Source organism: Prionailurus bengalensis, chromosome A3, assembly GCF_016509475.1.
Source record: "Prionailurus bengalensis isolate Pbe53 chromosome A3, Fcat_Pben_1.1_paternal_pri, whole genome shotgun sequence".
Lineage (NCBI taxonomy): Eukaryota > Metazoa > Chordata > Mammalia > Carnivora > Felidae > Prionailurus > Prionailurus bengalensis.
In genome coordinates, this window is record NC_057354.1 from 98,478,557 (window position 1) to 98,550,645 (window position 72,089).

The 72,089-nt window shown below is 37.4% G+C and overlaps 1 long non-coding RNA gene across 1 annotated transcript; it reads right to left on the reverse strand.

The window, feature by feature from the left end:
* Window positions 1-3,288: 3,288 nt before the first annotated feature.
* LOC122467004 lies at window positions 3,289-37,792 on the reverse strand. Its single transcript, XR_006292812.1, has 4 exons — window positions 37,641-37,792; window positions 17,015-17,135; window positions 6,740-6,863; window positions 3,289-3,495 (listed from the first exon to the last, which is right to left on the reverse strand). It is a non-coding gene; the product is annotated as an uncharacterized LOC122467004 (long non-coding RNA).
* Between the last annotated feature and the right edge of the window lie 34,297 nt (window positions 37,793-72,089).

Sequence of the window (72,089 nt, forward strand, 5' to 3'; positions counted from 1 at the left end):
ATGACTATGGTATCTTTCTTTTATAATAAAACAGAGTTCACAGTGTCTTTACCATCTGCTTTCAGAGAATAAGCATTATTTTCACTGTAAGCTCAGTGGTCTAGCTTCAGGTTTGGAGGAAACAAGTCATGGATTCTGAACCACATTGGCGATAGTCCCTCAGACAGCAAGGCAGGAACTCAAGCTAAGACAAGTTGAACAAGAACTAAAATGCTTATCCAAATAACGGTTTTTTCTGTTATTGGTATTATGGTTTTATTTTACAAGTAATAAAAAGAAAATCCAGCATTAGAAAAGAAACAAAGAATTTGGAAACAAATAGAATTTGGGGTAAATTTGTGTGGGTAGTTTACTAAGTGACTCTAGCTTTGTGGGTTGAAGTGCTGTGAAACAAGTTTCAATCAAACTACAGTTTGGAGGCAAAAGGAAAATAGGATGAAATGAAGGAGACTTTTTACTTTATTTTACTTTATTTTTATTTTTATGTTATTCTATATTTTTAAGAGTAACATTATTAATGAGTTTCAGATTAGTTTTATTCAAAGACATATTAAGCCTGAGGTTATTTCATTGATGAACTTTTCATGTCAAAGTTATCAGTAGAAACTTCATATTTTCAGAGTGTAGGACAGAGGATAAAAATGGTCAAAAAAGGCTTTTAGACTATGACATATGTCAACAGTATATCCTGAACAGTGTGGTGGGTTCTTCACCTAACTGTATACAAAATCAGTAGGTTTGGGTCAATTTAATTATGTTAAGTAAAAGCTTGAGCATTAATGACATACTACTTTACATATTTTGGGACTAGTCTGGAACATGGTCATTGACTCCACCTGCTTTTTCTCACAGTCTTTGTTTCTGTCAGTTTATGAGGCCAGAATATGTGATGTCCTATGACATGAGATTAAATGGGATAATTCATGTAGAAACACTCTGAAAGTTGTAGACTGAGTATTAGTCTATCTACTGCATTATTCATGAATAAATGCGATGTTTCAGACCAGACAAGCTGTGTAACAGATCACATTGTTATTTTGTTGGCAATAGGAATGAATCCCTGCCTAATATTCTTCACCAAGAGTTGCCATAGGAGTCTATAGTTTGAAGTTAGATATTATCCCTAAAGGGAAAACAAGTGTCCTATTTGAAAATGGCATGCTCTTGGGGAAGCTAACATACCAGGTTATGGTCATTTTCATATTAGTAAAGCAGCATATTTTTCTTTCATTTTGATATTTTTCTTTGATAGCAAAACACTGAAAGAGGGTAGATCTTGTAGGAAAAAAATTGAGTAAGAAGGCATAGCAGAACGGATTTCTCTAGGGAAAAAAGGATAATGTCCAGGACAGCAGGAGGAAATTGGAATGAGTGAGTGCTGATCAAGGAGTCCAGAGAATCCCGTTTGCATCTTGGCTTTGTTATTGCCTGTTTTCATGACCTTGGACATCTGTAATTTATTCTAAATGTTTATATTTTAATGGCAATATTGTAAAAGTTTTAAAATTCTAAATAGTTGATATGTGAGAACATTTTAGAAAGCATTTGCCTCTGTGCAAAAGATATGATCATAAATAGATTGAGGCTTAAGTATTTCCCCTAAGCTTTCCGCTACACATCTATTAGCCTGAATAGTATATGGATCTTTATATATTTATTTTGTCTTTTTAAAAATTTATTATTCATTCTAAATTCTAAATCAAAATTTATACCAAGCTTATTATTAACATTTCATTGCTTTTATGTTAAATGTAACCAAACTGTATTGAATGGTAGTAAAATCTTATTTTTCATGTAATTATTAAAAAAAAAGAGGACTCAAAGGAACCTCAGTAAACATTGTTTCCATGATTAAATGCACATGAATAAGAAAAATATAAATTAGGTGACTTTAAAGAGAAATAGAATCATTGCAGACAAAACACTTTTTGGATGGGCAAAATGTGTAGAATTTAAGATGTAGATAATACTAGATTTATTTGGGTTAATCTGTGCTTTGCACACATTAATTTTTAGGGAGTATCTTCTATGTGTCTAAGGATTCATTGTTTAGATTTACTATGAATTATCTATCTCTGTCCACTTAAATTATCTATTATACCCCAAGCCCTAATATATTTCTTAAAATCAATGATCTGCCTTCTTGAGCAAAGACACAGCCTACATGTCCTTCTACAAGGGCACCAAGTACTGAAGGTTTGACAATGAGCACCTGCGAGTGGAACTGGACTACCCCAAATCCACCCTGTGGGACTTCACAGGCTGCCAAGAGCGTGTGGACACAGGACTCCAATGGCCCCATGTGGCCTGTCTGCCCTTCAACCCTGATGGGTGTGCAGAGCCCGGGGTGGGCAGTGACAGTGAGAGGGCAGCGATGAGGGCCATGAGGCTGGCCCAGGTGGCAGAGAGGGGAACTTTGGGGAGGGGACAGATGAGGAAGGGGGCAGCTGAGTGTTGGTAACACACCTCCTGGTATGTACACACCTCCTGGAGCCCATACCTCCTGGCCTGCCTTACCCAGGACCAAAGGGGGTCTGTCAAGGCCCCTCTACCTAGGAGCCTCACTCCCACCAAGTCTGGGCTTCCAGCCCCCATCCACTTCTCTCTGAGCTGTGATGCGCTTGGGCATCTTTCCTGGGCCTCTTCCCACCCACCCTCACCCACACCACCACCCTCAGGGGTCTCAGAACCCCACCGGCCTCTGGCACCCACTGCCAGGGTCCCAGCTGCCCCAGGGAGACAGGGTGCTGACGGGTGCACCAGGCTCAGGGGTTCCTCCCCTCCATTCCCTGTCCCCCAGGGCACTGGGAGAGGGGACACTGTGGAGAAGGGCCAGCGGCTCATCCCCTCACGCAGACTGTGGAATGTGGCTGTGGAGCCCCCAAAGGAGCCCATTGTGGTCCTGGAGACTCCCCTTTTTCTTGGGTCAGCCCTAAAGGCAGAGCCACCTCTTCCTTCTTTTCCTTCCCAAAGTAAGCAGGCAGCAAGGCTGCTGTGGAAATGGTACTGTACAGCAGGCTCTGTCCCCTCTGCTTCCCCTCAGCCCAGGGCAAATGGGTCTGCCACCCAGATCCCCAAGGCCCCTGGAGGGATAGGCTTCTCACAGGCTGTCTTCCTACCTCTCCATCCTCAGAACCAGAGAGCGAGTTAAGGGATGGGGCTTGGAGGTCCATGTCCACCCCCATACATTTTTTTCTGTAAAATAATCTGCACTGATTAAATTGTACAGCCAGCCAAAAAACAAACAAAACAAAACAAACAAAAACAAAAACAAAACAAACAATCTAGTAGTTGGAGACAGAAGACAAGCAGAATTGATTGGAAAATCAAATGCAGAATTGAGAGAAATTTGTGCTCGAAAGCCACTTTTTCAGAAGCTCAAGAAGCTCACCTTTGCTTTATGTGATGTATTTTTCTTCTCAAGACACTTCCTTGTCCTCTGATGTTCAACTACTCTCTTATATTTCAGTATTTCCAGTCTTGCCTTCATGGATTCTGTTTATAAAGCAAAGAGCAAGAGGTCAAAGGGAGGAATTCAAACTTTTGTTTGGTTTTATATCACTGGTTACCATGTTTACACATCCTACATTTTAGTGTCCTGGATACTATACTTTTTTTTTTTTCGTTTGCCTGAACTACTTTAAACCAATGTGAGTATAACCTCTGGGCAACAAAACCCCTGTTAAGAAGTCAGTTCACTAATACAGCATGCACTGAGCATCATGGGAAGAGGAAGCTCCTGTTGCCTATCTCCTCATAGTCTTAGTTTCTGAAGGGCTGTCAACAATACCTTCCACATACCTCAGTCATTTCTGCTATTGAGCATGAATTCAGGTCTCCTGGTTAATCCTCACCTCATATGTTATAATTTGATAGATTTTATTTATTTATTTATTTATTTATTTTTATTTTTTTAGGATTTTAAGTCCACTTAGCTAGGATTTCATAGAGACTTCACTAACAGTCCTTAAAAAGAAATGTAGTCTCTGCAAAAATAATTGAGAAAAGTCTCTAATTTAAAGTCTTTAGTAATTTAAAAACAGAGAAAGAGAAATCTTGAGTAAGTCTAAAAATATGATTTCCAGAGTCACCACGTTATAATACTCAGATGTTCAGTTTTACAACAACAAAAAATTGCGAAGGATTCAAAGATACGGGAAAATACACCTCTTTCAAAGAATCAAAATAAGTTGACAAACTCTTTCCAAGTGAACTCAGATATCAAAATTACTGGAAAAAGACTTCAAAACAACTATCTTAAATATGCTTAAAAAACAAAGTAACATAGACAAAGAACTACAGGAAATCAAGAAAACATTGTATGAACAAAATAGGGATGCTAATAAAGAGATGGAAATTATAAAGAAACAAAACAAAAATTCTGGAACTGAAAAGTGTAACAATTAAAATGAATTCATTTGGGAGTTCAACAACATCTATAAGCAGACAGAAGATAATAAATAAACTTGAAAATAGGATAACTGAAATTATCCATTGTGAGGAAAAGAAAGAAAAGAATAAATAAAAGTGGACCCCTGGGGGATACCATACAAACATACACATTATGCAAATCCCAGAATGGGAAGATAGGAAGGGGCAGAAGGAGTATTTGAAAAAAAATAGTGACCAAATCTTCCCAAATTTGGTGAAAGATACAAATCCACCACACATTCAAGTTCAATGAATAAACTCAAATAGATCCTTTCTGAACACATTATAATCAAATTGTTAACAGTCAAAGACACAATCTTGGAAACAACAAAACAAAATTGACTCATCACATATCAGGACTCCTCAATGAGATTAACAGCTTACTTCTTATTGAAAACCATATATATCAGAAGGCAATAAAAAGTCATATTCACAGTACTGACCAGAAGACTATTAACTAAGAAATTATGTTCAGAAAAACTATTCATTAAAACAAAGGAGAGAAATTAAGACATTTCCAGATTATCAAAAACTGAGAATTTGTTGCTAGCTGACTTGTCCTGCAAAAAATACTAAAGGGAGGCTTTCAAGATGAAATCAAAGGACATTAAACAGTAATTTAAACCCACAAGACAAATAAGTAACCTGATAAAGTTGAATACATAGTCAAATATGAAGATAGGATAAGGGTATCTTTTTTTGTGACCTTTCTTCTGTTATCTCAGTTAAAAGGCAGTTGCATAAAACAATTACCAGTTATGTTTCTAGGCTCATAATATGTAAAGATGAAATTAGTTTATTCATAATTTTACAAAGGGCAGTGAAAAATATAGATATGTTAAAACTTCTGCATAATAAAGAATGTAAATTGATATTAATCCAAACTAGATTGTTATAAATTTATATGGGAAACCATGAAGTAAAATAATTTCTAAAATATTGCCAAAGCAACAAAAAATAAATTCAAATAGTATGGTATGGAAAATCTGTTTATCACAAAAGAAAGCAGTCATGGAGCAATAAAGAAATGACAAAAGTGTATGGAAAAGAAATACCAAAATGCAGACATATATCCTATCATATCAGCAACTGCATTTAATGCAAATAGCCTAAACAATCCGATAAAAAATAATATTGGAAGAATGGATTTTAAAATATCATTTAATTATTCATTGTCCACAAGGAATGCATATTAGATATATAGACACAAATATGTGGAGTACAAAAGGACAGAAAAAGATTACCATACACACCAAAAGTATCCTAATAACTGACAAAATAGACTGCAAGACAAAAATCATTACTAGAATTAATTTCAGTTATAAAAGGGCCAGAAAATTAGGAGGACATAATTGCCAACACACATGCAGTTAAAAACAGAACCCTAAAATATATGGAGCAAAATTGACAGAATTAAAGGAAGTAATAGATAATTCAACAATAATAGTTGGACATTTTAATACTCCTCTTTATTTTTACCAGCTTTATTAAAATGTAATCAACACATAAAAATAATGTGCATTAGGGTGTATAATGTGAGTTTTTGAAATATATGTAAATAGTGAAATGATTGCCACAATTAGCTAATGATTGCCATAGTTAATTAATGTATTAGCACAATAATATCACTTTACATTTTTGTGTGTCTGGTGAGCACACTTAATATCAACTCTCTCTCTCTCTCTCTCTCTCTCTCTCTCTCTCTCTGTCTTTTTGAGAGAGAGAGGTTCGATCTCAAGACCATGAAATCATGACTTGAGCCAAAGTCAAGAGTTGGATGGTTAATTGACTGAGCCACCCAGGCACCAGGCACCCCTAAGGTCAACTCTTCTAGAAAATTTAAGTATATAATTCAATATTATTAACTACAGTGAACATGCTATAGGTTAGATCTCCAGAAGTTATTCATTCTACCTAACTGAAACTTTCTGATGTTTGACCAACATCCCTCCACTTCCCCCACCCCCCAACCCTGGCAAACACAATTAATTCTATTCTCTGCTTTCATAAATTCATCTTTTTAATTTTTTTTCTCAACGTTTATTTATTTTTGGGACAGAGAGAGACAGAGCATGAACGGGGGAGAGGCAGAGAGAGAGGGAGACACAGAATCAGAAACAGGCTCCAGGCTCTGAGCCATCAGCCCAGAGCCTGACGCGGGGCTCGAACTCACGGACAGCGAGACCGTGACCTGGCTGAAGTCGGACGCTTAACCGACTGCACCACCCAGGCGCCCCAGTGAATTCATCTTTTTTAGATGCCGTATATATAAGTGAGGTAATGCAGTATTTGTCATTTTGTAGCTTACTTATTTCTCTTAGTATAATGACCTCCAGTTCTTCCACGTTCTTGCAAATGACACATTTTCTATATCCATCCACCTACTGGCAGATAATTAGCTTGTTTCCATGTCTTGCCTATTGTGAATAATGCTGCAGTGAACACAGGTATGCAGATGTCTTGTTCAAAAGTGATTTAATTTCCTTTGCATATATACCCAGAATTACTATAACATAAGATATCTCTGTTTTTAATTCTCTGAGGAACCTCCATATTGGCTGACCTCATAATGGCTGAACCAATTTACATTATCAAAAATAGTGCGCAAGGGTTTCCTTTTCTCCCCATTCTCACCAACACTTGTTATCTTTTATCTTTTTTTAAAGTTTTTAAATGTTTATTTTTGAGAGAGAGAGAGAGACAGAGAGACAGAGTGTGAGTGGGGGAGGGGCAGAGAGAGGGAGAAACAGAATCTGAAGCAGGTTCCAGGCTCTAAGCTGTCATCAGACTCAACTCAGCGCAGGACTCAAACTCACAAGCTGTAAGATCATGACCTGAGCCGAAGTCAGACGCTTAACTGACTGAGCCACCCAGGTGCCCCTATCTTTTATCTTTTCAATAATAGCCATTGAAACAAATGTGAGATGCTATCTTATTGAGGTTTTAATTTGCATTTCTCTAATGATCAGTGATGTTGAGTAACTTTACATATACCTGTTGAAGATTTGTATGTCTTCTTTTGAGAAATCTCTATTTAGATCCTGCACCATACTGTTGATTACTGTAGCTGTATAGTGTATTTTGAAGTCGGAAAATGTGATACATTCAGCTTTGCTGTTTTTGCTTAAGATTACTTTGACCATTTGAAGTCTTTTCAGGTTCCATAGAAATTGTAGAATTGTTTTTGTTTGTTTGTTTGTTTTCTTTTTTTCCATTTCTGCAAAGAATGCCATTGATTGGAATTATGATGGGCATTACATTGAATCTGTAGATACCTTTGGGTGATAAGGATATTTTAACAATATTAATTCTTAAAATCCATGAACATGGGATGTCTTTCCATTATCTGTGTGTCTTCTTTAATTTTCTTCCTGAATGTTTTACATTTTCAGTGTATAAATCTTCTACCTCTTTGATTAAGTTTATTCCTAAGTATTTTATCTTTTTGTTGCTATTTTGAGTGGGATTGTTTTCTTAATTTCATTTTCAGATAGTTTGTTTATGTGTAGAAACACAAATGATTTATGTGACTTTGTATCCTGCACCTTTACTAAAGTCAAATTTTAGTTCTAAAATTTTTTGGTTGATCCTTTAGGGTATTCTACATAAATCATCATGTCATCTGCAAACAAAGATAATTTCACTTCTTCCTTCTTTTTCTTCCAAGTCTAAGTTATACTTCCTCTTGCTTAACAATTCAGCATTTAAGTAATTTAAGTCATCAAGAGGAACCAGGATGCTCCTTCAAAATTTTGTGTAGGTATTTTCTCAATTATTCAGGTTTTTTTTCCACTCACAAATTTAGCCTTCCAAAAAACACTAGAATACGGAAACAATTCATCCAAGATTTTTGCCAATTTATAATAAGGATGGCTTCTTCTCCATTGTCTAATAACATATTTCTCATTTCCATTTAAGACTTGACCAGAATGACCTTTACTATCCATATTTCTACCAACATTCTGTTCAGTTCTTAACTGGTTCTTTAAGAAGATTGAGACTTTCTCTGCATCTCCTCTTTTCTTTCTGAGATCCACCAGAATTGTCCTTAACGGTCCATTTACAGCAATGTAGGCTTTTTCTAGCATGCACCTCCAAAGTCTTTCAGCCTCTGTTTATTTCTTAGTTCCAAACCACTTCCGCATTTTTAGGTATCTGTTATAGTAGCACCTGTATCTCTTGGCATCAATTTTCTGTCTCCGCTTTCTGCTAAAACAAAAATGCCATACACTGAGTTACTTGTAAACAATGAACATTTATTTCTCAGGTCTGGAGGCTGGGGAGTACAAAAAGAAGGCACCAACAGATTCAGAGTCTTGTGAGAGTCAGCCTCCTGGTTCATAAACTGTTTACTATGACCTCACATGGCAGAACAAGAGAGCTCCCTGGGGTCTGTTTTTTAGGGGCTCTAATCCCATTCATGAGGCCTCAACCCTCATGATCTAATTGCATCCCTAAGCCCCAACTTCCAAATACCATCACATTGGTTTCAACATATGACTTTGGGTGGTACACAGATATTCAGTCTGTAGCAGTTATTCAGGGTGGCTAATTCAGGGCATATTGAGACTTGGGGCAGTCTAAAAATTTAGATCTCTGTTTCTTTCCATCTTAAAGTTTTTATTTCACAGTGCTTTCCAGTATCATTATTACTATAGGTTGTTCAGATTAATTTGATATATTACAGGAAAATCAAATTCTTATCAATGTCTAAATTAGTTTTCACAATTTATCCACAAATATCTTGCATTCACACTATGAATTATATACCCTATTATCACATAAGACAAAGCAAATTCTAATACTTGTGGTTAGAAGGCAATTACCTTTAGAAAGAAGAGAGGGTCCAGGTTTGGAGTAATTTGGAATAAGATGATAGCAGTGGTCATATGTGGATCTTGAGAAACTTAACAGAACACCATAGGGGAAGGGAAGGGGGAAAAATAGTTACAAACAGAGAGGGAGGAAACCATAAGAGACTCTTGAATACAGAGAACAAACTGAGGGTTGATGGGGGGGGAAGGAGCAGGATAGAGTGGGAAATGGGTGATGGGCATTGAGAAAGGCACTTGTTGGGATGAGCACTGGGGTTGTATGTAAGCAATGAACCATGGGAATCTACCCCAAAAACCAAGAGCACACTTTACACACTGTATGTTAGTCAATGTGACAATAAATTATATTTTTAAAAAAAGAAAAGACGGTAGCGGTGGAAACAAGAAATATGCAATAGGACCTTGGAAGAAGTGAAAATCTAGTTTAGATAATGTATATACAGCAGTGAAAGGATCTGCTGCTCATGATCATTTTAGGGAGCTCCAGGGTCCACATAATGCTTTAAAGTGTGTGACTTTCAGACAGCAGCTTGCTGTTTGAGGGAGAGACACTCTCTGGAGCAAAAATGATTGCAGAAGAGGGATGCCTAGAAGAAGGGATGCTAGGGTGAGATACTTCCCACTTGATATCCCAGCAGATGTTTCAGAAACATAGTCCCTAAAGAACTTTTACAGTCTCCCAAGTGTAGACTCATAACTATAGAAGAGAGGGTATTTGCTGTTATTTTAAAACATTCATTGCCTCCTTGGTTATAAAGTTCAAGCTGCAGTATGTATGTATGTATGTATGTATGTATGTATTTATTTATTTATTTATTTATCTATTATTTATAATTTAAATCCAAGTTAGCATATAGTGCAACACTGATTTCAGGAGTAGATTCCAGGGATTCATCCCCTATGTATAACAATCAGTGCTCATCCCAACAAGTGTCTTCCTTAATACCCCTTACCCACTTAGCCCATCCCGCCTCCCACGACCTCTCCAGCAACCCTCTGTTTGTTCTTTATATTTAAGATTCTCTTATGTTTTGTCCCCCTCCCTGTTTTTATATTATTTTTGCTTCCCTTACCTTATGTTCATCGTTTTGTATCTTAAATTCCTCATATGAATGAAGTCACATACTGTTTGTCTTTCTCTGACTAATTTCACTTAGCATAATACCCTCTAGTTCCATCCATGTTCTTGCAAATGGCAAGATTTCATTCTTTTTGATTGCTGAGTAATACTCCATTGTATATATATACCAAATCTTCTTTATCCATTCATCTGCCGATGGACATGTGGGCTCTTTCCATAATTTGGCCATTGTCAATAGCACTACTTTAAACATCAGGGTGCATGTGCCCCTTCGAAACAGCATACCTGTATCCATTGGATAAATACTTAGTAGTGCAATTGCTGGGTTGTAGGGTAGTTCTATTTTTAATTTTTTGAGGATCCTCCATACTGTTTTCCAGATGGCTGCAACAGCCTGCATCCCACAAGCGGTGCAAAAGAGATCCTTTTTCTCCACATCCTCGCCAACATCTGTTATTGCCTGAGTTATTAACTTTAGCCATTCTGACAAGTGTGAGGTGGTAGCTCATTGTGGTTTTGATTTGTATTTCCCTGATGATGAGTGATGCTGAGCGGTTTTTCCTGTTTCTGTTAGCCATCTGGATGTCTTCTTCGTAGAAGTGTCTATTCATGTCTTTTGCCCATTTCTTCACTGGATTATTTGTTTTTTGGGTGTTGAGTTTGATAAGTTCTTTATAGATTTTGGATACGAACCCTTTTTCTGATATATCGTTTGCAAATATCAAACTCTCATTCCATTGGTTGCCTTTTAGTTTTGTTGATTGTTTCCTTCGCTGTGCGGAAGCTTTTTATTTTGATGAGATCCCAATGGTTCGTTTTTGCTTTTGTTTCCCTTGGCTCTGGAGACATGTTGAGTAAGATGTTGCTGCGGCCAAGGTCAAAGAGGTTTTTGCCTGCTTTCTCCTTGAGGATTTTGATGGCTTCCTGTCTTAAGTTTAGGTCTTTCATCCATTTTGAGTTTATTTTTGTGTATGGTATAAGAAAATGGTCCATGTTCATTTTTTTGCATGTCCATGTCCAGTTTTTCCAGCGCCATTTGCTGAAGACACCTGTCTTTATTCCATTGGATATTCCTTCCTGTTTTGTCAGAGATTAGTTGGCCATACGTTTGTGGGTCCATTTCTGGGTTCTCTATTCTGTTCTATTTTTCTGAGTGTCTATTTTGTGCCAGTACCATACTGTCCTGATTATAGCTTTATAATACATCTTAAAGTCTGGGATTATGATGCCTCCAGCTTTGGTTTTCTTTTTCAGGATTGCTTTGGCTATTCAGGGTCTTTTCTGGTTCCATACAAATTTTAGGATTGTTTGTTCTAGACCTGTGAAGAATGCTGGTTTTGTTGTTGATAGGGATTGCATCGAATTTGTAGATTGCCTTGGGTATTGTTGACATGTTAATGTTTGTTCTTCCAATCCAGGAGCATGGAATCGTTTTCTGTGTGTGTGTGTGTGTGTGTGTGTGTGTGTGTGTGTGTGTGTGTTCTTCAATTTCTTTCATAAACTTTAGATAGTTTTCAGTGTATAGATTATTCACCTATTTGGTTAGGTTCACTCCGAGGTATTTTATGGATTTTGGTGCAACTGTAAATGGGGTAGATTCCCTGATTTCTCTTTCTGTGGCTTCATTATTGGTGTATAGAAATGCAACCGACTTCTGTGCATTGACTTTATATCTATCTTGTGACTTTGTTGAATTCCTGGATCACTTCTGGCAATTTTTGTGGAATCTTTTGGATTTTTCATATAGAGGATTATGCCATCTGTAAAGAGTGAAAGTTTGAATTCCTCTTGTCTGATTTGGATTCCTTTTATTCCTTTGTGTTGCCTGACTGCTGAGGCTAAGACTTCCAATTTTATATTGAATTGCAGTGACAAGAGTGGATATCCCTGTCATGTTCCTGACCTGAGGGGGGAAAGCTCTCAACTTTTCCCCATTGAGGATGATATTAGCTGTGGGTCTTTCATATATGGTTTTTATGATCTTGAGATATGATCCTTCTGTCCCTACTTTCTTGAGGGTTTTTATCAAGAAAGAATGTTGTATTTTGTCAAATGATTTCTCTGCATCTATTGAGAGAATCATGTGGTTCTTGTCCTTTCTTTTATTGATGTGTGATGTATCATGTTGATTGTTTTGCAGATATTGAACCAGCCCTATATCCCAGGTATAATGTTTTTCAGATATTGAACCAGCCCTGCATCCCAGGTATAAATCCCACTTGGTTGTGGTGAATAATTCTTTTAATGTATTGTTAGCTCTGGTTGGCTACTATCTTGTTGAGGATTTTTGCATCCATATTCATCAGGGAGATTGGTCCATAGTTCTCCCTTTTAGTGGGGGTCTTTGGGTTTGGAATTAAGGTAATGCTGGCTTCATAATATGAATTTGGAAGTTTTCCTTCCATTTCTACTTTTTGGAACAGCTTCAGAAGAATAGGTGTTAACTCTTCTTTAAATGTTTGGTAGAATTCTCCTGTAAAGTCATCTGGCCCTGGACTCTTGTTTTTGGGGAGATTTTTGATTACTAAATTTGATTTATTTACTGTTTATGGGTCTGTTCAAATTTTCTATTTCTTCTTGTTTCAGTTTTGGTAGTTTATATGTTTCTAGGACATTGTCCATTTCTTCCAGATTGCCCATTTTATTGGCATATAGTTGCTCATAATATTCTCTTATTATTGTTTGTATTTCTGCTGTCTTGTTTGTTATCTCTCCTCTTGCATGGTGGTTTTATTTGGGTCCTTTCCTTTTTCTTTTTGATAAAACTGGCTAGAGGTTTATCAGTTTTGTTAATTCTTTCAAAGCCTGGGTTCATTGATCTGTTTTATTATTTTTTTGTTTGGTTTGGGTGGTTTGGTTTGGTTTTGATAGCATTGATTTCTGCTCTAATCTTTATTATTTCCTGTATTCTGCTGGTTTTTGTTTTTATTTGCTGTTCTTTTTCCAGCTCTTTAAGGTGTAAGGTTAGGTTGTGTATCTGAGACCTTTTTTCCTTCTTAGGAAGGCCTGGATTGCTATATACTTCCCTCTTATGACTGCCTTTGCTGTGTCCCAGAGGTTTTGGGTTGTGTTTTTATCACTTTATTGGGCTTCCATGTACTTTTAAATTTCCTCTTCAACTTTTTGGTTAGTCCATTCATTCTTTAGTAGGATGTTTTTTAGCCTCCAAGTATTTGTTATCTTTCCAAATTTTTTCCTGTGGTTGATTTCAGATGTTGTAGCATTGTGGTCTGAAAGTGTGCACAGTGTGATCTGGATCTTTTTGTATTTGTTGAGGGCTGATTTATGTCCCAGTATGTGATCTATTCTGTAGAACGTTCCATGTGCACTTGAGAAGAATGTGTATTCTGCTGCTTTAGGATGAAATGTTCTGTATATATCTGTTAAGTCCATTGGGTCCAGTGTGTCATTCAAAGCCATTGTTTTCTTAATGATTTTTTGTTTAGATGATCTGTCCATTCCTGTAAGTGGGGTGTTGAAGTCCTCTACCATTATGATATTATCAATGAGTTTCTTTATGTTTGTGATTAATTGATTTATGTATTTGGGTGTTTCACGTTTGGAGCATAAAGGTTTACAATTGTTAGGTCTTCTTGGTGGATAGACCCCTTAATTATTATATAATGTCCTTCTCCATCTCTTGTTACAGTCTTTATTTTAAAGTCTAGATTGTCTGACAAAAGTATGGCTACTCCAACTTTCTTCTGTTGACAATTAGAATGATAGATGGTTCTCCATCCCCTTACTACAATCTGATGGTGTCTTTAGATCTAAAATGGGTCCCTTGTAAACAGCATATAGATGGATCTTGTTTTCTTATTCATTCTGTTACCCTATGTCTTTTGATTGGAGCAGTTAGTCCATTGACATTTAGAGTGAGTACTGAAAGATAGGAATTTATTGCCATTGTGTCGCCTGTAGAATTGGAGTTTCTGGTTGAATTCTTTGGTCCTTTCTAGTCTTTGTTGCTTTGTTGTTTTTGTTTTGTTTTGTTCTGTTTATATTTTTTTTGTTGTTTTTTGTCTTTTCTCCCCTCAGAGAGTCCCCCTTAACATTTCTTGCAGGGCTGGTTTAGTGGTCACTCACTCCTTCAGTTTTTGTTTGTCTGGGAAACTTTTTATCTCTCCTTCTGTTTTGAATGACAGTCTTGTTGGATAAAGAATTTTTGGCTGCATGTTTTTCTGATTCAGCACATCAGATATATCCTGTCACTCCTTTCTGGCCTGCCAAGTTTCTGTGGATAGGTCTGTGGTGAACCTGATCTGTCGTCCCTTGTAAGTTAAGGACTTTTTTTCCCTTGCTGCTTTCATGATTCTTTCCTCACCTGAGTATTTTGTGAATTTGACTGTGATATGCCTTATTGATGGGCAGTTTTTGTGGAATCTAATGGGAGTTCTCTGTGCTTCCTGGGTTTTGATGTCTGTGCCTTTCCCCAGGTTAGGGAAGTTTTCCTCTCTGATTTGCTCACATAAAATTTCTATCCCTATATGTCTCTCTTCATCTTCTGGGACCCCTATGATTCTGATGTTATTCCTTTTTAATGAGTCATTAAGTTCTCTAATTCTTATATCATGTTCTTTTGCTTTAGTCTCCCTCTTTTTTAATGCTTCATTATTCTCCATAAGTTTGTCCTCTATATCGATGATTCACTGCTCTGCCTCATCCATCCTTGCCGCCATGGTATCCATTTGAGATTAAAGCTCAGTTATAGCATTTTTTATTTCATCCTGACTAGCTTTTACTTCTTTTACCTCTGCAGAAAGGGATTCTAATCTATTTTCAATGCCAGCTAGTATTCTTATTATCGTGATTCTAAATCCTGGTTCAGACATCTTGCTTGTATCTGTGTTGATTAAGTCCCTGCCTGTCATTTCTTCCTGTTCTTTCTTTTGGGGTCACTTCCTTCATTTCATCATTTTGAAGGAAGAAAACTAATAAGGTAAAAAAATAAAATTAAAAAAATTTAAAACAACACAAAAAATCAAATAAAGGATGCTAGATCTTAGGTGTGTTTTGGTCTGGTTATTAAAAGAAGCTTTATAGAATAGAGAAAAAAGGAAAATAAAAAAAAAGGGAGAAAAAAGGAAAACATTTGAAAATTTGACAAAACAAATACAATAAAATAGAATGAATTGTGATGATGAAAGTAAAATAAAATTTAAAAATTTACAAAAAAGTGAAAAATATAGTAGAAAAAATTAAAGGAGAATCTTTTTATACAAAAACAGAAAATAAAAATTTTGTCTTTCTATATTCAAGAATAAAGAAAGAATGGGGCGCCTGGGTGGCGCAGTCGGTTAAGCGTCCGACTTCAGCCAGGTCACGATCTCGCGGTCCGTGAGTTCGAGCCCCGCGTCAGGCTCTGGGCTGATGGCTCGGAGCCTGGAGCCTGTTTCCGATTCTGTGTCTCCCTCTCTCTGCCCCTCCCCCGTTCATGCTCTGTCTCTCTCTGTCCCAAAAATAAATGAACGTTGAAAAAAAAATTAAAAAAAAAAGAATAAAGAAAGAAAAAGGAAAAATAATTGAATAGATGGACCACTGCACAGAATGAAATATGATTTAAATTACCTCCAGTTTCCCCTTGAAGGCAAACTAGGAAGCACTTTATAATCCATAAACTAAGCTGATGGAGAGACTTTTAGTGTTCCTCAAGAGCACAGTTAGCCCAGTTGGGCGGGCTTAATGTAATGGCTCCTCTCTCCACTAGATGGTGCTGCTTAGCTTACTGGGGTGGATTGCCGTGGCACTTGTAGGTGTGTATGCACATGCGCAGAAGGGGTAAAAATGGCATCACCCAGCTGCCCAGTCTCCACTATTGGAACTATGTGCTCTCCCTGTCTGGCAGTCAAGAACCCCTCCTTTGTCTCTGGCCTCTGTCCACTCCCTGCTTCTTCACTGTCCGGGACCAAGCCATCAGTCCACCAAGTGCAACCTGTCTCCAGAGTTTTATCTCAGATGGGGCTGTGTTTCGCAAGCCCTCACTTCTGAGGGACTGCAGCCTTGACCTGTTCAGACCCTCTGGGGGAGGGTCTAGCCAAGAAATGCCAGCCTGCCCCCAGGAATGTTCATGTGACCGTGGTGCTGCCAATGTGTAGAGACTGCAGCCTGGTGCCAGCCTGCATGAAAACGTTCTTGGGATCATGTAGCATCAGCATTTCACGGACTATGGCAAATCACAACACACGTCTGGCACCAGGTTTCACTTCCAATGTCCTTGTTCCAATACCAGCGAATGTTGCTGATCTCTACCATCTGCTCGGATCCTTGCCTTTGGTGAGGCCACACAAATTCTACCAAATGTCCTCCCAGCAGAGGAACCACCACTCCCCATGTGGCCCACTGACGCCTTGGACCTTGCTCTCTGCTCCTGGCGATTCACCCTTCCTATCAGAGCACCTCCAGGTATTGAGCTGCATAGTTTCAGACTCTGTGATCCCTCTGTTTATAGAGTCTTAATGGAATTTAAACCTTCTGCTTTCTCCTTTCTTCCTTTCTTGTTCAGTCCCTTGCAGCTGTTTCTGCTCTTCTTTTTTCTCTCCAGCTGCTTTTGGGTGAGGGGTGCCTTTCACATACTCTCCCCTGTCTCTGTCCTCTCTTGGCAAGCAAAAACAGCTCCCTGCCCTCCATGGCTTCTCTCTCCCCCAGTTCACCTCTCCATGCTGTGTACCTGCTGAGTTCTTTGGTTCAGGTTGTGCAGATTGTTGTGTTAATCCTCAAATCAGTTTTGTAGGTGTGGAAGGTGGTTTGGGGTTGATCTCAAGCTGCAGTTCTCTCATGGTAATATAGACCTGGCATGGGAGGAGGAATGGAAAGTGAGTAAGAATTAAACAAGACACAGTCCCCAATATCAAAATGCTTACTGTCTAGAGGGTGTAACAGTAAGCCATAATGATGAAGCAGGATAACTATTATAATGGAGGTGCCTCCAAGGGCAAGGGGAGCATGCACTGGGGAAGTCAGCTTGACTGAATCAGTTGAGAACAAGGACAGCCTGTAGATGATGTTATCTAGTGAGCAACAAGAGCTCTGTCAAATCTCCATGACCTGATAAAAAAGAACCTGTTCAGCAGCTATAGATGGGAAAGGTAGAGTTGGTAGCAGGGAGACTCTCTGACAAAATCTGGTCTGTTGGGTATCGATGCCAAGAGTCTTTGGACTAATCTTTTTTTAGAATACCATATAATAAATTTATAAGAATAAGATTTTATTAAACTTGACAACAATTATTAATCCACCAATACATCCACTTGTTTTTTTTTAACCAATTAAGAACAAAATATTGATTTCTTTGGATATGCCAAAGTATTATCAAGGTTCTACAAATATTTAAAACTCCTCTCCTTTTAAAGCCTGTCATTATTGCCTAAATATAGTGATTTATTTGAAAATGATGAAATACTTATAACAAATAATTTCATAGACGGCTAATGCGCGAACTCTTCCTATGAGATGCTAAAAGTCAAATTCCTTTGTTCATATTGTTAAAAAATCACTGATGCAACAAACCTTATTGGCTATAGAAAAGCAAAACTGAGACCCAGAGAGGGAGAGTGACTTGGTAAAGGTCATAATGCTAATTGGCAGACATGACATTTAGAGTTTAAGGTTGACTTCACTGAGCCTTTTTTTGAGGAAATGGATTTTTGCAGAAATCAAACAAGTAATGTGACAGCATAGAGATTTTGCTGGTGGTGAAAAAGGGCTTCAGACAGGAGAGTGGGAGAGGTAGTGAAAGAAGCTGCAGAGACAAGAGCAGGTGGTCTGTGTGATGTGCCTATTAGAGGTTATTTATAACCTCCTCTGTCAGCCAATGAAGTAGGATGGCATAGTGCTTAAACAGATGCTGGAGTTGCCTAGCCTCTTACTATTTATGTGACCTTCATCTATGCACCTAAACTCTCTGTGGCTCAGATATCCCATCTGAAAACTGAGAACAATAAATTTTCTCTTAAATCACTGTGCAGTTACAATATGTTAATTTTAGATGAAGTGCATGGCATATTGTAATCCCCAAGTTAAGATTACTCTCAGTAATTGTGGCAGTGGCCTCCAGGAGGACTGTGTGTGTCCTGATCTTTCTGGTTCAATGGAGAATTAAGAATTATTGATGAGGAAAGCTTGAATGAGGAGGATCTCAGAGATGAAATGTTCCACATGTAAACTTGGGATTCTGAGGAGAAAGAAAGTTGTGGAGTACATGCTCCTCTGTGTCACTAGGAGATCAATTGCATACACATGAGTGGATATAATAATACAATCTGGGGAAGTATTTGTAGCGTAAGTGGAAGAAAGATGAAAAACACAGTGTCCTTGTTTTCTGTGGTATAATTGTGAAACTCTAAAATAACAGTCCTGCTAATATTTATTATAAATATATTAGAGCTTATTTTGTCGAGCAGACTCACTTTACAGATACAGAGCTCAATATTCAGGAGAGTAGTTTTATCAATATCACATCTTACTTAACTCCTAGAAGAATTGGAAGAGTGTGCTCAGCACTTGGCTCCCAGTCTAGTGAACTCATAGAAATACAGCTGGCTCTATCTAACTGGCATTGGCAGTATTAGTTTATTTTCATTTATGTTGATTTCCTTTCTCCTTGCTAACCCTATCCTGACCCAACAGTCTGAATTTCTTTTTTAGAGAATGGACCAAACTAGGAGGTATCAGAAGCTGGTAACTAGACAGTATCTATGGACAGGACAATAGCCAAGAATCCCTGGAGTTGAGCCTTCTACATGGAGCAGCAGGTTCATCAGGCAAACGGGATGCCAGCACAGCCACTGGAGCCCAACCTGAGACTAGCAAATAGAGTTTGTGCTACAGCATGATATTATAGAGATCTAAGCAGAAGCACGGCCTTAGAAGAATTGGTGTACTGGATTATGAATAAATAATGAGAGGGTTACCCCTTCTTAAAACAGCAGAACTGTAGAAAGTTGTGGGAATAAGAAATAAAATAAGAACCCGGTAATTAGTAATGGGCCATAAATAACAGTAGAACCATCTAACAGGGTCAACTAATGCTGAGCCTCAAGACCCAGCATTGGGCCTTTACATTTCTCCTTATTTTAAGGATAGGTTGCTAAACCCAGGGAATATAGGAAATGGCAGTGGGTGATGGGCCCTCAGCAATGTCAGTTTAAGTGTGGGCAGAGTCAGGAGTATATGGGCAGAGTCAGGAGAGCCATTAAAGCTGTAATGCACCTCTGGTTGGATGTCCTATGAGTTTATGATCTTGAGTGCAAGTTAGTTCAGTGATTTACAAACTGAGTTGCATACCTGTAGAGTTTCTTGGAAATCCTCATGGTCCTAAGGCAAAAGGGTCAAACACTTGGAAATCTCCTTTTTCATTCCTTTGTTATATGTTTTATAGAGTTTTATATAAATTTTATTTAAGGGCTAACAGCACTGCCAAATATAATAATCAAATTATAAAACTGTTACTGAATATCTTGACTTCCATCTTCCCTATCATATCTTTCCTGCCCCAAGTTATGCTTTTTTCAGGGCTTATTTAAAAACTGGAAAATTTTATAAATTTACTTGATCTCAAATGTTCTTAAGTGATAATAGCTTAATCCATTCATTTATTCATCCATAATGTGTCTAATAATCCTTTCAGCAACCACTGAGGAGATATAAAGCACATAAGAGTAACAATCCTGTGTGGAAATTGGTGTGCAAAAGAACAGTATAGCATTGTATAAAAAGAGACAGGAATTCTATGGAGGAGCAGGCTTGCTCGTGGGGAGTTGATGCTAGGGGACAGTCAGGAACTTCCTGGAGTATATACATTGTGAGGAGGGCATGTTTGTATTAATCACACAATAAGTAACTTAGGCTCTAAGAGAAAAACATGTTCAAGGGCACATTGGGGTTAAAAAAAATCAGTAACTGAACGTCTTGTGCTGGTTACTACATTAACTCTGAAACAATGTTCCTCATCATGACTGGGAAGCTAGGTTTTGAGAATGTGCAGGTACTAATAGTCTTTCTGGTGGGCTAGGGGGGAAGCTGTCTTGGGTATGACCATTCCCACTAGTCTACCTCCCTTGTCTGTGTTACAGCTAGCCCCAGACAGTACAACATCTTGGCTCTTGTACCAGTGGAGTTTTCCTGATTTTTCTTTTTTTTTTTCTTTTTTTAATTTTTTTTTAATTTTTTTTTCAACGTTTATTTATTTTGGGGACAGAGAGAGACAGAGCATGAACGGGGGAGGGGCAGAGGGAGAGGGAGACACAGAATCGGAAACAGGCTCCAGGCTCTGAGCCATCAGCCCAGAGCCTGACGCGGGGCTCGAACTCCCGGACCGCGAGATCGTGACCTGGCTGAAGTCGGACACTTAACCGACTGCGCCACCCAGGCGCCCCATCCTGATTTTTCTTAAACACATAAACTACCACTTAATGTTATTTTTAAAAAACAATTTTTTTTAGAACTGTATCAGCCCAAGTGAACATGAATATTCTGGAAAAAGGCCTTGGACTATAATCCTTTAACAATAGATCAAGTAAATTGTTATAATCACAGATATTGTGCAGTTGGTACCATCACATGGACAGCTCCAGAGGGCATCATTTACATTATTTTCACAGCAGTATTCTTGGGCCCCAGCTTCAGAAAGGACTCATCTGACAGGTGAATTAATACCTCGTACCATTCACAATGGGAGATTGTATGACATTTTGTTTTTAAAAAGTAGCAAGAATGTTCATGAAAAGTCTGATTTGGGAAGGGATGAATTCATTTATAGACATACAAAAAAGACAGAGGAAGCTTTAAAGTAGAAATTTCCAAGAAGAAGAACAGAATGGAACATACTAAGATAAAAATGAATTTTAAGAAATAAAAATGCAGAGCTGTTTTGTGGCTTGAGATGCCATCTCATCACAAACAAGGAAAATAATCCAGAAGGTGCGTGCCTCTCCTTTATGCTTTTCTTTCCCTTGGGAGCCCACTTAACATTTGTTGGATTATCAGGGATGAGCTTCACTTACACACCTGCATAGCAACTTGTATTACTGATGAAACCCATGAGCAAAAGTCTCTCAGTGGGAAGAACAAGACAAGTCAGCAGTGATAATTAAAGAGCAAGAATGGAAGAAGTATGCACCTGTGATTTATGACTCAGTGGCTTTGGAGTAGATTGTTTTCTGAATGTTGTTTTGTTTTTGTGTTTTGGTTAGTTGCTACTTTTTTTTAATCTCCCCTGTAGTTTGAATCTTATTCATGATATTTGTAATGCCTTTTGGTCTGTGATTGCTTAGCTCAAAGAGTTAAAGCAAGGATAGAATTCCTAATGGGACCAATTTAATGTGGTTAGGCTTCTGTGAAATAGACTCTGTTAATTATACCACTCCCTTGGTCCCTGGTCTCCTAAACAGTGTAACATGGTCAGGAGGATGATGGGTCTAGGTGATGAATTAAAAATCAGAACAAAAATGTCACATGAACCAGAAAACATGCACTAAAATAGCTTCTCTCCCCCACCCCCACCTTTCAGAAACAAATGGGTTTAGGAAAGACATTACCTATAGCAGCAATGCAGTGAATATTGTTAGCCCACTCTGATACTGAAAAGAGGCAATAAATGTCCAACAGAAGTCTACTGAAACTGCCTTTGCTATGTTCTCAACTATCTTATGCTTCTTTAGTGTCAAGTCATGGGAATAAAAGGTGCAGCACAGGGAACATAGTCAATGATACTGTAATAGTACTGTATGGTGACAGATGGTAGCTATACTTGTAGTGAACATAGCATAACATATAGAGAGGTTGAATCAGTATGTTGTACACCTGAAACTAATGTAACATTGTATATCAACTATACTCAAATAAAAAATTAAAATTAAATTTAAAAAATTAACATTGTCCTGGCTACCACCAGAGAGTATATTTTGATTTTATCCTCAGAGACTTCAATCGGATCATAGAAAAAGAAACAAAAAACAGCAACAACTTGAAAACTCAAAACAACACGTACTATGAAACTACACAATGTAAACAGGTCACAAAAGTGAATTTGGAATCAAAATAACATCAGACTCGCAACTATTAATACCTCACAATAGAACAATGCCTTCTACATTCTGAGAGAAAATTATTTTGAACTTTAAATTCTATATCCAGCTAGGCATGCCTGGGTGGCTCAGTTGGTTGGACATCCAACTTCGGCTGAGGTCATGATCTCTTGGTTCCTACGTTTGAGCCCTGTGTCAGGCTCTGTGCTGACAGCCCAGAGCCTGGAGCTTGTTTCAGATTCTGTGTCTCCCTCCCCTCTCATTCTCTCTCTCTCTCTCTCTCTCTCTCTCTCTCTCTCTCTCTCTCTGTCCCTCTGTCTCTCTGTCTCAATAATAAATAAACATTAAAAGCAATTTAAATTCTATATCCAGTTAATCTGTCAAATAGAAGGGGAAGAAAGGCATGAATATACATGCATATTCTAAAAAAGAAGAAAAAAATCTTCTTGAAACTTAGGAAAGTAAGAAGGTAGGTTGTAGTCCTTAAAAATCAAAGAAATAAACCACTCACAAAGAGCTCGTGTTGTATGCAAAACAGGGAACTGGAGATAGAAGTGAAATGTGTAGACTTCACATGTCCACAGCTCTGCAGCTGGTCAAGAGAACAGTCCATCCAAAATGGTACCAGAGAACTTAGGCTCCATCCCCAAACAGTAACAAAAAGGGGATGATTAACTCTCATGTGTTTGCTTTTATGGATAGTAGATTAAGACTCCTGTCAAAAAATTTATGCCTGTAATAGTGATAAGCATATAGAAATCTTTTTTAAATGTTTTATTTATTTTTGAGAGAGAGACAGAGTGCAAGTAGGGGAGGAGCAGAGAGAAAGGGAGACAGAATCTGAAACAGGCTCCAGGCTTTGAGCTGTCAGCACAGAGCCGATGCAGGGCTCGAACTCGGGAATGGCGAGATCATGATCTGAGGTGAAGTCGGATGCTTAAACGACTGAGCCATCCAGGCACCCCTAGAAATCTTATAAAATAAGTGGTAATTATTAACTGCATGTGAAAAATGATCAAGAAAAAAAACCATATATGTAGCTCATAACGGACTCAGCAGGGAACAATAGCGCACACTCATGATAATATAAAAAGAATATGCGTTTAACAAAATAGTGAAATGCTTTCAAGGATATAAGAAAGGTCACCTGTTTACATGGATATAGTGTGTGTGTGTGTGTGTGTGTGTGTGTGTGTGCGTGCATGCACGCGTGTGCAGTTTTTGGGTAAACTGAATTTGGTTTCAAAGTGGACACTGGGAGGAAATTGCTATTCTTCATTCTAGCCCTATTCTAAGTTTTAACTTTATGATTTATGCATGTTCTACATTGATTAAAACATAAAGTAAGACACTGGGCATTTCTTCAGAAGGTGTTGACTCATTCAGACTGTGGTTTTCTTGAGTTGAGGTTTTGACGGAGTTGTATGTAGTCTCTCATGTTACATAATGTTACCAAAGACACCTGAGAATACTTGTGGAAATGGAGAGGAAAAAGGAGAAAAGAGAATGCTGATTGCCACTTCTGTGTTTATTATAATCAGCCTCTGCCATTCTAGCATGCTTGCTACAAATTGTTCATCACTGATTCCCAAGTGTGTGCAGCCCAATAGGATCTTTTTTTTTCTCTCTCTCTCTGTTTCTCTCTCTTTCCCTCTCTTTCCTTTTTACTGCTGCCCAGTGGTCTCCCATATCATAAATAACTTCTGGAAAACTCTTCATTGGTCCCCTTTTAAAAATTCTAAGACAGTTTTGCTTTTCTATGCAATAACTTGCTTGTTTATTTTCTATATAATTTCCTTTTATTACGTGTATGTTGGTTATTTTTAAAAGACAAGTTCCAAAAGCTTTGGTAAAGTTGTGTGGCTTGGCATTTTTAGATAAATTTGCTTTTATGTTACAGCAAAGAATTTTCCTCTTGGGAAATAAATTATACTAGCAAAATTAGGATTAGCCGTTTTGAGGCTATTTCTGCCTTACACTTGGGCCTTTCAAGTTGCATTATTTTTTTTTTCTTTGACAAATGATAATGTTTAAAATGTGATTGTGGTTCTTTCTTGAAAATTACAGAGACCCGGACACCCAATGTATGATTTTGCAATGGGTTACTGTAGACATATTTTAGAACTTCATTTTAGGCTTCTGGCTTCAGTGATTCACTAGCTTTCTAGTTGTTGAACATGTCACTATGGTAACAGTTCATCTGATTTGTTATAGAACTGTGTGACCCCCACCGTCATTAACTCAATTTGAGCAACACAGATTTGTGAGGATTCAATTTGTTAAGGACTTAATGTCTGGTGCACAATCTATTGTGGGAAAATATGAGGAACAACCCCATTTGTAAGTGAGATTGTAGAATATGTGTTCAGCTAACTGAGAGGAACAAAATATCTATTGTCTCTAACACAGTAAGTGTTTCTATGAAGATAGATTCTGCTGCTAATGAGACCAATAGATATATTATAAAGAGTCCTCCTTGGAAACAGCTCCTAAGCAATGTGTTCTGGTTATCACATGATTTTGAAAGTAAAGTTGTCTTTTATCTACAAAATGTTTCCCTTCAGCTGGAAATGAGTTCTCTTTCTTTTATCCATCAAATTTTTAATGTATTTATTTAACACAAATTTATTTGGTGTTGAGGTTACAAAGATGAATGAGACATGCTGTGTTCTGAAAGTCTGTAAAGCTCATTAGAAAACAGACATGTAAATGATTGGAACCATTTGTTGTAAGTACGGCTGTTTTAATTAATTAAGGTATGATATAGCTCAAAGGAAAAAAGTGCTAAGATTTTTTTCCAAAAGAGATAGATGATATAGTGATTGCTCCAGATAGGTGGGATAGTATCTACAAAACTACAAAGCCCAAGAGAACATATTTCTTTCTTTTCCTTCCTATTCTTTTCTTTACTTTTCTCTTTCTTTCTCTTTTTTCTTTCTTTCTCTCTTTCTCTTTCTTTCTTTCTTTCTTTCTTTCTTTCTTTCTTTCTTTCTTTCTTTCTTTCTTTCTTTCTTTCTTTCTTTCTTTCTTTCTTATTTCAAGGAAAGCCAAGGAGTCTTTGGCATTTTTTAAGAGTGTATTTATTTATTTTGAGAGAGAAAGAAAGAGAGAGAGAGGGAGAGAGGGAGAATACCAAGCAGGCTCCTTCCACACCATCAGCATACAGACCAATATGGGGATCGATTCTTCAAACTGTGAGATCATGACCTGAGCTGAAATCAAGAGTTAGATGCTTAGCCTACTGAGCCACCCAGCCTCCCCCAAGGGAACACATTTCTTTCTTTTTGTTTTTTACACATTTCTTTTTTCTTTTTTTCAATGTTTATTTTTGAGGGGGGAGGGGTAGAGAGAGGGAGACACAGAATCTGAAGCAGGCTCCAGGGTCCAAGCTGTCAGCACAGAGCTCAATGTGGGGCTCAAACTCACAAACTGTGAGATCATGACCTGAGCCAAAGTTGGCCGCTTAACTAATTGAGCCACCCAGGTGCCCACATTTCTTAAGTGGAAAGTAAGTACTGTACAGTGAGTAGAGAGGCTAGAAATAGTGTTGTATGTCATATCAAAAAAGGTCTCATAATAAATTCTAAGACATCTGAAAATGTAAATAACAAGATGGAGATCTATTAAAGGTCTCAAATAGATTAGTAATATGAATAGAAATTCAGTCAGACAGCTCAGAAGAGTGGCTACAAGCCTGGACACAGGGGAGTAGATGGAGAAACTAAGTAAATCACATAAGAGAAAATGTAAACCAGACCTAGGATAGCAGAAATCTGATAAGCAATTATGTCGACACAGTTAATACAAAAAGATTTATTGACTTGGGATGTAGGGATATATTTATGTGTATTTGTGTATTTGTGTGGAGGTGTAAACTGTCAGGGAGAGGGGATAAAATGGTGAAGAAAAATGTCATTGATAATTACTATAAATTGTAGATTACCTTATATGTCTCCGTCTTTTCTTCTCAAATAAATAGCAAGTTCCTTAAGTCAGTAATTTTCACACATTTTTAAAAATTGTGGTAAACTATAGGTAACAAAACCATGTTTAACTATTTTTAAGTGCGTTTTCAAAGCTTGTCATCCCAAACAAAAACTCTATAATCATTAAGCAATAACTCCCCATTGCCTGCCTCCCTCCAGCCTCTGATAACTTTCTAATCTACTTTCTGTCTTGATGAATTTGCCTACTGAAGATATTTCATGTAAGTGGAATCATATAATTTGTCTCATTTCACATAGCAAAGTTTTCAAGGTTCATTGATGTTCTTATGTATACTGGAACTTCATTCCTTTTCTAGCTGAATAATATTCCATATATATATATATATATATGTACATCCATATATATCCATATATATATATATGGATATATACATGTATATCCATGTGTGTGTATATATATATGTGTGTGTGTGTATATATATATATATATACATACACACACCGCATTGTATATATTCATGTATTGATGGTCACTTGGATTGTTTCCAGATTTTGACTGTTGTGAGCAAAGTTGCAAAACTGCAGTGAACATTGGCATTCAAGCATCAGTGTGAGTCCCTTTTTTCATTCTTTTGGAGATATAGGAATAGAATTGCTTGGGATAATTCTGTTTCACTTTTTAGGAAACCACTAATTTTTTTTTCCCGTATAGCCTACATCTTTTTATATTCCCACCGACAATGTATTCAGGTTCCAATTTCTCCACATTCTCATCACCACTTGTTTTTTCCCTTTAAAAAAAATTATAGCCATTCTAGCAAAAGTGAAGTGGTATTTTTTGTGCTCAAGGTATCTGTCTTGAATTCAGCATATCGAATATGTATGCATATAAAATTACATGTGTGTACAAATTTATATTTTATATACATGTATCTATATGTATAAAACTATATATTCAGAATTATATACACATGTATACAATTTGATCTTTAATTCAAATCAGACTAATTCTTATGGCCCAGAAATTCTTCCCCTATGTGTATGCTCAGAACTAATTTGTAACATTTTTAATAAGCAGCAAAACTTTTCTGGCTGTTGAAAACTAAATTGTGGTTATTCATGGAAGGAAATGCTACACAAGAATGAACTAGGTACTGCTACTATAACTTCAAAACAATGGGGGAAACAGCATGCTGAAAGTAAGAAGCTACATGTGAAATAGTACGGGCAATGTAATGCTACTTACGTTTCAAAAATAAGCAAAAATATATCATGTTAGAAATAGGGACAGATTTTTTTTTTCTTTAACCTTAGGTGGCTAGAGCCTGGAAGATGCTATAATGAGTGTTTTTGGAGTGCTGGTCATGTTCCGTCCTTTGATCTAGGTGCTGATTCCTTCGGTGTGTTCACTTTTTCAATATTCATCAAGTTATGCACCTAACAATTTTTGCACTTATCTTTATAGACTTGTTGTAATTAACAAAAGAAATAAAGAGACAAAGATGCAATAGTTTTCTAGTTGATACAGGAAAATTTTCATGGACTTTTTAAAAAATTGAGTAACATGAATTCAAACCTTCGCCCAGTCCTACACCAGACATGGGCATGGAGTATTGTATATCAAATATCAATGCCTCAGTCAGTATAACTGTAAGACTGGGGAATATATATTTCCATGAAGTGTGTTTTAATGATCCATATGATGTATAGATCTTATTTATGCCATTAATACACATTTATAAATGCTGTTTCCCTCTCCACCCACCATATTTGTTATGCTGCAAAGCTGAGGTTATTGTGTTGAGTAGTTAAAATGATGAAATTATAATATCATCTTGCAATCAGATAGAAGATTAATAATTTCTCTATTTAACAGGAAATTCAGAGAATCTTTTCATTTTCTTATTCAAAATAGCCAAAATATGTGCATATTCTTTTTTAAATGAAAGGTTTTTTTTATGATTTCATGAAGTATCATTAACTATAACTTATAGAAAGAAAAAAATTTATATTGGGAATTTGACTTAACATAGTGAACATACAGGTAATAGATGTTAAAAATACATTAAAGAGAAATTATAAATTGAGTTTCAACTGAAAGATACTAATCCAGTATTATTTTCTCCACAACTGTTATTGTGAAAAAAAAAAATTGGTGTGTTACATAAAATGTAAGTTTAAAAAGTCCAAGAAAAATCATGGTTATAGTAACTAAAATATGGTCAGTATATAAAGGTGGCCATATAGTATTGCCCCAAGAAACCAAATAAGGAGCTTATCATAGTAGAATTGAATTTAATTTGGTTGTTATAGATGATAGGGCTCCTGAAAGCACTTTTAATATTCTAATTTGTAACATTCCACACTGTCTCATTTAACTCACACACAGACCTATACTGTATATATGACACATGATAGTGTTCCAATTTTTAGATATAAAAACTGAGACCTGGATAATTAAATTTTCAAAGACTCCACAGTCAGTAAGGCAGACTTTGAGCCAAGGTCTTCTTCTTATTCCTAAGCAGTTTCTAGTCAGCTGTAATTCCTGAGTTTTCCTATTTGGAGCTCAAACACCTTTTGGCTCATTAAATATGCAGGTTTTTAAATCACACTCAGTCAGCCCCCAAGGATTCTGAATAATTAATGCAGATTTCTGCGACAGGAATCTGAATTTTCACCAGTTGTTGATTCTGTAGTGGTTACTCTGTGGATCACATTTTGAGAAACAATGTTGATCTGGTCTTCATTTTTTTTTTTTTACCTCAGTTCCTTGCCTTATGCTGCCCAGTGCTGCAGACACTGGCAGGAGATTACATGGTGAGAGGAAGAGAAAATGGAGTGTCCTGCTGCCCCACCTCACCCTGTGGCCCTGACAGTCCTGGTATATGTTTGGGTAGTGTCTTCACAGTTCCACCTCCCACCTGAGGGCTACACACTGTTTCCATCTTCTACCAGTTGACTCTTGAGCCCTGGGCTCTAGGAACTCCTTCCCTTTGTCCTTATATTCCTAGGAGTGAAAGTTTCCCTTGCTGTTGCTCGTGTTTGGGTTGCGATACCCTCCCCTTTTTGGCTTCTTTGCTGTTCCCTCACGATTTGAACCAACTCCCTGTGCTAAGTGTCATCTATTTTAAATACTAAGAGTGAGTTTCTCATTTCCAGTTTGGACCCTGACAGATACAAGTGCCATAATTTTTGTCCAAATGAAGCTAATTTATGATTCTAAATGCCAACTGAGTCAGTTATGCTACGTGCTATTCCAAATCCAGGCTATACCTGTTATCTACCAGCAGGGTCACGAGAATCTAATTGGTCACGTGGAGCCAATCCAGGAGTATAAGGGTTAAACAGAAATGTTCCTAAGACAGATCCTACTGAATTAGCAACTACGGACTTTATTTGTTCATTTACATGTGTATTTATTAAAGTACAAAGTTAGTACTAAGGTGGATAAAAGACCAAAAATATGGTGAAAGTCCTGGTTGATTGTTCTTGCTCACTAGGGTTGCTACACAAAAGCAAGCTAATGAGAAAAGATTGAAAGACTGGAGGAACTAGGTTCATTAAATCTTTCAGGAGTCCACCATCATAGTTTGTCTTGAGACTCCATGGAGGAGACAAATTCAAAACCCCAAGCCTTTTATTTTCAATTTCTATTTTATGCAGCAGAGAAGATACTAGACCAGAAAAGTGAAGTTCTTGCTTCTTGTCCCAATTTTGTCACCAACTCACTGAGTGACTTTGGGACTCACTTTCCCATGTATAAAATGAGTATGGAGTAAGGATATCTGTTCCTATTACAGAGTATGATTCTTGCTTCTTTTTTGCCTCCTGGGGCAACAAGAAATATTTACCATAAGATCATTCAGTGTTTGTGAAATATGAGACTGTTGAAAATGCCAACAGAAACAAATTAATTAGCTAAATATCCAGTAGCAGATATGCTCTTTACATTCAGAGATATCTTTCTCTATAGTAATCAGTCCTTTCCCTACTACATTAGCCAGACAACTTGAATTGAGCAGACTACTGATGCAAATTCTTTGAGAGATGATTATATTACATTTGCGCCCAAGATGTTTTATTCTAGAGTAAAAGGACTGAGCTTTATACATGTTCATCTTTGAAATGCATTTTTAGGAAATATATTCAAAGCAAAGCTTTGAGAAGATTTAAAGTTCCCTTAATTTATTAGTCATGGTGCACAAAATGTAACTAAATGTAAAATAGTGAGTTTTCTCATGTATCGTTTGGATTCACATATCGATTTTAATTTTTTTGAGTGAATTCTCAAAATTAACAGTGAGGAGAGGACTGAAGAACACGTGAAATATTCTTCTGTATAGGGAGAAACCCTATATACTGTCAGCTAACCCTGTGATTTCCCTAATCTGACATTTTACCTGGTTTAGGTCTCTGGAATTTTCAGAGGGTCTGACCCATTCAGCATCACTGTTCATTTTTCTTATTGAACTATCAATTTCCTTTGGCTTCTCTAGAGCTTCCCTTAACGAGATTAGTTCCATCATCCATTATTATTCTACATAGTTTCTCATTATTATTTTACACTTATCGTCTTGCTTTTCATGTTCTTTAAATCTCTACCTGTTATTATCTTCTTCTTAACATTGTAAGGGGAAACCACACTGCACTATTGTCCCAAATGCTCCACTGTTCACTCTCCACAACTGCATCTTCTAGGTAGTGAAACTGTTTATACTCCACTTGGAGTCAATTGTTAACATTTTGTCATATTTGCTTGAGTGTCATGTGGGTAAATGTCACTTTTCATAGGCCATCTGTTACTACTTAATTATTAATTTTCAAAATGTAATGTCACTGTTCATCAAATCTGTGTGTGTGTGTGTGTGTGTGTGTGTGTGTGTTGTCACTTTTGAGTGAATCTTATTCCTTGTAACTCTCTCTTCCTTATCTCCAATTCTGTTGCCCTTATTTGATACTTACCTCCAGGAAAAGTTCAATGCTCTACTGTATTAAACTCTAAAATTTGCGTAGTCACCTCGTGATTAGTTTTAATTTTTCCGTGGACACACTTTGATGAGCTAACTAGAAAAGAATTGCTGTGGACCTTTGGGGAATACCTTCTCTTGTGCTGTTTTGTGTTCCTTGGTTTGTTTTTTTTTTTTTTTTTTTTTTGCATTTAACTTTCCTCATCATTGGATTAGCAAAATCTGTAGTGTCTAAAGTAAGACCGAAGCAAGCATACTAAGAAGGAGATGTGACATATAAAAGAAGGAATTCCTGTAACTCTATATGATTCATCACTGTTACCTGAAGACTGGATTATGGCCTGGGAACACTGTCTTATGGCAACATTTTTAAGTAATTTTGTTTGTAGCATCCTGTCAGCATGCCTCTAAACTTAAACAGGCATGTAAGCAGTTTTTCAGTGTCAGGGGTTCTGCCAGCAGCCAAACATATTTTGACTAGAGTGCTTACCTCTTTTGTGTTCAGGTGTGTTCATTTTTGTTGATGTTTTTCTCCAGGATTTAATCCTTAAGCACAAAAGTAATATCATCTTCAAAATTCTAAACTTAATTTTTTTGTTCTTTGTCCCATACTCACTGAGTGACCTTATTTGTTACCACTTCCTCAACTACTATCTCTAGGTCATTAAATTCAAAATCTGTAATTGTAATCTGATAACCCTCCCATGAGATAAACTCCTTTCATAGTGCCTACTGGACATTTCCATCTGCAAATACAGTAACATTTAATATTTCAGTAAGAGAATTTAGTCTTTTGTAATGTACCATTTCTCCCCCAGTTCTTGTATTTATTTATATCTTAATGATACTACAGTCCAACAAGTACCCTAGAATTACAAACAACAAAAAGTAGCAACAAAAAACAATGTACAATATGTCTCTCAACCCTATGTAAATAGTCACATATTTGGTCAATTGTATTTTAGGTGTATCTTTCTTTTTCTTTTCTTTTCTTTTTCTTTTTTTCTTTTTTTGCCTCCATTTTGTCATTTGATACTTTTTTTAGTGTGAAAGTTATTGTCAAATTGGTTTCCATACAACACCCAGTGCTCATCCCAACAGATGCCCTCCTCAATGCCCAGCACCCACTTTTCCCTCCCTCCCACTCCCCTTCAACCATGAAGCCATTTATTCACCAAGGGTCTTCATTTTCTTGTGCTTGAACCTCTTAACTCCTCTCCATAGAAATGGATTTATGCCCATTCCAAACCATCTGTCACATTGCTTCCATTTTTTTTTTCTAGATTAAAGGTTTATCACATCACTTTTCTGCTTAGAAAGAAAATAAAGAAATAAGTGAATACTTCTTTTTGGCTTTCCATTTCCATAGTCATAGGATAAAACCTTTATTCCTGTTCCTGACTACATTTATATTCTCATTTATTATTAGTAGTATAACAGTGAATTTCTCTTCATCACATTGGATAAATCAGACTAACTTTCAGATAAGTAGCTTTGTAATTGCAATGACATTTGCCCTAAATGTCATTCCTCCCTTGTATTTATGGCATACTCATATACATTTTCCAGGATTTAGATAAAAGTAGATCTTCAAAGGATTCTTCTTTAGCAATTGGAGAGAAAGTTAATAGCTCACATATCACATTCAACTGATTTCATGCTAATGACAGATCATACTTATTTAAAGATATTTGGAAATTTAGGGGCACCTGAGTGGCTCAGTCAGTTAAGTGTCCAACTTTGGCTCAGGTCATGATCTCGTGGTTCATGGGTTTGGGCCCAGCGTTGGGCTCTGTGCTGACAGCTCCTAGCCTGGAGCCTGCTTCAGATTCTGTGTCTCCCTTTCTCTCTGCTCCTCCCCTGCTCACACTCTGTCTCTGTCTCTTTGTCTCAAAAATAAATAAACAACAACTACAAAAACCTTTAAGATATTTGGAAATTCAGATGTAAAGATACCACGTCTTCCTTCAACCCATTTACCCATCCTGGATTTATCCAGTTGTAGCAAAAGTCTATTACATAGCCTATACTAGATAGAATATTTATTTATTTATTTATTTATTTATTTATTTATTTATTTATTTTTAATGTTTATTTAGTTTTGAGAGACAGAGAACACGAGCAGGGGAGGGGCACAGAGAGGAGACACAGAAGCCCAAGCAGGCTCCAGGCTCTGAGCCATCAGCACAGAGCCCGACGCGGGGCTTGAACCCACGAGCCGTGAGATCATGACCTGAGCCGAAGTCAGAGGCTCAACCAACTGAGCCACCCAGGCGCCCCAAGATAGAATATTTGTAACCACACACCTTTAAGTAGAGAAAACCCTATTCTATGACCAAAAGGAATTCTCTTTAATCACAGAAGTGAAGATACATTTAAACAAACTTTAAAAGCTTATATATACACAACATAACATCATACAGATGGTATCAAGATAGCTCGGAAAAGAGAGTAATCATCTCTCTTTGGAGTATGACCAGGGAAGGACACCTGTCAGAGGTGATTTCTGATGATAAATATAAAGGATGAATGAGCTTGAACCAAGTATAGGGGACAACATATAGGATATCCCAGGGACAGAAGCAATATCTGCCTGTTGAGTTAATTGTTATTTTCTATTCAGTCCTTCAACCAACATTTTTGATAGCTATTATATGTAAAGAACATGTGATATTAAGGATTTAGACATACTCTTGAATTCAGAGTTCGCTGTCTAATATCATCACTTAGTATCTAAAAGATATATATCATTCAGTAATGCCCAAATGGTGGGAAGCAGCTTTCTTCCCTCCTAATGGTTGGTATGATTTAACAATGAGGCATCAAACGTACTGCAAGCAATTCATTATATGATTGTCTCCCACACTAGCTAACATGAAATTATCGGAAAAAGCTCTGAAACACCCAAAACACACTAAACTACCAAAACAAGAAAGTGATATCCTACTGGTTGAAATCCCCAAAAGGTTTATTTTCCCCTGGAAGCATGAAGATGAATGGGCTTTCTGATTTTTATCCCAGCACCTGTTCATTCCATTCACCAAGCTGCTTAATCATGTGCTTCAGCCAAAAGAATGACAGGCCATATTTCCTAATATGTTTTAGTAGTTAAAATTACAAAATAGTAGATGTGATTTATTTGACATAGCAACTATAATTTGGGACATTCCCAAATGTTCTCTGGGTTACTTTAGGCAAAAATCATCCTCTGGAAGGTGGAAATGTTTTTGTATGAATCCAGTCAAATTTTAACTGGATGCTCTAAAAGCTAGGAAAGAGAAACCATTGTTAATAAAATAGTAGTTTGTTTGTTTGTTTGTTTGTTTGTTTGTTTTTGCCATATGCATGTATCTACTGTGTTTAACAGTGAATTGCTTCTTATATTTTTTCATTGAATAGTTAAGCTGGTTTGCATTCCCTAGACAAATGCTTACTGACTTGAAACTACCTTTTTAAATGTGTGAGGCAGTCACTTTGGCCTGGTAGGAATTAGAGCCCATGTTTGGTTTTATACATTTCATTGTCTGGTCAAGTTCCTGTTGTATGTGGAGTTTCTCTTGAAGTACATGAGAGCATCTATATGAGAACTGACATGGGAGTGCCTGGGTGGCTCAGTTGGTTAAGCAGTTGATTTCAGCTCAGGTCATGATCTCACAGTCTGTGTGTTCAGGACCCACGTTGGGGTCTGTGCTGACAGCTCAGAGCATGGAGCCTTTTTTGGATTCTGCATCTCCCTTTCCTTCTCTCTCTCTGCCTCTCCTCTGCTTATGCTCCATCTTTCTCTGTCCCTCAAAATAATACATCAACATTGAAAAAATTTAAAAAAAGAGAGAGAGAGAACTGACATGGCTTAACAGAGAGAACACCAAAGGTCATAGGCAAGATTCTGCTCATGGCAGGCAAGTACTTTCGGTCTCTGAGAATAGCGTGCCAGTCATATTTAAAGAATGAGAAGTAGACACACCAAATAAGCACAAAGATGTTCAGTCAGTCTGGTGGGCTCTGATGATTTGTCCCCACTCAAATTGTCCCATTATAGTTGAGCCAAACTTTTATCAAAATGTCTAAACACAATGAATAAAATATCCTGTTGCCTTGTCAGATGAGTTATAATTCAGTAGTAAACCTACTGTTTGGAGCACATAAGAAATTTTTTTTTAACTCCCATTCTTTTGCATCATATTTCTTGCTGTATTACAAACCTATGTTCACTGTACTTTCAAGGTGACCTTCCTATAAATTAATCATTGTTTGTCTAACTCCTCGACCTCATTAAAATTCTGACAGCTCCAGTCTAACCAAATTTTGATAATGCCACACAGATTGAAGTAGGAGTTAGAGGCAGTTCTGAGTATTCTTTTATGAGGAGCAGTTAAGGATAAATGCCACATACTTACCAAATCATTGCAAGTTGCAAGTATCTTTAGCAGCTACAAATTCACCTACACACACACACACACACACACACACACACACACACACACACATATATTGGAGTGGCTATTGTTATTTTTTTAGTAACTTTGTTTTGTCAGATGAGAAAATGCCAACAAATTAGAATATAACCTACAACTGTACATTATAAACATCCCAAACTTAACAATAATATTCAACCTATAAACAACATGTCAGATTTGATTATCTTATAAAGGGTAGTGATTCCTAGGAGGCCAATCCGAAAGCTGTCTTCTCATTATTCTGACGGATAAAGGTGATAGATGGTTAGTGCTGGTTTTGTCCTCTCAGGTGACAAAGGGAAAGCTTGCCATTGCAGTCCCTTCTTTTCCACTACTATGATTTAGCCTGTTATTTCAAAAAGGGAAGTCAATTAACTCAGTGGTTACACAGCATTAATGAAAGGTTTCTGGACAACCTTTGCAACAAAGATGTTTTGATTGCCTCTCTACCTAAATATATCAGTTTATTTGTATCTTCTTTATAATTCCCCATAAAAAGATCATGGCCCAGAAATTAGTTGCTTATCTAAAGTTAATCTAGGAGATTTTATGGAAGAGAAAACATGTGATTTTTGAAATCTGAGACTGGTGCCTGTATTCTCTATCCCCATCAAACACCAAGTGATCTTTTTGTTACTCACTCTCTTGTATACAGAGGTAGATATAGAAGAGAGATTTGAAGAAGAATGAATTGACAGTGATCTCTCTGCAGGTCCTTAAAAATGCTTTATACCTCATACCTAAATGTGATTGGTACTGACCTTCAACAAATAGGATTAAATTCATGAAAAACGAGCTCCTTCCTTCCTAACAAAACCTGTTCACAAAGAACTGACCTGTGCTGGAAAGAGGCCTAAGTGCAGAATTAGATATTACCAATCTGATCCAAGTTGTTGAATGTTATGACCTTGGACACATCATTACATCTTTCTGAGGCTCATTTCCTACATTAGTAAAATCCAGATATTGGTCTAGCTCCCTTCTATCTTCAACTCGCTATGGCTATGTAATTATATGAACACATTTTCACATGGGCTCTCAATTGATATTTTATGCTTCCATTATCACATATCAACTCACAAATAATGGAATGTGATAAATTATATTATCTGTTAACAAAAATTAAAATAAACTTTTGGGGCATGTGGGTGGCCCCATGGTTTTGGCTCTGGTCATGATCTCATGGTTCATGAGTCTGAGCCCTGCATGGGGCTCCATGCTGCCAGGACAGAGCCTGCTTGGGATTCTCTCTCTTCCTCTCTCTCTCTCTATCCCTACCCTACTCACACTCTCTCAAGATTAAAAACAACGACAACAAAAACAAAACAAAACAAAAAACAAAACAAAAAACCAAAAAACTTAAAAACAAAGAAACAGACTTTTAAGGGTCTTGCCCACCACCATCCTTCCCCACCAAGAATGCTTAAATCTGCCCACCAGTAGTGACATTGGGCTTGGTCACATGACTTTCTTTAGCCAGTGAAATGTGAGTAAGGATAACATTAAGCTTTCCATGTGAAATTTCATAAGCTTTATAAGCCAGCATATAGTTTACCATGTCCCTTTTTTCTCTGCCAAGAGACCAGTACATTCCAGATTGAGTATGTTTTTTCAGCCGAGGACTAGAGTGAAGTCAGTTGGAGCAAAGCCACATCTGACAGGCAGTGGGCACATGATTAAGCAGGAAATAAGCCCTTGTCATTGTAAACCACTGGGATTTTGGTGTTATTTGTTTCCATTGCATAATGTAACATAAGGTAACTAATCTATAGTTGTATATTTGTAAGTAGTGTTCTGCATTTTCTACTTGTCTCAGATTACATAGACATGACTATTTCAATAAATGTATTACTCATATGTCATAGTTAACCATTATTTTTATTATATTAGAAATACCTGTGGTTCCTGTTTAGGTTGTTTTCCCCTCCTCTCCCATCCATGCTTCTTGGCCTGATCCACTCACTCCTGCCCTGTGAATATTTGTTGGGTTTGGACAGTGGGTTAATAATAGCAAGAGCCAGAAATGCAGGAAGAGTAAGAGGTCAGTCAGGTAGGTGTCCCCTCCCCCAGCCTTCTCCCTCACCATTATGACAGAGGCTGCATTCCACAGGACAAATCCTGTGAGATGGCCGTCCCTATTCTAGGGAGATGAGCTATGTCTAGGCTCCAGTGACCCAGTTCCCTCTCTTCTTCTATCAGGCCTAAGGTGGTAAATGGCTTCCACTGCTGCCAGTCTCTGGTGGCTTCACTACCCCATGTCTATGACTTCACCTGCTCATACCTCCTGAATAGCTCCTCAATAATTGAGTTTGATCTTCAAGCCTGAAGTCTGTTTCCTATGGGAAACTCAGTACTGTAGTGCCCTATGGATAGTTATTCTTTATGTAGATACATAAATAGTAAGTTCTGTTTAAGAATGAAATTGGTTTTGAGGTGCCTGGGTGGCTCAGTCAGTTAAGCATCTGACTCAGTATTTGACTCAAGCCATTATTCCAGGGTCATAGGATCAAGCCCACATCTGGCTCTATGGTTGGTGTGGAACTGCTTAAGATTCTCTCACTCTCTCTCCCTCTGCCCCCCTCACCCGCCTGCGTGCTTTCTATCTAAAAAAAAATTTTTTTTTCTAAAGAACAAAATTAGTTTCCGCTATCATTATTCAAATGGTATATTTGAATAATATCCATATTTAAACTTTTTAATCAACCCACTCAAATATATATCACCATTGTGTGTCTCCTTTAATCAGATATGCATATTGTCTCTCAATAAAAATTTCTGCCTCTTTTTCACTAAGATTATGTTTTAGATACGTCCATATATCTTTCTATGTTCTATTGTAGTGGGAATAGGATTTCATTAAATTTTATTTTCTAACTTGTGATTTCTGACATAAAGACACACTACTTTATATAACTGTATTGTGCCCAGTCACTTCCAAACACTTTCCTAAATCATTTTATATAAAATAATTATGGCTTTATTTCTATTCTTGTTTCCACGTCATATTTACATGGGCTAGAACTTCCACAACAGTGACATTTAATGTAGATGCTTCATAGTGATTAAAAGAAAAATCTTAATCTTGCCGTAGAAATGGGAACTTCTGTGTTCCTACAAAATCAAGGTCCCTTACACTCTTTTCACTCTTTCCTTGAGAGGAATAACTTTCCCATTATGTGAAAATAGTAAAACCTTCATATTCCTTGGGCTGTGTTTCCCAGATGACAGAGTCTCATCGTTGAGAAGGCACTGGGGGCGCTGCCCTGGTAGAACATGGATCTGTAAAGAAGACAGTGACCTCTGGGCAGCTGGCTGGTTAATGTATTAACACTGCATTATGACCTAGATTTCTCCATATCTAGGTACTAAAATCTAAGATGAGAAAATAAGATGTCCCTACTTTGGCATTGGTCCCAGTTATATCCTCCAATCCAGTTTAAATTTGGTAACCTAATTCTTTGAGAGTCTTCATTCAAAGAACCAATACCCCATCCACATTTTATTCATGATATTTATTTTCTTTATAAACACCAATCCAGCCTGAGAGAAGTAGTAACTAATTTGTTCCAACACACAGCTGCATTGTTATATGTCTGATTTTAATAGACAGGTCTTTAGCATTTGACTGTTCAGCACAAAATGACTGTAGTGTAGCCTGGATTCAAAGCCCTTACATAATTTCCTATGTTAAACATCTCATACTCCTATTACTCTGCCTTGCCAAATGATCTCTTTAGGTCAGATGCACCATTTTGTACATCTACATTTATTTTTCCTCACCTTCTACTCCATCTGTCTGGCATGTCATCCCTGATATGTTTGATTTTTTTTTTCAAAATTTTTTATTAAAACTTTCCTTAATTATTCTTGTAAGGTAATTTGCTGGGTCATGTTAAAATTCCAGTGAAGTCTGAAGTAATACCACAGGTACACAATAATTACAAGAAAAAAACAATTACTCTATCTAAGGTATATGAAATGCTTAGTATGATGCAAATGGTGGCTAAGGAATATGTATGTGTATTTATATACACATATGCCTACACACATCTGTGCACGTACATGTATTCATTTGCAAATACATATACAAACACAAATATTACATATAATCACATTTGGTATTTACAACATAGCTGCAAGGTAGATAATTTTTTTCTATTTTGAAAAATAGAAACTTAGATTAAAATATTAAAATTAATCATTATATGTGATTTAATTTCATCTATTGACCAAAACAAGCGAAGTGTAAGAAGTTTTTATTTTTTTTATGCTAGAAAAACAAGTTTTACATTATATGCAAATGGAATATTTAAATGCATTTTTGCTGCACCCCACTTTACCTGGTAAACATTTATCATAAAGTTGTGCAAAGTTCTGTTTGAGGAATTTTAAATGATTAGTGATATTTCTTGGGCCAGAGAGATATTAATGTATTAATTAAGATATATTAACAAAGTTGAGAGTATCTCTGGGAATAGAAGGGATAGACACAACAAAATGTAATCTGTGTGTTGATATAAAATGCATAATGATTTTATTTGCCTGATTTATAAAAGCCATTAGGGAAGTGGCCAGTGAAAGATGTTGACTGCCTCGAAGGGAGAAATGGACAGAGGGTCCATTTACCGCTGTCTCCAAGGGCTAAATGAGCAAACATGTCTAGGCAAATCCATTTGAAAAAAAGTGCTTCAAGGGAAGACAGGCAGTTACCTAAAAGTTATCAAAAACAAAGTACTCACTGCTGGTGGCATTTTCTCCTCTGGAATTCTGTGTTCTGGAACTATTATTATGACAGAGAAGACCGTGTCCCTGAAATCATTTAGACTGATTTTCATAGGACTATATGTAAATGTAGTTATGAAGGGATTAATCAGCCATGTGCTCAGAGAATTTGAGGGCAATCCTGGCTGAAGGGTCTCTGTGCAGCTGCCTGGGCAGATTCCCAGGTTGCCAGTGTATGAACCAATTTTCATTATTTAGTAGTACATGTCTTTGCTGTTCCTAAAATTCCAAAGGATCTGGAGAAATGAGAGATGGTTTATTGAGGTGATTCTTTGAATTTCCCCTTTTCTGTGGACACTAAATTCAAATACTCTCTAAAATCTGTCATTACAGCAATTTTTAAACAGTGTTCTTGAATATTGCAAAACAGGCAAACATGAAATAGTTTACCACCTTAAATTCTTAAGAGAAATGAAAAAAAATATGAAAGACAGAATTGCTTCTCTCCTTATACAGCCTTAATAATCATAATAAGAAGTATTCCAATTTGGCATGCTGATGTGTTTTTTTTTTAGTTTTTAAATTTTTTTGTGTTTTAGAGAGCACGTGATCAGGGGAGAGGGGCAGAGAGAGAGAGAGAAAGAGAGAGAGAGAGGGAGACAGAATCTTAAGTAGGCTCCACATTCAGTGCATAGCCTGATGTGAGGCTTGATCCCACAGCCCTGAGATCATGACCTAAGCTGAAATCAAGAGTCTGATGTGCAACCAACTGAACCATTCAGACACCCATTTATGCTGATATGTTTGAGGTGAGGAATCAAATTATTAGCTTCTGCACTGATGAAATGAAGGGAATATTAGCCCTTAATAGTTTGGTTGGATACGCATTGTCATCTGTTTAAGTAATTTGTTATGATCACAATTACCCTGGCTGCATGAATGACTTTGATCAGTGGGATGGTGGCTAACATGACCTTAATGTCCCCATCAGCTTGACTAAATTTTAGATAGGTTTCTTCATAATTGTAGGTTCCTCCCTCTCAGAGCATATGCTTTAGAATACTTGAAATGCAAAATTTGTTCTCTGCCCGTGAGAAGTATAAATCTTAAAAGCCAGTTGCCAGTTTTAAGATGTAGGAATATCTTTCTCAAAGACCTGGGAGCTTTTTGAAACCTAATCAAGGAAGATAGTAGACCTACCTCCCAAATCTCTGTGAATGGGTTGGAACCTAACTTAGAAGAGCAACAATTAACAACCACAGGTGGCCTAATCACACTGACCAACCTCCCAGCTAAAGCACTCTAGTACCCTTCCACTAGCTCACCCCAACATTTAAATATGCTTCTGCCTTTTGTTTCAGTAAAATTGAGTTTGGTTTCTCTCCCTTATTGCAATACTCTTAAAGTTTCCTTGCCTATTTAATTCTGTCCAGGGCAATTTCTTTGACAATGGCTAAATGACGTGTAAACATACTTTAAGAAGGGAGTCGATTCTGGCACCTGTGATTTCAAAATGGAGTTTCTTTTGCTTTTCAATCTCTGAGCACCTAGTTATAAATATTTTTTCATTCTTTCTACTCTTATACTGACCATATAAAGGCTGAGAACTTACTGTTGATAATTGAAATCAAATTTTATAGTTAACTTGGTTCTCATGACCAAGCGTAATCTTAGTGATCTAGTCAAGCATAAGATGGTCTTGATACCTGTAGAAGTTAATTCAGGTCATGCGTACATCTTTCTTCTAAAATTGAGAAAAAAAATAATCATAATTGAACTACTATTCTAATTCACATGGTGACTATTCTAATTTTGACATGTAAAAAATTCAGGGGCGCCTGGGTGGCGCAGTCGGTTAAGCGTCCGACTTCAGCCAGGTCACGATCTCCCGGTCCGGGAGTTCCAGCCCCGCGTCAGGCTCTGGGCTGATGGCTCAGAGCCTGGAGCCAGTTTCCGATTCTGTGTCTCCCTCTCTCTCTGACCCTCCCCCGTTCATGCTCTGTCTCTCTCTGTCCCAAAAATAAATAAACGTTGAAAAAAAATTTAAAAATTCAGGTTACATATATTGGCTTGTGTTTCAAAGAAGTTTCCCTCGTTCCTATAGACTCAATGAAATAAGGTGGCAGAAAAGAAAAAAAATGTATAAGTGATATTCTGGGCCCAACATATACGTAAACAAATCTCTTATCCAGCATGATTGCCAAGGATTCTTAAAGGTCACAAACCCAATGTACAATCTGCTAAGGCCTCACTTTTTTACTGCCAGGTTTATTAGCAGAAGTGACAACAAAATCTGTGAATCCAGAAAACCTTAGTTAAAATCATAGTTGGTGGCTAAGCAAAGTTTTACCAGAAACTTTCCACCAGAATGAGACCACAGAAGAGAGATCCCAGAGGCAGATTGGTAAGGGAAAAGAATAAGACTCTAATGTGGGGAGAAGAGTAAATTAGCTGACCCTGAGCAGTGGAGTTTTAAAGGATGTCTATTACTGTCTTTTTATAAACTACTAAAATTTGAAATATAGGGATTGAAACTCATGAAAAGAGAGGTTGATAAATTGTTGGAATAATAGTCCTGAATTTTAAAATCTCTCTTCTAGTTCACTAACAAGGGAGTCTATAAGTTTCTATTTTAATTTTGTTTAGTGTTTATTTATTTTTGAGAGAGAAAGAGAGAGAGACAGAGTGTGAACAGAGGAGGAGCAGAGAGAAAGCGAGACACAGAATCCGAAGCAGGCTCCAGGCTCTGAGCTGTCAGCACAGAACCTGACAATGGGGCTCGAACTCACAAACAGTGAGATCATAACCTGAACCGAAGTCGGATGCTCAACCGCCTCAGCCACCCAGGTGTCCCTATATGTTTCTATTTTAAAAGACAGAAGATAGACTAACTCACCTTAAGAACAGCTATTTCTTGGGATTATCTAGTTAATGGATAGTTTCCTCACTTTAAAGAGAAAAAGAGTAGGCTCTGTCCTCTGACCCAGGAGGGCCTTACACATAGAATATGGATTCATCATGTATGAGCAAATCCTCCTCATCCCAAAGGGGAGAGTAGAAAGGTCCTTAGCCAGAAACCAAAAAAAGAGTTGTAACTGTAAGCACATGTAGAAGGCAAGTAAAATCAAGAAAGAAAGGAAGCATTCTTCCATAGGTTTGCCAGACCCTGGGAGTATTGGGTTATCTGAGATTAGGTAGGGGAAGACAGAAATCCCACAAGTGGCTTCTGCCAACTAACTGCATGGAAACAGAAATGAACACGATTCCTATTACTTTGGATTGCATTGGGAAGAGGACCAGAGAACTTCATTTATATGATATTGACTGAGTGTGGTTTTAACTCTTGTCTACAGCAGCCAATTCACAGTATTGGCTGTTCAAGCACAAACAACCTTCCAAATCCCTCAAATGAAATCACTAAGAACCAGTCATACTTCTAGTTAAACATTCTATTTGTATCTAAATTCAAAAATAAAAACATCATTGTGTCATCCTGTATATATTTCAAGACCAACAGGCTTCATCAAATTTAGGAGAAAGGATGGCAACCAAAGAGACAAAAACATCATTATCAGCCTTTGCTTGGAGAGTCCTGGAACCAGGTGCATCTCTCTCGGGGTGGACTAGGGATGCAGAACTCGATGGCAGTGATGATCAGTGTCAAGCCCAGACCTCATATTTCCTAGGTATTGTTGCAGGTGAAGTCTGTCCCTCATTTTTTTTATCCTAATGTATGACTTCCTAGCACCAAATGCTGACTCTTGGTTGTCGTTGTTGCTGTTGTCTATCATGTGTAATACTTCTAACCTTGAAACTGAAAGAGTCAGCTTCAGAAGTCTGATTTAATATACTGCCTACATTGTTAGCCAAGAATGGTCTGTCTGTAGCCAACGTAGACCCGTATAGCTGGTGCTGATTGGAGTATAGAATTTTTGCCTGAAGTCATGCTAAGGGCAACAGCATGTCCAGCCTTGTTTCCAAACCTGAGCCCAGGTGGCCAGAGCAGACTCTGCCAACTCTAATCTCACTGTTTCAAACTGCAACTTTGGCCTTAGAAGTAGCACCAGATCTAGCAGAGTCTCAAAATAGGATTCTATTTTTCTGTTGTATGGTTGGCGAACAGCTGTTAGACAGATTTGTTTCAGGCAGTGACAATAAATCATTTTTCTCTGTTTAAAAACAATTTAAGTTCTTATTCTTAACTCCTTTGTTTAGGAAGAGAGGCTGAGCCTTTAGGAAAACCTTCTGGCTTAAGCTAATATGTTTGTGAATCAAATATCCATGAAAATAACACATGTTGAGTCTTCTTATATTTACATTGTTTTTCTTTTAAAGTATAAATGAATGCAAAGATGTACTGATATCTTAGTTGAAAATTTGAAATTTGAGTTTGGAGTTTCTGATAAAATCAGGAGTTTCCTTGGGAGTGACCAGTACCTCCTTTCTGTAGCTTCCAGTGTTTAATATGGAATAAAGTTTCCTTTAGATAAAAACTTACAGATAATAATTTCTGTTTCTGCTGCTCTGAAGCAGCAGACCAGGAACTTTAGTTTCACGTTCATGAAAAATTTTCATAATAATATTCTGTACAGTAAGTTGAAGTATGGGAAATTGTCATACTTGAATATTTTGACTTTCAAAAACAGGAATTTCATACTCTTCAACCTAATCAATATCCCTGAATCCATTTTGCTGAAGGAAAAACTAAGGAATAGAGAGTCTAAGTAGCATGCTCCAAAAATACAAAGCCTGCGGTTAATACAACTAGTGTTCAACAAAGTCTCTTTTGAGTTCAAACTCTACCAACTTGAGGATCCACTGACTTGAGGTTCAACCCTGAGTGTCTATTTATTTCAGAACCCTCAAGCTGTCATGGTTTCTGTGTGGGGGGCCGGGCCCCGGTGCCAGGCTGAGACCGGGTCAAGCAACGTTCCCTGTTGACTCAAGCCAACCCGGTGGTTCCCCCTCCCATTCCCCCATTTTCAAGGGCATACGAAAGCCTTGTCAAGGCTGAGAAAGTTAATTCCTGAAGACTGTGGTCTGCAGGTGTTGGCAGTAATGCTACCTCCCTTTTTCTACCCCAAGTCAGATAGAAACAAACATGGGAATTGTGTTTTGCTAGCAATCTTATCAACAAGGTCTTGTGACCCATCTAGAAAATGCACAAGAAACACAGAACTAAATGTTTTGGTGGGCAGCAATTATGTGAAACCTGTTTATTCTTAGAATGACCTAACCCATAAGAGTCTGGTTATAAAAGATTGTGTACAGCAACAATAAAGCCGTCACTTGGGCCATCAGCCCAGGGGACCCTCCTGTTCCCAAACTTTCTCTTCTCTCTTTTTTCTTGCATTCCCCTACCCTCAGGACACTGACCTCGGTGTTTGTTGTGCCGGCCGCAACATTTCTGCAATCAAATCAATTTGGTAAAAAATTCAGCCTTGCTAGAGTAAGAGTCCTGAGTGAAGGTTAGATTTTTTTTTTTTAATTGGAGTATAAGTGACATATTAGTTTCAGGTGAACAACATAATGATCTGATATTTGTATACATTGTGAAATGATCACCATGGTAAGTCTAGTTAACATCCATCAGTATACATAGTAACAAAATTCTTTTTTCTCTGGATGAAGACTTTTAAGATTTACTCTAGGTAACTTTCAAAAATTTAATAATAGTAATATTAACTATAGTCGCCATGCTGTACATTACATCCCCAGGCCTTATTTTGTAACTGGAAATAATGCCTTTTGACGTTCTTCACCCATTTTTCCCTTCCTTCCATCCGCACCTCTGGCAACCACCCATCTGTCCTCTTTGTATCCATGATCTTGTTTTTTGTTTTCTTTTTATTTGTTGGTCTTTTTTAAAATCCTTTTAAAGTTTATTTATTTTGAGAGAAAGAGGAAGAGAGAGAGAGAGAGAGAGAGAGAGTGCACCAGTGGGGGAGGTGCAGAGAGAGAGAATTCCAAGCAGGTTCTGTGCTATTATTAGTCAATGTGGGGCTCAATCTCACCAACTGTGAGATAATGACTTGAGCTGAAATCAAGATTTGGACACTTAACCAACTGAGCCACTCAGGCGCACCTATTTCTTGATCTTTTAAATTCTACATATAAGTGAGATGATGTTCTATTTGTCTTTCTCTGACTTACTTTATTTAGTATAATGACCTCAAGTCCATCCGTATTATTGCACATGACAAGATTTCATTCTTTCTTTATGGTGGAATAATATTCCATTGTGTGTATACATCGCAACTTCTTTATCCACTCATCCATCAGTGGACACTTAGGTTGTTTCCGTGTCTTGGCTGTTGTAAATGATGCTACAGTTAACATGTGGGTACATAAATCTTTTTGAGTTAGTGATTTTATTGTTTTGTATATATTCCCAGAATTGAATTGCTAGATCATATGGTAGTTCTATTTTTAGGTTCTTGAGGCATCTCCATTCTGTTTTCTATAGTGGCTGCACAAGGGTTCCCTTTTGTTCACATCCTTGCCAACATTTGTTATTTCTTGCCTTTTTGATAATAGCCATTCTAACATGTATGAGATGATATCACATTGTGATTTAGATTTGCACTTTTTGATGATTACTCATGTTGATCATCTTTTCATATACCTTTGGCCATTTTTATATCTTCTTTAGAAAAATATCTATTTAGATTTTCTGTTCATTTTTAATCAGATTGTTCTTTTGCTTTTAAGCTGTATAAACTCTTTATTTTTTGGATATTAACCTTTCGTCTTACTCTGTGAACTACATGGAGTCAAGCCTTTCTAGTTTGGCTTTAAGGCAGAGAGCAACTCCCTCCAGGATCAGAGAAGGGAAAACCAATATTCCCAGAGAAAACAGGCAGAAGGCTTCTTGGGCTGCCATCTTGCTGGGTTTTGAAAAACAGATAGGAGTTTGGAATGTTGGGGTGGGGAGTTTATTCTTGGTGCACCAGCCTTTCTGAGTGTTAGTGTGATCTGATCTAAATAACATTTAAATTAGCTTCCTCAGTGCATACCTTTGGCTTTTCATATTTTCCTCTTTTCTCTCTTATCCCTTTCAGTTCTAACTTGAGGCCTTTTTTATCATATTCCTACATTATCACAGTTAAATGTGACCAAATCTGAAAACTACCAATTGAACAAATCATACAACCAACTACATATGAAATATTGTAAAAGGAAGAAGTATGAATAATCCAATATATAATAATAGCAGTAGACACTTTTAGTTATCTAAACAGAATGTAAAGATAATAAGATCATCTAAATCTGTCTTTCTACAAAAAAAATCATACTCTCTTTGGATGGTTTTTATTTTAAGGCTGCAAAATATTTAAATCTTTGTGTTCGTTAAAAATAGTATATCATAAAACCAAAAGATTTATCTATTAAAAATGGATTAGATGTGTGATTTAGCATACAAATCGGGAACTGATAAAGTTAGATCTATTTGTTTCTTTAGCTGTTATCTCTGAGCCAGTTCCTAATGAACAGATTTCCCAAATAGTATTTATAGCATGATACTGTTCATGTGGAGATTAACAAGTGTTTTGTGTGGGGAAACTAAAAATGGCCCTTATGTTTGAGAAATACCAAATAACTCACCCCCCCCCTTTGAAAGATCCACATTATATGACATGTTAAAGTCTTTGAAATTCCCCAGAGGGGAAATAAACTGTGTAAAAGAATTTAACCCATGGTGTACTACATTCTTATTGCCGAATCTCTGTCCTTGGTGATTTATTTTTTCCTTCATAGAAGATTTATTGAAATTTGTTGGACCTTATTTTGGGTTAACACTGAGTCAGGAGAGGAAGATTCGAACCATGATCAATCAGAATATTTATTAAGCAATGATTATGTTTAAAGCCTTCTGCTACCTGCTCTCAGTGAAACATATGTTTAATAAAATGTTCTTGCTCAGAAGTTGTTTACTTTCTCAATAGGACAGGTAGACCTTTCTATGGTTTAAAATGTGTCATCCAAAAAAGTACTGAAGTTCTAACATTCAGTATCTGTGAATGCAACTTGATTTGAAAATAAGGTCTTTTCAGATGTTCTAGTAAGATGAGATCATTAGAAAATGCCCCAGTCTAATACAACTTTGTGAAAAGGGGAAATTTGGGCATGTACACAGGGAAAACACCATGTGAGGATTGGAATTATATTGCCACAAATTCAGGAAGTATCAGAAGCTAGGAGAGAAGCCTGGGACAGCTTTTTTTCCCAGTACCTTCTGAGACAGTGTGGACTTGGCAGCACCTCGACCTCAGACTTGTAGCCTCCAAAACTGTGAGGCAAATAGCAGTTGTTTCAGTCTTTCCGTTGATGGCACTTTGTTACAGAAGCCCTGAGAAACTAATGCAGACATATTCACAAAACAGAAACTAAAAATATCGTTCATTGTCTCTGTCAAATGACTCAAATAGGCAAAGGTTGTGAAAGGAGTTCAGAGGAAGGATGCCAGTGCGAAGAGCTAGGTGGAAGGCTGAGGAAGGGAGGAAGAGAGGAAGATGCTATTGGTTACCTACTAAGAACTCAACTTCATCCTTTTTTTCCTTGCTGACAGAGCCTGTCTTCCCCAGTTAGTATTGAAAACACTGAATATTTGCTTTTTTACCTACTACCCTCCACTCTCTACTCTCTCCACTTGCACCCAGAACAATGGCTTATGATTCCCTGCTGGCCAATGGGAAGTGGTAAAAAGTTTTCAGGGGCTCTGGAAAGCCTTCCTCCCTAGCAAAGGGATATATTGAAGGGAATGCATTGTTTCTTCTTTGCTCTGTATGGTTATAATTACAGGAAGCTGGAATCTCCATACTGTTTGTGCTCCAGTGGGGGAAGAAACGGCTGAAAGACAGATGATAACACACATGAGAAAGCACTAGAGTTCTTGGAGATACCAGTATGTGATGGCCCCCAACTCTTGGCACACCTTGCAGCCAGACTCTTTTTTTTTTCAACGTTTATTTATTTTTGGGACAGAGAGAGAGCATGAACGGGGGAGGGGCAGAGAGAGAGGGAGACACAGAATCGGAAGCAGGCTCCAGGCTCTGAGCCATCAGCCCAGAGCCTGACGCGGGGCTCGAACTCCCGGACCGCGAGATCGTGACCTGGCTGAAGTCGGACGCTTAACCGACTGCGCCACCCAGGCGCCCCCAGACTCTTTATTCATAAGTTAATGTAACCCCTTAACCATTTTACTTTTAGTTAAATATTATATTACTTACAGAGATAAAGATATTCTTAATGATATGAAAGAAAAGAAGGAACACAGAACAACAGGAGCATGGTGTGGTCTGGAGGTAAAGGGCTCAAACGATCTTCAGAGTCCATGTGAAATTTCTTAAAAAGTTTTCCTATTTGAGGATCTAACTTGAATGCCCCACCCCCTTTGAGACCATTGCTGATTTGCATCCCTTCATTTTTTGAGCTCACTCCCTCTTACCAAACCTGAGTTACCAAAACACTTAATCTCTGCCTTCTTAAAAGTTCGTTGTCTTTTGTCTGTGTGTCATAATTGCTAATGTATGAATTCCTTATCCAGCTATCTGTCACATAACTCAGTTCAGCCTGGTACCATGTAGGAACTCAATAGACTTATTGTGTGAATGAATGGATGAGTGAATAAGAATGAATAGAGGTTTCTTCATTATTTCAATCATATAGATCTAGACAAAATTATTCCATTCCAAATAATTTCATGTTTCTGTTTTCTGTACCAGGCATATTCCTATGTGTTAGGGATAGAGCACTGATTTCTGGCTCTATATATAGGGGAAAGCTATTGAGTACCTCCAACATGACTAACTTGATCAGATTTTGGCAGAATTGTTGAAAATGGTTTGCTTGTGGGACACCTGGGTGGCTCAGTCAGTTAAGCGTCTGATTCTTGGTGTTGGCTTAGGTCAAGATCTCATGGTTTGTGGGGTGCCTGGGTGGCTCAGACAGGTAAGCATCCGACTTTGGTTCAGGTCATGATCTCACAATTCATGAGTTCTAGCCTGGCATTAGGCTCTGTGCTGACATCTCAGAGCCTGGAGTCTGCTTCAGATTCTGTGTCTTCCTCTCTCTCTCTGCCCCTCCTCTGCTCTCTCTCTCTCTCTCTCTCTCTCTCTCTCTCAAAAGTAAACAAACATTAAAAAAAAAAAAGATCTCGGGGCGCCTGGGTGGCGCAGTCGGTTAAGCGTCCGACTTCAGCCAGGTCACGATCTCGCGGTCCGGGAGTTCGAGCCCCGCATCAGGCTCTGGGCTGATGGCTCAGAGCCTGAAGCCTGTTTCCGATTCTGTGTCTCCCTCTCTCTCTGCCCCTCCCCCGTTCATTCTCTGTCTCTCTCTGTCCGAAAAATAAATAAACGTTGAAAAAAAAAATCTCATGGTTTGTGAGATTGAGCCCCACATCGGGCTCTGCACTGACAGCAGGGAGCCTGCTTGGGAGTCCCTCTCTCCCTCTCTCTCTGCTCCTCCCCCTGCGCTCTCTCTCTCTCTCTCTCTCTCTCTCTCTCTCAAAATAAATAGAAAATGGTTTGCATGAGAACTGGTTAGGAGAAAGGAAGGAGCATGATTTCATAATAGTGTTGATCATGGATGATGGAATACTATCAAGAATCAGTAAAGGGGTGCCTGGGTGGCTCAGTGGGCTAAGCGTCCAACTTCAGCTCAGGTCATGATCTCACAGTTCATGAGTCTGAGCCCTGTATGGAGCTCTGTGCTGACAGCTCAGAGCCTAGAGCCTGCTTCAGATTCGGTGTCTCCCTCTCTCTCTGCCCCTTCCCTGATTGCACTCTGTCTCTCTCTCTCTCTCAAAAATAAATAAACATTAAACAAAATTAAAAAGAAAAGAATCAGTAAAAAAGGTGCTAAGAATAACATAAAACAGGTGAAGGAGGTAGCATGGAGTTGGTGAATAACTGGAGACAGAAAAGAGAATTTGTCATTGTGTATAGATTTTTTGACTCCGGTTACTAGATAGTGACTAGGTGAGATAAGTAGAAAAGAAAGAGTAAAGTTTTTATTACAGATGGGGAAGATAGGAAGTTCAGTTTCGGACATGCTCTGTCTGTGTGCCGGGCTGAGGCTAGAGCATTACATTGCTTGACATCAAAGAACACTGGATATCCAGGCAAAAGTGCCTCGATACTATTCTTCAGGCAAGAGGGAAGAACTTTTCATGGAATGTTTGGCATGTAATTCTCTTACCTAAGTTTTTATGTAAAAGACACTTCCAATTCTTTAGGGATATGTTAAAGGAAACACATAGGTCATCTGAAAGATAGTGGTAAATTTCATGTTATTAAGAAAGTTTGGTTTCATTGCTTCCTACAGCTAGTGGATGATGTGGATTAATATATAGAAGCAAAACAAAAAAAAAACTATATGGCTTTGTTATTAGATATATAACATAGTTAGGGCTCTTTCCTAGTAAATATTCAAAACAAGTTCTTCCTAATAACCTCAATAGAAGAAAATGAACATGGATATCTTTATAATATCCCATTTCTGGTATTATAACTAAAGGTCAGTTGTCATATTAGCTAGCATCTGATATTTCAAGGGTTTTTAACTTATCAAATAATGTTCATCAAAAATTTGCTATGTCGTTTTTCGGCTTGATTGTAAAATGTTTTTATTGTATGGAATATGTATACTATGTTGAGTTTCTATATGTGGAATATGTATACTATGTTGAGTATACTATGTTGAGTAAAGAGAATAATGCCATCCGAAACCTGGAAGAATTTGGGGATAGCCTCTTTTTTAAACACTTAAGTCTAGAAGAAGCACTTCACACAGATACTTAATTCATTTTAGCTTTTGTCATTTAAGAATTATAATTGCACATTCACAACAAATTCCTGGTAGATCATCCACTAAAGGCATTACTGTATGAAATATTCCCTTGTAAATGTTAAAAAAAAAAAGTCACTTCTGTAACTCCAAAGGAAACAGTGTGTTCGAATAACAAAGACAGTCATTCAAATGAAACTCAGATGAAATAAACTGATAGTTTTTCAAAATGAAATCCCACTTGTCCAGTCCCTCATTTTTCACATGATACAAAGTATGAGGGTGGTAACATGCTGAACTCAAAAAGCCAGGATAGAAGAGCTGGATTAGAAATCTTGTATAAATTAGTATATAAATTTAATATAATTTAGATAACAGGTTGGAAAATTAAGTTCTTGAGAACTGAAATGTTATGCCTGGAATCAAAACACATGCAGTACGTACACGGAGGGGATGCAAATACCACCATAGCACAGTACGTCAATAATGCAGGGTTGCAGGGGGGATTTGCAAACAGAGGATCAGCAAAGCGCACATGGTCTCCTGAGCCCTTATCCTCTACGTAGAATGATCCAAGCCAATGTCATATTTTACTTCACTGATTAAGCTGGAAGTCGAAGGGCGGCAGGGTCACCCAAACATTATTGTATAAATTTAAATGAGAAGACCTCACATGGTTGAGCATATTGCCTCATTGGCAAGATGAACATACTGCTTGAAGAGGTCAGTTGTATTAGGAATTTTGCATTTCAGGGCTAATATCAGCTGGAGACTAGCCAGTTCATTTCTAGGCTCTCTGAGAAGTGAGAGAAGTCTTTTAGCCAACAATAATTTGGTCTCTATACTAGACTCTAGGAATAATTTTCTTTTAAAAAGTTTCATATCTCCCTCATCTTTCCACCTTTGTGCCTACCATATCTTTTAGAAAATAATTCCTCATTAAATGTTAATATGAAAAGTAAAACAAGCTTTGATACATACAAATTTAGAGAAACAATTATCTGATTATGGAGTTGGCCTCAGACTAGTTCCTTTAAAGAGTAAAAAAAAAAAAAAAAAGAGAGAGAGAGAGAAGAATAGATAAAAAAAATAAATGATGCTTTCTTGTCTCTTCCAAGATAATACACAGGTAACAAAATAAATTATTATAATTTTTAATGTTTACTTATTTTTGAGAGAGACAGAATGTGAGCAGGGGAGGGGCAGAAAGACAGAGGGAGACACAGAATCTGAAGCAGGCTCCAGTCTCTGAGCTGTCAGCACAGAGACTGATGTGGGGCTGAAACTCATGAGCCATGAGTTCATGACCTGAGCCGAAGTCAGCCACTTAACAGACTGAGCCACCCAGGTTCCCCAAATTATTATACATTGATTGCATGGTGGAATAAGAGCTAGGCAAGGAACTTGTAGATAATGAGACCAACATGAGAAATCATGAGTATACGTGAGGAACAGCAAGAGAGCCATGGCTAGAATCAGTGGAAAATAACACTGGAAACTTTGGGAAGGGACATATAAAAAGCACTAAAAGCCCTAAGAAGAGTTAGGATTTAATATGTATGCATTTGAAAAAAAAAAAAGAAAGAAAGCATATGACATCCAAGCAGAGACATGGCAAAATATAAGTGATATATGAAAACATCTAAAACAAGGTGGGCAAAATATTAAATATAGTGTAATACACACATAAAAATGTAGTATATACATGTAAATGTATTACATGCAATATACTGTATACTATATGAGTATAGAGTACACAGTATCCAAACTAACTTTATATATGAGATATATACATATATATATATATATATATATATATATATATATATATATCGTGTGTGTGTGTTTGTGTGTGTGTATATGTATGTGTGTGTGTGTGTATATATATATACATACATATATATATATATATATATATATATATATATATATACTAGTGTAAAAACATGTATAGGCTGGGGCACCTAGGTGGCTTAGTTGGTTGAGTGTTCGACTTTGGCTCAGGTCACCGTCTCACAGGTGATGAGTTTGAACTTTACATCAGTCTTGCTGCTGTCAGCACAGAGCCCACTTCAGATCCTCTGTCCTTCTCTCTCTCTCTGCCCCTCCCCTGCTCATGAGCACAAGCTCTCGCTCTCTCTCAAAATATAAATAAACATTTAAAAAAATTAGAAAAGAAACTTGTATATGCTATAATTTATACTTTTTGTGTAACATCTGTAGCCATATATATATACATAATACTGTTATACTGTCCAAGAAAAACTACATAGTAGATAAATTGCAATTATATGTATCCAGGCTTCAGAAACCAGAGTGTACAAAATCATAATGAATAGCACAGTGCAAGAAATGAGACCAGCTTGTTTCCCTGCATTTTTCCTAAGATATTTACTGATTAAGAAATAGTGGCTGGGGCACCTGGGTGGCTCAGTCGGTTCAACTCCCAACTCTTGATTTCAGCTCAGGTCATGATTTCACAGTTCATGAGTTTGAGCCCCACATTGGGCTCTGTGCTGACAGTGCAGAGCCTGCTTGGGATTCTCTCTCTCTCTCTCTCTCTCTCTCTCCTCTCTCTCTCTCTCCCTCTCCCTCTCCCTCTCCCTCTCCCTCCCTCTCCCTCCCTCTCCCTCCCTCTTCCTCCCTCTCCCTCCCTCTCCTTCCCTCTCCCTCTCTCTCCCTCTCTCTCCCTCTCTTTCCCTCTCCCTCTCTTCCCCCCCCGCCCTCCCTCGCTCCCTCCCTCCTTGCCTCTCTATCTCTTTCTGCCTCTCCCCCACTTGTGCTCTTTCTCTCTCTCTCAAAATAAAGAAATAAACACCAAAAAGTAGTGGCTAAGGGGCCAAGCTCAACAGTATTAAGGAACTGAGGGGACAGAGACTCAACTGAAGACTAAAATATCTGGTAAACACGTACCAGTAACAGTTGTTACTGTCCAAGAATTACCACCGGAAAGGGTTAGGCCAGAACTACATAAGCACTAATAATGATGTAACCCAAAATATGAATTTCACCATACAAATTTCAACACGAATTTCACCATAGTAGTGTATTCTTATCTCAACTTGTGCCAGAACAGGAAACTGTTTCTGGGAGAAGGTAGCACTATATAACACTTTATATTGTTTCCCCAATTTGATAGACATCTAACTTTCAATTTAAAAAATGCATACCTGGAGAGTTGCGGCAAGATGGCGGCTTAGGAGGACGCTGGGCTCACCGCACGTCCTGCTGATCACTTAGATTCCATCTACACCTGCCTAAATAACCCAGAAAACCGCCAGAGGATTAGCAGAACAGAGTCGCCGGAGCCAAACGCAGACGAGAGGCCCACGGAAGAGGGTAGGAAGGGCGGCGAGGCGGTGCGCGCTCCACGGACTGGCGGGAGGGAGCCGGGGCGGAGGGGCGGCTCGCCGGCCAAGCAGAGCCCCCGAGTCGGGCTTGCAAAAGCGGAGGGGCCGGGCGGACTGTGTTCCGACAGCAAGCGCGACTTAGCGTCTGGGAGGTCAGAAATTAACAGCTCTGCTCGGAAAGCGGGAAGGCTGGAGGACAAAGGGAGGGAGAGCTGCTGAGCCCCCTGACAACAGAGCTCAGTTTGGTGGGGAACAAAGGCGCTCGCCAGCGCCATTTCCCCCGCCCATCCCCCAGCCGAAATCCCAAAGGGAACCGGTTCCTGCCAGGGAACTTGCTCGCTCCGCGCAAACACCCAACTCTGCGCTTCTGCGGAGCCAAACCTCCAGCAGCGGATCTGACTCCCTCCCACTGCCACAGGGCCCCTCCTGAAGTGGATCACCTAAGGAGAAGCGATCTAAGCCTGCCCCTCCTGCCCCCGAGCACCTTGCCTACCCACCCCAGCTAATACGCCAGATCCCCAGCATCACAAGCCTGGCAGGGTGCAAGTAGCCCAGACGAGCCACACCACCCCACAGTGAATCCCGCCCCTAGGAGAGGGGAAGAGAAGGCACACACCAGTCTGACTGTGGCCCCAGCGGTGGGCTGGGGGCAGACATCAGGTCTGACTGCGGCCCCGCCCACCAACTCCAGGTATACACCACAGCACAGGGGAAGTGCCCTGCAGGTCCTCACCACGCCAGGGACTATCCAAAATGACCAAGCGGAAGAACTCCCCTCAGAAGAATCTCCAGGAAATAACAACAGCTAATGAGCTGATCAAAAAGGATTTAAATAATATAACAGAAAGTGAATTTAGAATAATAGTCATAAAATTAATCGCTGGGCTTGAAAACAGTATACAGGACAGCAGAGAATCTCTTGCTACAGAGATCAAGGGACTAAGGAACAGTCACGAGGAGCTGAAAAACGCTTTAAACGAAATGCATAACAAAATGGAAACCACCACAGCTCGGCTTGAAGAGGCAGAGGAGAGAATAGGTGAACTAGAAGATAAAGTTATGGAAAAAGAGGAAGCTGAGAAAAAGAGAGATAAAAAAATCCAGGAGTATGAGGGGAAAATTAGAGAATTAAGTGATACACTAAAAAGAAATAATATACGCATAATTGGTATCCCAGAGGAGGAAGAGAGAGGGAAAGGTGCTGAAGGGGTACTTGAAGAAATCATAGCTGAGAACTTCCCTGAACTGGGGAAGGAAAAAGGCATTGAAATCCAAGAGGCACAGAGAACTCCCTTCAGACGTAACTTGAATCGATCTTCTGCACGACATATCATAGTGAAACTGGCAAAATACAAGGATAAAGAGAAAATTCTGAAAGCAGCAAGGGGTAAACGTGCCCTCACATATAAAGGGAGACCTATAAGACTCGTGACTGATCTCTCTTTTGAAACTTGGCAGGCCAGAAAGAATTGGCAAGAGATTTTCAGGGTGCTAGACAGAAAAAATATGCAGCCAAGAATCCTTTATCCAGCAAGTCTGTCATTTAGAATAGAAGGAGAGATAAAGGTCTTCCCAAACAAACAAAAACTGAAGGAATTTGTCACCACTAAACCAGCCCTACAAGAGATCCTAAGGGGGACCCTGTGAGACAAAGTCCCAGAGACATCACTATAAGCATAAAACATACAGACATCACAATGACTCTAAACCCGTATCTTTCTATAATAACACTGAATGTAAATGGATTAAATGCGCCAACCAAAAGACATAGGGTATCAGAATGGATAAAAAAACAAGGCCCATCTATTTGCTGTCTACAAGAGACTCATTTTAGACCTGAGGACACCTTTAGATTGAGAGTGAGGGGATGGAGAACTATTTATCATGCGACTGGAAGCCAAAAGAAAGCTGGAGTAGCCATACTTATATCAGACAAACTAGACTTTAAATTAAAGGCTGTAACAAGAGATGAAGAAGGACATTATATAATAGTTACAGGGTCTATCCATCAGGAAGAGCTAACAATTATCAATGTCTATGCACCGAATACCGGAGCCCCCAAATATATAAAACAATTACTCATAAACATAAGCAAACTTATTGACAAGAATGTGGTAATTGCAGGGGACTTTAATACACCACTTACAGAAATGGATAGATCAACTAGACACACGGTCAATAAAGAAACAAGGGCCCTGAATGAGACATTGGATGAGATGGACTTGACAGATATATTTAGAACTCTGCATCCCAAAGCAACAGAATATACTTTCTTCTCGAGTGCACATGGAACATTCTCCAAGATAGATCATATACTGGGTCACAAAACAGCCCTTCATAAGTTTACAAGAATTGAAATTATACCATGCTTACTTTCAGACCACAATGCCATGAAGCTTGAAATCAACCACAGGAAAAAGTCTGGAAAACCTCCAAAAGCATGGAGGTTAAAGAACACCCTACTAACGAATGAGTGGGTCAACCAGGCAATTAGAGAAGAAATTAAAAAATATATGGAAACAAACGAAAATGAAAATACAACAATCCAAACGCTTTGGGACGCAGCAAAGGCAGTCCTGAGAGGAAAATACATTGCAATCCAGGCCTATCTCAAGAAACAAGAAAAATCCCAAATACAAAATCTAACAGCACACCTAAAGGAACTAGAAGCAGAACAGCAAAGGCAGCCTAAGCCCAGCAGAAGAAGAGAAATAATAAAGATCAGAGCAGAAATAAACAATATAGAAACTAAAAAAACTGTAGAGCAGATCAACGAAACCAAGAGTTGGTTTTTTGAAAAAATAAACAAAATTGACAAACCTCTAGCCAGGCTTCTCAAAAAGAAAAGGGAGATGACCCAAATAGATAAAATCATGAATGAAAATGGAATTATTACAACCAATCCCTCAGAGATACAAACAATTATCAGGGAATACTATGAAAACTTATATGCCAACAAATTGGACAACCTGGAAGAAATGGACGAATTCCTGAACACCCACACGCTTCCGAAACTCAATCAGGAGGAAATAGAAAGCTTGAACAGACCCATAACCAGCGAAGAAATTGAATCGGTTATCAAAAATCTCCCAACAAATAAGAGTCCAGGACCAGATGGCTTCCCAGGGGAGTTCTACCAGACGTTTAAAGCAGAGATAATACCTATCCTTCTCAAGCTATTCCAAGAAATAGAAAGGGAAGGAAAACTTCCAGACTCATTCTATGAAGCCAGTATTACTTTGATTCCTAAACCAGACAGAGACCCAGTAAAAAAAGAGAACTACAGGCCAATATCCCTGATGAATATGGATGCAAAAATTCTCAATAAGATACTAGCAAATCGAATTCAACGGCATATAAAAAGAATTATTCACCATGATCAAGTGGGATTCATTCCTGGGATGCAGGGCTGGTTCAACATTCGCAAATCAATCAACGTGATACATCACATTAACAAAAAAAGAGAGAAGAACCATATGATCCTGTCAATCGATGCAGAAAAGGCCTTCGACAAAATCCAGCACCCTTTCTTAATAAAAACCCTTGAGAAAGTCGGGATAGAAGGAACATACTTAAAGATCATAAAAGCCATTTATGAAAAGCCCACAGCTAACATCATCCTCAACGGGGAAAAACTGAAAGCTTTTTCCCTGAGATCAGGAACACGACAAGGATGCCCACTCTCACCGCTGCTGTTTAACATAGTGCTGGAAGTTCTAGCATCAGCAATCAGACAACAAAAGGAAATCAAAGGCATCCAAATTGGCAAAGATGAAGTCAAGCTTTCGCTTTTTGCAGATGACATGATATTATACATGGAAAATCCGATAGACTCCACCAAAAGTCTGCTAGAACTGATACAGGAATTCAGCAAAGTTGCAGGCTACAAAATCAATGTACAGAAATCAGTTGCATTCTTATACACTAACAATGAAGCAACAGAAAGACAAATAAAGAAACTGATCCCATTCACAATTGCACCAAGAAGCATAAAATACCTAGGAATAAATCTAACCAAAGATGTAAAGGATCTGTATGCTGAAAACTATAGAAAGCTTCTGAAGGAAATTGAAGAAGATTTAAAGAAATGGAAAGACATTCCCTGCTCATGGATTGGAAAAATAAATATTGTCAAAATGTCAACACTACCCAAAGCTATCTACACATTCAATGCAATCCCAATCAAAATTGCACCAGCATTCTTCTCGAAACTAGAACAAGCAATCCTAAAATTCATATGGAACCACAAAAGGCCCCGAATAGCCAAAGGAATTTTGAAGAAGAAGACCAAAGCAGGAGGCATCACAATCCCAGACTTTAGCCTCTACTACAAAGCTGTCATCATCAAGACAGCATGGTATTGGCACCAAAACAGACACATAGACCAATGGAATAGAATAGAAACCCCAGAACTAGACCCACAAACGTATGGCCAACTCATCTTTGACAAAGCAGGAAAGAACATCCAATGGAAAAAAGACAGCCTCTTTAACAAATGGTGCTGGGAGAACTGGACAGCAACATGCAGAAGGTTGAAACTAGACCACTTTCTCACACCATTCACAAAAATAAACTCAAAATGGATAAAGGACCTCAATGTGAGACAGGAAACCATCAAAACCTTAGAGGAGAAAGCAGGAAAAGACCTCTCTGACCTCAGCCGTAGCAATCTCTTACTCGACACATCCCCAAAGGCAAGGGAATTAAAAGCAAAAGTGAATTACTGGGACCTTATGAAGATAAAAAGCTTCTGCACAGCAAAGGAAACAACCAACAAAACTAAAAGGCAACCAACGGAATGGGAAAAGATATTTGCAAATGACATATCGGACAAAGGGCTAGTATCCAAAATCTATAAAGAGCTCACCAAACTCCACACCCGAAAAACAAATAACCCAGTGAAGAAATGGGCAGAAAACATGAATAGACACTTCTCTAAAGAAGACATCCGGATGGCCAACAGACACATGAAAAGATGTTCAGCGTCGCTCCTTATCAGGGAAATACAAATCAAAACCACACTCAGGTATCACCTCACGCCAGTCAGAGTGGCCAAAATGAACAAATCAGGAGACTATAGATGCTGGAGAGGATGTGGAGAAACGGGAACCCTCTTGCACTGTTGGTGGGAATGCAAATTGGTGCAGCCGCTCTGGAAAGCAGTGTGGAGGTTCCTCAGAAAATTAAAAATAGACCTACCCTATGACCCAGCAATAGCACTGCTAGGAATTTATCCAAGGGATACAGGAGCACTGATGCATAGGGCCACTTGTACCCCAATGTTCATAGCAGCACTCTCAACAATAGCCAAATTATGGAAAGAGCCTAAATGTCCATCAACTGATGAATGGATAAAGAAATTGTGGTTTATATACACAATGGAATATTACATGGCAATGAGAAAAAATGAAATATGGCCTTTTGTAGCAACGTGGATGGAACTGGAGAGTGTGATGCTAAGTGAAATAAGCCATACAGAGAAAGACAGATACCATATGGTCTCACTCTTATGTGGATCCTGAGAAACTTAACAGGAACCCATGGGGGAGGGGAAGGAAAAAAAAAAAAAAGAGGTTAGAATGGGAGAGAGCCAAAGCATAAGAGACTGTTAAAAACTGAGAACAAACTGAGGGTTGATGGGGGGTGGGAGGGAGGAGAGGGTGGGTGATGGGTATTGAGGAGGGCACCTTTTGGGATGAGCACTGGGTGTTGTATGGAAACCAATTTGTCAATAAATTTCAGAAAAAAAAAAATAAAATAAAAAAAAAAAAAAAAATAAAAAATAAAAAATGCATACCTGGAAACAAAAATAAATAAATAAATAAATAAATAAATAAATAAATAAATAAACAAACAAACAAGTAAATAAGAGAGTAAAAATATGACAGAAATAGGCCTATGGGAGACTCAGATAATGAAGTGAATAGATAAAGATAGTAAAATAATTGATTAACTTTATCAAGGAATTAGATGAAAAATTGAGAATTAAGCAGAAAAAGGAAACTATAAAAATGATACAAAGGAAAGTTTGTATGATCCAAACAAAAGGAACATAAAGTTAGTGATATTTAAATTTCTGCAGCTGTATGTAATAGCAGATCAGACAAATATGAAGAGTTAATATGCAGAAATATGAGTTAGATGTTAGTTGAAAATGTTGGATTGAAGCTTGGAAAAAACATTGTGGCAGAAGAATGAAAAATATAGATAATACAAGATATCTGTACATATGGCATTGTATTTCTGTAAGGAGATGAGAGAGAATACTGTAGAAGCCTATTTATGAAAATAACTTACATTTAGAACATGAAAGGATATTTTTAAATCATAAAGACAACCAAATTATTTACAAAAACTAATGAAAATTGAACAATTTTGCTACTTTGAAATTTAACAATTTTGAAAAAAAATCATAAAAATACAAAACAAAACAAAAAAATAGGTTATAGAATAGGAGACTACATATTCAGTGCAGCTGATACCAAAGGATTCATATCCAAAATATATACAAAAGAGAACTAAGAGCAGAGGAAAAATAATCAAAACTAAAACAATCTTTGGATTTTCACTGAGATTCTAAGTTTCATCAGTTCATGCCTTTTACCAAACTGTAAAAAATCAGAAAATACAGTTTCCTTTCTTTTTTCTTTCTGTGACTTCAAATGTAAATATTTTAGACTACTTGGGAATGCCCCGCACATCTTTGTGGACTGTCCTTTTTTAAAAAGTATATAGTTTCTAGAATTAAAAGAATTTCCATCAAATATAACTTAAAATTTATATTTTTAACTGCTTTGAAGTGTAGAGATTATTAGTATTACACTTCATCTTAGCCAAAAGGCAGGGAAGTGGTAGAGACTGTTAGTATTAAGTACATTCACATTATCATGCCACCATCACTGTTATCTATCTCCAGAACTCTGTTGCTCTTGCAAAACTGAACTTTGTTCCAATTACACAGTAATTCCACACCCCTTCCCTTTAATGCCTGCATCCAGCATTCTACCTTCTGTATCTATGAATTTGACTACTTTGGTAACCACATAAAGAGAATTATGAAGTCTTTGTCTTTTGGGGGTGGGCTTATTTCACATAGTATAATGTCCTCCGAGATCACCCATGTTTGCAATTTTGTCACAATTCCCTTAATTTTTAAGGTTGCATAATACTCTCTTGTATGTATACACCACATTTTGTTCATTGATTTGTTGCTGGATATTTGGTTTGCTTCCACCTTTTGGCTATGGTGAATAATGCTGCTATGAACATGGGTATTCAAATATTTTTAGAGACACTGCTTTCAATTTTTCTGGATAATATACCAGAAGTAGAGTTGCTGCATCATATGGTAAATATATTTTTAATTTTTTAAGAAAGCATCATATTATTTTTGAATCATAGTGGTTTCACCATGTTACATTCCCACCAGCAATGCACCAGGATTCTAATTTCTCCAAATCCTCACCACCAATATTGGTGTTCTGATTGTGTGTGTGTATGTGTGTGTGTGTTTTAATTTTTGATACTAGCTGTCCTAATGGGAGTGACTTGATATCTTGATATTCATTGTTATTTTGATTTGCCTTTCCCTAATCATTAGGGATGATAACCATATTTTCAGGTGGACGTCAGCCATTTTATGTATCTTCTCTGGAGAAGTGTCTGTTCAAGTCCTCTTTTAAATTGGGTTATTTACTGCACTTTAAATTGGGTTATTTACTACATATTGTTGTAGGATTTATTTGTTTCTAGATATTAATCCCTTGCAAGACATACAATTTGTAAATATTTTCTCCCATTTCATGAGTTACCTTTATACTGTTGATTGTGTCCTTTTGTGCACAGAAACTTTTAAGTTTGATGTAGCACAATCATTCTATTATTTCTTTTTATTCTTGCGCTTTTGGAATTATATCCATGAAATTATGACTAAAGCCAATATTATGAAGTTTTCCCTTATGTTTTTCTCCAGCAGTTTTACTTCTTGTTTTTAGACCTTTGATCCATTTTGAATCATTTTTTAAAATATAGGGTGTAAAGTAAGAATGCAACTTCATTCTTTTACATGTGCATATGCAGCTGTCCCAGTGCCATTTATTGAAAAGACTTCTTTCCCCATTGAAACGTCTTGGGAACATCGTCAAATTATTTTTAACATACATACGTGGGCTTATTTCTGGGCTCTCTGTTCTGTTTCATTGGTCTTCATGCCGATATCATGTTGTTTTTTTGTTTTTGTTTTTTCTTACTGTAGGTTTGTAGTAAGGTTTTTTTTCCAGTTTTTTTGAGACACAATTGACATACATCATTGTATAATTTTAAGGTATACAGCAAAATGGTTTGACTTACATATATTGTGAAATGATTTCTCCAGTATGTTTGGTTAATGCCCATCATCTCATATAGATAAACGGAAAAGAAAAAAGAAAAAGAGAAAAACATTCTCCTTGTGATGAGAACTCTTAGGATTTACTCCCTTAGCAGCTTTCATATGTATCACACAGTAGTGTTACTGTAGCCAACATGTTGTACATTACATTTCTAGTACTTATTTATCATACAACTGGAAATTTGTACTTTTTTCCACCTTCCTCTAATTTGCCATACCCTACCTCTTGTAACCACAAATTTGATCTCTTTTGCTATGAGTTTTGTTTTGTTTGCTTTTGTTTTCTTTCCGTTTTAGATTCCACATATAAGTCAAATCATACAGTAGCTGTCTTCTTGCTGTATCTGACTTATTTCACCTAGCATAGTATCCTCAAAGTCTATCCATGATGTTGCAAATGGCAGGGTTTTCTTGTTTTTTATGGCTAAATAATATTTGTGTGTGTGTGTGTTTCACAACTTCTTTATCCATTTATCTATTGATGGATACTTAGCGTATTTCCATTCCATGGCTATTGTGAGTAATGTTGCTATGAATATAAGGGTGCAGATGTATTTTTAAGTTAGTGTTTTTCTCTCCTTTGGATACATTTCTAGAAATGGAATTGCTGGATTATACAGTAATTCAATTTTCAATCATTTGAAGACCTTCCAAACCATTTTCTGCAGAGGCTGTACCAGTTTGCAGTCCCATCAACAGTGCACAAGGCTTCTCTATTCCTCACATCTTCATCAGAAATTGTTATTTCTTGGGGCATTTGGGTGACTCAGTCGGTTGAGCATCCGACTCTTGGTTTTGGCTCAGGTCATGGTATCATGGTTCATGAGAACAGCCCAGCATCAGGCTCCATGCTGACAGGGGCTCTCTCCCTTTTTTTTCTGCCTCTACCCCACTCTCATGCTCTCTATGTATCTCTCTCTCTCTTAAGGTACATATAATAAATATAATAATGTAATACTTATATATATTAAGTATATATAATAATATACCTAATATAATAAGTATATATAATAAACTGAAAAAGAAATTGTTATGTCGTCTTTTTTGATAATGGCCACTCTTAATCAAGATGAAGTGATATCTTGTAGTTTTGATTTGCATTTCTCTGATGATTAGTGATGTTAAACATCTTTTCATGTGTCTTTTGGCTACCATCTGTCTTCTTTGGAGAAATGTCTATTCAGGTTCTCTGCCCATTTTTTTAGATTTTTTAAAATATTGAGTTGTGTGAGTTCTTTATACATTTTGTATATTAACCCCTTATCAGTTATATCATTGGCAAATATATTTATCCATTCAGTAGGTTGCTCAAATGGTATTTTAAAAAAATATTTGTCCAAAGAAGGAACTACTTGCAAGATGGTTGGTCTGATGCTAACTTCTCCACCATTAATAAAACAATGGTGTATTAAATATAACTTTGCCATTATATGGAACAGCCCAAGTAGAAATTGGGAGTATTCATGTACTATGGGAGTACAGGAAATATTCTGAAAAAATATGGTTAGTCTAATTTTCCTAATGTTTATGATTGTCATTAAACACAAGTTAGTTCAGATGAAAGGACAGTTTAATTTGCTGATGTTTTCCAAATTATTTGATTCCAGATAACAATATTCTTGATGTATATATAATTATAATGAAGGAAGGAAGAAGCTATACTGATTTGATTTTAAAACCAGTACAATTTAACAAGACTTTATAATTACCATAAAACTTCTACATCCTTTTGAAAATATAGTAGTGAATGCATTTCTTGATAATAGAGTAATCATATGGCTAGAATTTTCTTTGTATCCTGAAAGTGCTTTAATGAAATGATGTCCATATCAACTTCAAGGCATCAAAATAAACATTTCCAAGAAGTGTAATACAGGGATGATCTAGGTTTGAATTCATGGTTTCTGGAATAAATGTATTTTCCATAGAGCCCTATGCTAAAATTCAGATGTCAGAATGTCAGTGAGCTTGGTTCACACTATAGTTTTGATTTGTAAATATAATCAGCAGTTGACATAAAAACTGAAATTTACTATTTCTTACTACAGTTCTAAAGTGTCACTAATAGTTACATCATGCAGTCTTTTGAACTGATTTGAATTTCATTTCTTCTTGCTGATTGTGTTTGTATGTAAGAAAGATTTTTTTTAATTTATTCTAAATGAAGTAACTACATGTGTCATAGTATTATTTTCTGTCATCAATTTTTCTGTGGAAACTTAGGGAAAAGCCATTTTCTACTATTTTGTTTGTCATATAAAAAAGAATTTTTTTTAAATTGATAATGATAGTCAACTTTTCCAAGACCATTTTTTTTAGCTGTGGTTGCCAAAAGATGCCTTTCTAATTTTTAACTTTAATTTTTTTTTTAATTTTGGAAACAGAGCATGAGCTACAGAGAGGAGAAGAGGGAGAAAGAGATAATTTTTTTTAATTAAAAAGTATTTTTGTTAATGTTAATTTTGGAGAGAGATAGAGACAGTGTGTGAGTGGGGGAGGGGCAGAGAGAGACAGGGAGACACAGAATTTGAAATAGGCTCCAGGTTCTGAGCTGTCAGTAGAGAGCCTGACATGGGTCTCACTCTTGGAAATGGTGAGATCATGACCTAGGCCGAAGTTGGATGTTTAACTGACTAAGCCACCCACGTGACTTGAGAAAGAGAGAACCTTAAGCAAGCTCTACACACAGTGTGGAGCTGGACCTGTGGCTGGATCCCACGATCTTGGGTATGACTTGAACTGAAATCTAAACTGAAATGCTCAACTGAGCCACCAAGTCTCCTCAAAAGATGCCATTTTTGACACTTGGAAAAGCTGTGGAAATTGTTTTGTGGCTATACCCACATATGATACCATAAATTGTTGCCAAACTGAGATTGCTTGAATAAATATGATGGGCAGATATAAAGCATTCATTGAATACTTTTGTTTGCAAAATATTAGAATTGAGAGTGATATCAGACAGAAGTCTTCACTGATGTGTGGATACTATAGATTGGAAAAACACTTGTGGAGATTAAATGTTTAAAACACCAATAATTTTTAAGTCCATAGGAAATGAAGAAAAATATAATTACAAATTTTAATAAGTACATTTAGAAAACAGAGAATTATGTAAAACAAAGTATAACAAGCTTGTTCCTTCCTTGCTCTACACAATAATAGGATTAAGAAAGTCTTCTGGGAAGAAGTGATCAGCTTTTTTAAATTAAGTTTTAATTTTTAATTCCAGTATAGTTAACATACTGTGTTTATTAGTTTCAGGTGTACAATATAGTTATTCAACAATTCTGTACATTGCTCATCATGATAAGTGTACTCTTAACTCCCTTCACCCATCTCCCCTCTAGTAACCATCAATTTGTTCTCCATAGTTAAGAGTCTGTTACTTGGTTTATCTCTCTCTCTCTTTTTTCTTTTATTCATTTGTTTCTTAAACTTGATATATGAGTGAAATCATGTAGTATTTGTCACTTACTTCACTTAGCATTGTACTCTTGCTCCATCAATGTTGTTACAAATGGCAAGATTTTGTTCTTTTTTATGGCTGATTAATAACTTTATCTCTGTTTACTTATTTTGTTATGAAGGGACACATGAGGTTTCTGGAACAGAGGCAAAGATGTTACTTTTTAATAGCAATACATGCATCATCTTCCCATGCCTCAAATTTTCACTTCAAGGCAATGAGTGGAGGGAGGGCAGATGTCACTCTTCCTATGAAACATGAGTTTCTTGCACCACAGGAAAGTAACACAGAGAATATTAATCTGGAAGCATATATGGAATCTGGACACCTGTCCCCTCCCTACTGAAGAGAGTGACAGAAACTTTTGTTGCCTAATATCTTACATTTCTTTGAAGGATAAATGTATGCCTTTGGCTCTCATTACCCTTTGAAATATAAGCACATATCTCCGAGGAGATAAAAATCTCCCCAAAGCTGTGTTACTATAATTTGTTTCCATGCTTTTTAGTCATCCTTTGACTTCCAAGACTTGTCCTTTAGTCCAGATTGCTATTATTTTTTTGCTGAGAAAGCCCTGACCATGAATCAGCTTGAAAATATTCATATATTTCCCATAAGAGGTGATAATGTAAGATTGAAATAATTATAAGGACCTAATAAGTTGTGTGAAAAGCAAATCCTTCCACGATGCAATAAGTTCAAAGGCCTGATGTTAAAAACAAAAACAAAAACAAAAATCTAGGTGTTTTCAAGGAATGTAAGAACACTAATGTAGTTAAAGCAGAGAAAGTAAGTATATTGAAGTGACCCTAGTGAGAGCTAAGTTACTAAGACCTGAAGGGGATGTGTATGGACAGAATGAGATAGGTAGAAGATAGAATGTCTTTCTGATTACCTATAGGATATCTCCCATAGTAGAAACCAGTGGGGATCCCAATTAAATATATCTAAAAATAAATATATATATTTCTATCCCCAAATTCTAATTCACTTAATAGCTGTAGTCAAATAGTACCCGTTCCCTCCCTGCCACCACTCTATAAAACTACAGCAGTGTATAAAGATACATAAATATCCTTCAGAAAAAGTTAACCACCTGCTTGAAATCCTTAAAATCTATGGTTTTTATACTTTCCTGCCTTATTTGATTGCTGCTAACCTCACTTACATTATCTGCTTTTATGCCCCTTCCAGCCAGTGCCCAGCAAACATTTATTGTTCAAGTGATACAGTTTACCATGTGTATTTATTATTTAAATGGCATCGATCTGTTAAGATTTTAGGCTCTACTTGAATCATAGCTTTTCCTCTGCTTAGAATATATTCCACTTATATTAATCTAAACAATACGTTTCAAATTTTAGATCAACTACCACAGCTAGCTTACTGTGTATAGTGGAAAATCAGGGTTTCCTGATTTCCTAGCATGTTCGTTGCTGTATTTTCTGAATATTCAACTAGACATGACCTTTGTGAAAATAATATTCTCTTATTTATTTTAACTTCAAGACCATTCTCACTTCCAGACACATAAAAAGTGTCAAGAAATGTTTGTTGAATGAGAAAGTAAATTAATATCTAAATAAAATTTTCAGTTGGACAAAGGATGGATTTATTAGACATCTAATCTCTGCCATCACTGTGTGAATGGCACTGAGAGATCAATATTTTTTAATCAGAAAAATTAATGGTGTAAAACACCTTTTACCAACAGCTTTTGTCAATAATTTATGTGTTGATGAAATCCTGAACTATTCGTTATTCTGAATAAAAATATGATTAACTTAGGTGTTTCACCTATTTTAATAAATAATATGAAATATCATTGCTCTTTGTACAAATACACTACAGTTTATTCATTCAGTTGTTGGTACACTTATGGGTTACATTTTTTTGAAAGCTATTACAGATAATGTTTTTTATGACCAAGGTTCTACATATATTGGTGGACATGTGCATGATTTTCTGTTGGCTATTATCCTTTGGAGTTCCAACACTAGGTCATAAAGTATCAATATGGCCAACTTGATATATACCAAAAGTGTTTCCCATGATACCATGCATGTTTATGTTCCTGTCAGTAGTAGAGGAAAACTCATTTATTTTAATTCTCAATTTTCTAATTACACTAATGTTTTGAGTAGATTTAATGTATCTCTTAAAGTATTTAAATATCCTGGGGCATCTGGGTGGCTCAGTCAGTTAAGTTCCTGACATCAGCTCAGGTTTCATCTCACAGTTTGTGAGTTTGAGCTCTGCATCAGGCTCTGCACTGACAGTGTAGAGCCTGCTTGGGATTCTCTCTCTCTCTCTCTCTCTCTCTCTCTCTCTCTCTCCCTCTCCCTCTCCCTCTCCTTCTCCCTCTCCCTCCCTCCCTCCCTCCATCTCTGCTCCTTCCCCACTCACACTTTCTCTCTCTCTCTCAAAATAAATAAATAAACTTAAAAAAACGTATTTAAATAGACTCATCTTTGAACTACCTGTTCAGTTCCTCTTCTATTTTATACTTGATTTTTCCTTAACTTTGTAAATATTTGTATATTCTAAATATTTCATTTAATTTTTCCCATAACAACAACCCTTACTATTTATTTCTTCTAAACTTTTGCTTTTATATTTTAAGTTTTTTGTTTAAATTACAGTTAGTTAAGATACAGTATAATCTTAGTTTCACGTGTACAATATACTGGTTCAACACTTCCATACAACACCCAGTGTTCATCACAACTGTACTCCTTAATCCCCATCATCTGTTTCACCCATTTCCTATCCACCTCTCCTCTGATAGCCATTAATTTGTTCTCTATACTTAAGAGTCTGTTTCTTGTTTGCTTCTCTCTCTCTCTCTCTCTCTCTCTTTCTTTCTTTCTTTCTCTTTCCCCCCTTTGCTCTTTTGTTTCTTAAATTCTGCATATGAGAGAAATCATGGCATTTGTCTTTCTCTGGCTTATTTCACTTAGCATAGTACTGTATAGCTTAATCCATGTCATTACAAATGGCAAGATTTCATTCTTTTTGTGGGTGAGTAATGTTCTATTGTGTGTGTGCGTGTGTGTGCGTGTGTGTGTGTGTGTGTGTGTGTGTGTGTGTGTGTGTTTCACATTTTCTTTATCCAATCATCAGTTGATGAACACTTGGCTGTTTCCATAATTTGGCTATTGTAAATAATGCTACTATAAACATTGGGATGCACAATCCAGCAATTGCACTACTACATATTTACCCGAAGAATACAAAAAATCCTAATTCAAAGGAATATAAACTTTCACTTTTAAAATAGTGATGGATTAATAGGAAGTTGAAACAATAGTACATGTAAGTCTGGTGTACCTTCACTCAGTTTTTCCCAGTGATTACATCTTACCTCATTACAGTACAATATCAAAAACAATTTAACATAGTACAATATATGTGAATAGTACAATGTCATTTTATCACATGTATAAATTTATTGAAATACCACCACAATCAAGGTACAGAACTATTTTATCACCATAGCAGCCTCATTAAAACTGAGAAGTAGTTGGAGTGCCTGGGTGGGTCGGTCGGTTGAGCTTCTGACTTCAGCTGAGCTCATGATCTCACATTTGGTGAGCTCGATCCCTGCATCAGGCTCATTGCTATCAGTGCAGAGCCCACTTCAGATGCTCTGTTCCCCTCTTCTCTCTTCCCCTCCCCTGCTTATGCTCTCTCTGTCTCAAAAATGAATAAACATTTATTAAAAATAAACCCTGAGCTGTTAAAAGCTCAAAATCTCCACTAGACCTCCTCTGGCCTGCCACCCCAAGCAAGGAGGAGAAGGCTCCTTCATTTTCCTCAGGTGAAGTGAAAGCCCAAGTTCCTCATCTGGTCTCATTGACACTATGGGAAGGAACCCTTTTTATTGCCAGGATGAATGGAAGTCCCAGTTCTCTACTTGGCCATCTCAGACACTAGCCTGGTGAGGAAATTGGGTTGCTTTATTTCACCTTGCCAAGTTGGATGACTACACTCTCCACTGAACTTTTGCTGGCATCACTTGGGTTAGGATCACCATTTTTTCCATTGGATTTGGTTGGAATAGAGTACTTTTTGTATAAAAGTTTTGGCTGTCCCCTTTCTGTTATTTTTATTTTTGTTTGTATTTTTTTGGCTAGAAAGAGTATGTATTCAAAACACCATTCTCTGAGTACCTGGGTGGTTCAGTAATTAAGCATCTGACTCTTGATTTTGGCTCAGGTCATGATCTCAGGTTTCCTGAGATCAAGCCCCATGTTGGGCTCTGTGCTGAGTGTGGAGCCTGCTTAAGAATCTATCATGGGGTGGGGCGCCTGGGTGGCTCAGTTGGTTAAGCATCCAACTTTGGCTCAGGTTATGATCTCACAGCTTGTGAGTTAGAGCCCCGCATTGGGCTCTACGCTGACACCTCAGAGCCTGGAGCCTGAAGCCTGCTTTAGATTCTGTGTCTCCCTCTTTCTCTGTCCCTCCCTTGCTCATGCTCTCTCTCTCCTTCAAAAATAAAGAAACATTTTTAAAAATTTTAAAAAAGAATTATCTCTTTTCCTCTCTCTCTGCCTGCCTCCTCCATTTGCTCACATGCACATGCATTTTCTCTCAAAAATTTTTTTAAATTAATATTATTACAAAAG